General features: G+C 51.4%; 1 pseudogene; it reads left to right on the top strand.

Annotated features, from left to right (window-relative positions):
* Positions 1 to 21,424: 21,424 nt before the first annotated feature.
* LOC132436390 (proton-coupled zinc antiporter SLC30A9, mitochondrial-like) lies at positions 21,425 to 71,370 on the top strand (annotated as a pseudogene).
* The last annotated feature ends 439 nt before the right edge of the window (positions 71,371 to 71,809 follow it).

Genomic DNA, 71,809 nt, shown 5'->3' with positions numbered 1-71,809 from the left:
ACTCCGTGAGGCCTGCAGCCAGTTACCATATTTCCCTGGAGGAATCACTACCCCTGGCTCTCCCAGGGAGTGTTAGGCGCTTCTCTTCACGTCATCCGTCTCATGCACAAACAGGTGAGGTGCTCTTCTTTGATTTGGTTTAGCATTTAGGACGGTTGTTTGTCCACATGCTCATAGAAAGCGTCTTCAGTAGTGTGGTGGCCTGACTTGGCATTCTGCTGCCTCAAGAGCCCCTTCCTTTTCTTGATCTGTAGCAGAAAAGCTCCTCCGGTGGCAATGAGGGTTGATCTCAGGGTTTTAACAGGTAAAAGGCATCTGAGGCCAAACTGAAGATTTCACACTGTGCTATAGCAACTAGGAATGTTTCTATGAATAGAAATAACGTGTTTTAGGGGGAGGGAGATGTGATTTGTGGGGAGTGGGGATAAATTGGCCAGTTCTCAGTGGTCTTGTGTAACAGCCAATGGCAAGTGAAGGAATGCCTTCTGCCTGAGAGAAACACACTTGAGAGCTTAGAACACACCATTAAGTTTGCCCTGATGCATCTTAACTTTACTTTTTTTCTACATTGAATTTATTTTTCAATGGATGAAAGTACCCAAGTTACTGCTAATGTGTATGTGAACCGTCCACTTATTTTTTTTTTTAAGCAGAGGTCTTCTTAGAAGCCCACATGATTTAAATTTATTTATTTATTTTTTTTGGCTGTGTTGGGTCTTCGTTTCTGTGCGAGGGCGCTCTCTAGTTGCAGCGAGCAGGGGCCACTCTTCATCGCGGTGCGCGGGCCTCTCACTATCGCAGCCTCTCTTGTTGCGGAGCAGAGACTCCAGACGCACAGGCTCAGTAGTTGTGGCTCACGGGCCTAGTTGCTCCGCGGCATGTGGGATCTTCCTGGACCAGGGCTCGAACCCATGTCCCCTGCATTACCAGGCGGACTCTCAACCACTGCGCCACCAGGGAAGCCCGAGAAGAGACCTTTTTTAACAGCAGAAAATTTCTTCTGTCTTTCCTCATTAAAGTAGGAGGTTCCAGACATCAGCTTCAGAAACGTACTCCAACCCACCAGCCTCAGTAGCATATTGACACAAGGGGCTAGGCAGCCAACACTGGCGCGTTACATTTGGATAATTAGCCACGAGTCTGGTCTTTCCACCACGGGTGACATGCAAACTTGCAGTTTCATCAGACAGAGAAGATAAAGGCGGGTCTTTTCTTCATGTCTCCTCATTTCAGACCATCCAGCTCAGCGGCAAGCAGCGCGCCCAAGTCTGCAAATCAAAATCCATTTGAATTTGTTTAAGGGGAGTGGAGCGCATTCACTGATCCAGGCATGTGCCTTCTGGGCTGTTGCGTCACCACCTTTGGAAAAACACGTGAGGTGGGGCCCACGGATAGGCCGTGACTTGTCCTGCAGGGATTTGAAACGCCGTGATTGGCGCTGTGCCCTCGCGGGAGAGATCTGCTCCTCAGGCACTTACCTGACAGGTCTTGGTTCATCGGTGATTCGCAATGATTTTGCCCTCCAGGATTTCGGGGGGGGCCTTGGTGTCATGAGGACACACTTCCTGTGTCTGGAGGACGATGCATTCTCATGGGAAAGCGTGAGTTGGGGCAGAGTGCTTCCTGGTCCTGGCAGGTTCCCCATGGTCCAGAGGCAGAAGCGCCGCGGCGTTGGTGAAAGTCCTCAGGACCTGCTGGCGCATGTGGGGGAAGCGTCTGCGCATTGCTAATGAGGCTTCTTGATCTGTCAAGACATTTAACATTTAATACGTGTCATTAATGATTCAGAGAAGCAGCATTCCGTGCTCTTGGGAGAAGCACGTGCCAGTGTGGGACGTGAGCATCTAGAGGGACGGGAGGGCCCTGCCTCCCTCGGCTCACACGGGAGCGGGGTGCCACCCCTCCTCGTTCCCACAGGCCCCGTGGCAGGTGCTACACACTGGGGCCCCACTGCAGACGTGCTTTTCTATTGAAAGTCAGTGAGAAAAGCAGGGTTCTCAGCTTTCCTTAAAAAAAGGTAATAGAGTTTTTGAGCAAAACCATCTTCCATGTCCCTGACAAGAGCCGCCTACAGTGGCTCAGAATATGACCTACAGCCCTTGAGGAGGGACTAAAGGGCCTTGACTCTGTTTAGTGGCCGCACTTAATACTTGGTGTTGCTTGACTGTTTTCCTTTGCTTCTGCATTTTCTCACTTCTCTGATTAAACTTATTCTCTGGCTGAAGTTCTTCCACAGACAGAAGGCAGGCGGAGCACGTTGTGCGGCCCGTCTCGCCTCCCGCACCCTTTACTCGTCACAACGCGCTGCTGCCCGCTTACCTCCCACCTTACCGGCCCTTCCTTCTCGGTCTCCTTTTCAGGCTCAGCCTCCCCACTGCAAGTTAAGCGTTCTGCAGAGGTGCATCCTGGGTCTCTTCTCTCCTCACTGTATTTCTTTCTGTAGTTAACCTTATCATTCCCCAGGCCTTCGAAACTGCCCGTATGTTGATGGATCCCAAAGTTCTGTCTCTAGAATATTCCTACCTCTTAGCTCTAGATTCATGGGTCCAGTTGTTTCCTTGATGTCTGCATCTGGATGTCTCGTGGGCAGTGCAGCGTCCACAGGCCAAAGTCATCTCCGGTCCCTCACTTCAGACCTCGCTCAGCGTTTCCACTTTGCTAAACTGAACCACAGTCCATTGACCTGGACGAATCAAGAGAACCCATTCCTTGTATTCCCTTTCCCTGACTCTCCTCGTATCCAGCTCACTGCTAACTGTTGATTTCATGTCCAAAATTCCCTGAAATCCACCCAGCTTCCTCGTCTCCACGGCCTCCACCCCCAAGCGCACCCAGTGCCGTTTCTTGCCTGGTGCCCGCGCAGCCTCCCAGCTGGACTCCTGCCCTCTGCACTCCCTGTGGCAGATCGAGTGCTTTTTTAAGAAACAAGTCTGGTCGTCTGCCTCCTGTACCACTCTCCTTTTCTGTCTCTGCCTCAGCCACTGGGCCTTTGCACACGCTGTTCACCCAGCCCAAAGCCCTCTCCTCCCTCTCTGGTCACTGCTGGCCGCCCCGTGCCTCAGCTCTGTTGTCATACCCTCCTGGGCCAGGGGGCGCCCTGCGCTGTCCCCCGTTCCTCGTTGTCATACCCTCCTGGGCCAGGGGGCGCCCTGCGCTGTCTCCCGTTCCTCGTTGGCATACCCTCCTGGGCCAGGGGGCGCCGCTGCGCTGTCCCCCGTTCCTTGTTGGCATACCCTCCTGGGCCAGGGGGCACCCCTGCGCTGTCTCCCGTTCCTCGTTGTCATACCCTCCTGGACCAGGGGGCGCCGCCGCACTGTCCCCCATTCCTTGTTGTCATACCCTCCTGGGCCAGGAGGCGCCCCTGTGCTGTCCCCCATTCCTTGTTGGTACTTACACGCCTCCTGTGGCCACTCACTACCTGTTGCTCTTTTCTGCTAGACTGTCAGCTCATGGTTTGGGTTCATCATGGAATGCACAGCACACGGCATACAATAGGGACTCAACGAATATCTACAGTATAAAATGAAGTACAGATAATAGTCCTTGGTAAATGGAAATCAGAGGTTAGAAAAGGCTGCTGACACAGTGCGGCTGCGGTGGCTGCAGGACCCGAGTCCTGGTGTGAGACACCAGAGCCAGGGTGCTGCTCTGTGTCTCCTCCGAGGGCGAGGCCGGGCTTCATCTGCATCTGCCCCGTGTTTGTGTTCACGCCCCGGGCAGGAACTGCAGTGCGCTGCTGAGCTGGTAATTTAATGAGCACAGACGTCCGTCCATCAGACAGTCTGGTTCAGCTACTGTTTTAAGAGATTTGAAGATAAATCTAGTGCGAAGGTCAGTCACTTAAATCGTCTGTTATTGTCTATTAAGGAAAATGTGTACAACAGGATTAACATGTAGCTGGCCCTCCATGTCTGTGAGTTCTGTCCATGGATTCAACCCACCTCAGATCGAAAATACCGGGGAAAACATTCCAGAAAGTTCCCAAAGGCAAAACCTGAATTTGCTGCAAGGCAACTATTTACATAGCATTTAAAATGTATCTACAGTTGTGTACACGGCTTGTACCTCATTTTAGGTTTTATGAGATCTGGAGATGATTTAAAGCATGGAAGGAGGGGCATAGTTTATACGCAAATGCTATGCCAGTGTCTATAAAGGACCTGAGCACCTGTGGATTTCGGTGTCCTTGGGGGGGGTCCTGGAACCAATCCCTGTGGATACTGAGGGACCGCTGCAATTCACAATAAAACATGGAAAAAGATATTTATTTTTCGAGACACTGAACCATTTAGTTGTTACAAGTATACATACATTTTAAGAAGCAGTAATTATAATGTAGACAAGCTTTTTATTCTCACAGTTAATTATAATTGTGAAAGGCAGGGTTATCGCATGGAGAGTCACCAGATCACATCCCCCGCAGATTAAGTTGTATCATTAAAGTGTACCCACCGCCTCCTTATTTGTCTGATTTTTTTTTTTTAATACTTGTGCTCTAAAAACACGGAAGTCAGAGATACGGGAACATATGTATATGTGTAACTGATTCACTTTGTTATACAGCAGAAACTAACACACCATTGTAAAGCAATTATACTCCAATAAAGATGCTAAAAACAAACAAACACACACGGAAGTCAGTGGGGCGAGTGTGATCTGGGCTTCTGCCCGTCTCACCTGCATCAGGTTCTCGGAGCTGTGGGTGCATTTTCACAACTGAGGGTCTCCTTAACTCCATCAGTTGGCGGTTTGACTCCTTTCTTCCGTGATTTTTATTCCACCTGTTGAAACGTGTGGACAAGTCGCCACGCCCTTGCCGATGGATTCAAATGGCCCAGCAGCCTGGGAACCCTGCCCCGCCCTCTCCACGGAGGCCCGTGTCTTCACGACAGGCCCCCGTGTCACAGCCGCTGGCTCAGGGGCTGGAGGAGGGTGGGCTGGGGCTGCGGCCGCAGGAGGGCCTGAGACTACAGAGAGCTCAGTCCCCGCAGGGCCAGGGCCCTGAGCCGTCCTGGGGGCTCCTGCCCGGCCTCCAGCCGCTCCACCGACGGCCGTGGTCACCCCTCATTCACGTCTCTGAGCCGTCTCGTCTGCGCCTGGACTCAGCGCACCTTCCGTTGGGGCAGGAGCGCTCCTCTCCCTGCGGGCGGAGTGACCACCCCTGTTCATGGCCATCGAGGAGACACAGGAGCTTCCAGGGCTTTCCTGGGGGTGATGGCTTTGAAGATCCCAGCGGTGACACACTCCCTTCCTAAGGATACGGGTGAGAGAGCTGGGGTCTCCCCTCCCCTTCTCTTTCATCTGCATCCGTAAGGACTTTCTGAAGCAAACCTGACCCAACCTGCAGTATCCACAGAGGAACGCACAGGCCCCTGTGACCTGCTAGGGGCAGGTTGGATCAGGGCTGACATGCCGCAGTCGGATCTCCGCTCAGCTCTGTGTCGCCGCGCTGACTCTGTGCTCAGACAGCGTGGCCTCCAGCAGTCACCAGGCCGAGGCCTACCTCGTTCACACCAAGCAGGAGACACAGGGCCTGTCCCAGCCTTCCCAGGTCTCACTGCCACTTATCTGCCCTGATGGTGTCACTGCTGGCCCGGCCGCACCGTGGCAGGAGCCAGCTGCGTGGTTGGCTGAGACCCACATGACGGGGCGGCGCGTCTCCAGGAAGATCAGGGCCCAGTGAACCAGGAGGCAGGTCAGTGGGTGCTAAGCCGCGAGATCTTCCTGCGACCAAGGCCAGGGAGGTGGGCTCGCTTTCTTATTTGTGAGCTTCTCCAACAGAGTGGAACAAGGGAGAGGACAGAAATGTGAGCTGGTACATACTGGTGAGGGTCACAGCGGTTCAGGGGTCACGACCTTCCCAGGCAGCCTGGGATACAGAGGGTGGGCTCCCCAAACCCCCCTTTCCACTCTGAGTGGGACTGAGCATCTTTGAGGAAAACGGTGAGAAGTGTTAGAGCACAAACGCGCTTGTTATCGTTCTCAGCCCTCGGGCCAGGCGTGAGGCAGATCAGCATTTCACAGCATCTTAAACTCCGCTGCCTCCTGGCAGAAACAAAACCACACAGAAATGAAAGCAGCATCTCCCTGGGGGGTGCGATGTGATCCCCTTGGGGGCCGCACCTCCGGCTGAGAACCATTGTCTGCAAATCCTCCATCCAAGGAGGTGTGTTCGGAGGTCTGCATTGTGGTGTGTGTTATTGAAAACAGTATTTTTCCCAGTCGAAGACCAGTTGAGAGACAGACAGGGAGAGATTACCTGTATTGATTATAAACGCCTTTGGCTGGACATACGCTGTAAAGCAGTTAGGTCACTTAGAAAGGAGGTTTTTTCTAATTATGGAAAACCTGTGTCTCCTGAGAAGGACCCCTGGACACAAGACCCATGAGAACTGCCAGGGCCAGGGGCGTGGCTCACCCTTCAGCGTCATAAAGGACACCGTCCTAAAGCCAGCTGCTCATAGCGTCCCTGGAGTCCCGGCTTCTCTCCAACAAGTCAGGAGTGAGAGAGCGAGGTGGAGGTGTGAAAAGGTCGAGCTCAGCTCCTTTCTTCTCATGTGAAGAATGAATAACATGTTGATATGCGGCCTGCAGAAGGCCTTGGAGAAATTCAACCCACGGCGTCTGGGATGAGTGATTTATTCCACGGGCAAGAGGCACCTGGAGGAACAATCGAGAAGGAGGTCCAGAGTCAACAGTTCCGGGACGCTTTTGATGCGGGTGGAGAGTAGAATCTACCCCTGGACCTCGGAGGCCCTGGATGGGCCCTGGGTGAAATGACTGTGTCCTGGGTCCCCGCTCAGACCGCAGCCTGGTGTCTGTTCCACAGTAAAACCAGAGCACGCGCCTCGGAAGCCAACGGGAGGGGATGCTGCTGCCAGCCTGGGGGACAGAAGGCCGAACCTAAGGTTTGAGGGGTGTCGCGTGAGTCCGGGTGGGAGCCAGCGTGGCTGGGTGTGAACGCAGGAGGGAGAACGCCCGAGTGAGACAGGGCCCCCCCAGCTGTCAGGGGAGCTGGATAAAACCAGGAGAGGCGAACCCGTGACACCCGAACGTGAGCGGTTCTGAAGTCGAGGCAACTGCCCTGAGCTGGCCGTGCTCTCCCTGCTGAGCCCGCCCCTCACCGGCTGCGGCGTGTGCAGGGAGCTTCTCCCTCGGCCCTGGGGATGGACTGGATGCCTCGGAGCTGCCTCATGGATCAGAGGAATCATGGGGTGTCTTAGTCCCCTGGGCCGCTGTAACAAAGTCCCACAGACTGCTTGTCTACAACCAGCAGACATTTATTTCTCAGGGTCCTGGAGGCTGAAGCCTGGCCAGGTTCCAGGGAGGACTGTCTTCTGGGCTGCAGGCTGCCAACTTCTGGCTGGGCCCTCACGTGGCAGAAGGGGCGAGGGAGCTCTCTGAGGCCTCTTTAATGAGGGCACTAACCCCACCCATGAGGGCTCCACCCCATGACCTAATCACCTCCTGAAGGCACAAAGAGACGCTTGGTGGAGGGGGTGGGGCTGTCTGGGCCCCAGCTCCAGCCTGCTGGGCGCTTCCACTCTGGTCACCCAAGTAGAGACCGTGGTGCAGTCTGGGGCTGTGATTTGACCTCTGAACCCAGTAGTACTCTCCAACTCCCCCTCCCGCCTCTGCTCAGGTGCACAGGCATCTCCTGGGCCATGGGCTTCTCGCAGCCAGGAGCTCCAGAATGGCTCCTGGGAGAATGCCCCTTGGAGGGAAACTCTGCCAGACCCTTCTGGGCACCCAGGGCACGCACTCAGCTTCTGGCCAGCGTCCTCCGTGAACAGGGTGATGCGACCCCCTCCCTGCCAGGCCAGGGCGATGGTGCGTCAGGGTGTGTGCCGTGTTCAGCGCCGCCCTTGCAGGCTGTGCCGGCCCACGGTGCTCTCCACAAGCATTCCTTCCCTGGGTGCAGGTCTCTGGAGAAGGCATCTTGTTAGCGTCCTGATTAGGAAATGACCTAATACATAGCTTTAGGTTCTGTCAGAGCCTGACATTCTCTTTCCCTTTTAATGATCCTGGTAATCATTAGGAGGGTGAAAACTCTGTGTTTTCTCTTCTTGTTAAGGATCGTGCTCAGCTGCAAGAAACGGAAGAGACAACCGAGAGCCTGACCCGATGGGGATTTACTTTCCTCCTCGTCAGACATCCGAGGAAGGCGGTTCAGGGCCGGTGTGACAGTTCTCGATGCCCTCAGGACCTGCTGTGGTGTGTGTCTGGGGCACCACTGTGCTGTCTTGTGGTTACAAGAGGGCTGCCCTACCTCCCACATCACAGCTGCATTCCTGGCGAGAAGAACTGGGAGGGTAGATGACAGAAGGGATCAGCCAGCCGAGTCCACCCCTTAAAGGCATCCTCTTCCCCTGTCTGCATTTCGTTGGTCAGAGTTCTGTCACATGACCAGCATGTGTCCAGGGGGTTCTGGGAAATGTAGTTCCATAGCTGGGCACATTGCAACTCTGATCTCCAATGGTGTCCTGTCCCTTAGAATGAAGGGCCCATGCACACAGCTCAGGCACCATCTGGGCCTGCCAGAGCCCTCAAGGAGGTGGGTCTGGCTCTGTGGGGCCTCCCTGGGCCCCTCCCAAGGTCTGGCTTCTGAGCAGTGGCAGCCAGACAAGAGGTGAGGGACCCTGCTGACGCAGACCAGAGTCAGCCTCCCCATCCGCTTCCAGTCCTTGTTGCCGTGCCAGCAATCTGTCTAGAGGGACATTGGGGAAAGCCTCCCAAATCCTTCATCCTGGGGGCACATCCCTGAAGTCAACGCATCAGGTGCACTGGAGGCTGGTTCCAGAATCCCACGGAAACTGAGCCACGGACGAGCAGAGGGAGGGGTTGCTGCTGAGGGACCAAGCGAGCTTGGACACATTAGCAGTTCACTCTGTTCCAGAAAACTGTGTTTGTTTGTCGGGACGTCCCTGGTGGTGCAGTGGTTAGGAATCCGCCTGCCAGTGCAGGGGACACGGGTTCGAGCCCTGGTCCGGGAAGATCCCACGTGCCATGGAGTAACTAAGCCCATGCACCACAACTACTGAGCCTGCACTCTAGAGCCTGTGAGCCACAACTACTGGAGCCCGTGCACCTAGAGCCTGTGCTCCACAACAAGAGAAGCCACTGCAATGAGAAGCCTGTGCACCGCAACGAAGAGTAGCCCCTGCTCGCCGCAACTAGAGAAAGCCCGCCTGCAGCAACAAAGACCCAGCGCGGCCAAAATAAATAAAAAATTATTTCTTTAAAAAAGTACTGAGAGGCAACAGACAAAATGACATTTTACTGTGCTGTGCTGCTGGTGTTTTGGACACCTTTCTCCTGACTTCCCCAGACTTCCTGTAATGAGCTGCCCTGTCCTACATGTATAGCAGGAGCCTTGCAGAGCTCTCCAGGAAGGTGGTTCATTAAAGCTGGCAGTCAGGAGGGCCTGTGGAGCTGACTGTGCCACCAGGGCCCCTGGAGCCAGGAGCTTCCTTCCTTCCCCCCCTCCCCTCCCCTCCCCCTCTTCCCCCCTCCCCTCCCCTCCCCCTCCCCTCCCCTCCCCCTCCCCTCCTCCTTCCCCTCCCCTCCCCCTCCTCCTCCTCCTTCCCCTCCCCCTCCCCTCCCCCCTCCCCTCCCCCTCCTCCTCCTCCTCCTCCTCCCTTAGCCTGGAGGGACCAGCTGAGATTCCCCAGGCACATGCTCTGGTAGATGGGAGCCTTGGCCGCTGAGGCACAAATAGTCCCAAGTACTGACTCAGGGGGTTCTTTTGTCTCCCTCCTTTTTCCAGGGATCTGAGAGATGCAGTGTCCTGGTCAGGAGCCCTTTCTCCTGACCACCCTCTGGAGGGGAGGGTCAGTGGGTGGAAAGGGACCTTTGCTGTCTCCTCTCCCCCCCACTTCCCTGCAGGGGCGCAGAGGGAGAGGCTGTGCTCAGGGCGCTGATCGGACAGACCCCCTGGGCAGGCGCCGCTGCTTTCTGAGCTGCTGCAAGTGCTGTTTTCAGAAATAAGCCAGATTCTCAGTCAAGGTCCTCAGAACCCACGTGTGCGTGTGGAAGGGGTGGGGATGGAGGTGAGTTTCCGATGTGTGCTCTCCAGAACAAAGTCCCCCGACAGCTGGGGCGGGAACCGCTGCCTCTCAGCCTCCCTGTCTGAGATCCACATTAGCTCATAAAAGCCTCTGAGCTGCACAGCGTATCTAGGGGCTCAAGTGACGTTCTCAAGATTTTGTCTTCCTTTTGCTGTCTCACATAGATTTCTCCATTTGTGCTTTGCTGCTTTGCATATGGTACCAAGATAGCTGCCTGGGTCTGAGTCTCACTAGCACCTGCGTCTTCTCAGAAGCTCAGCATTTTTCTTTCTCAACAGTTTCAATGAAAACTCCAGAACTGTGTCTCCTTGGTCCACCCACTGCTACATGCCTATCCCTGGGGAGATCTCTGGCAGGGGGATCTGATGAGGCAGTTATCCGGGCTCGGGTCACATCACTGTCTTAGATCGGGAGGGGATCCAGCCCCCCGACCGCATGGAATGATGGGGGTGATGGTTCACCGAGGAGAACGCAGGTTCGGCTTCTAGAAGGAGGAGGACTTGGTGTAGACCCAGCAGCACCAGCAGGTGGCCGTCGCCCTTCAAGTCCAGCCCGTCGTTGCCCCTTCCTTCCTCCCCAGGCCTCCTACCGGCTGGCCTGCTTCCTGCCCCCCCCTCCCCCCTGCAGGTCCCGCTGTCCCGGGCCATCCACGCTGACACGGCTCCTGGGGTGCGCGCGTGGTGTCTGTGTGGTTAGACTCTGGGCTCTCGGAAGGGTTGTGTCTCATCTCACGTCTGCTCTGTGACCCCAGCTCTTAGCACATCATGTCTGCATCTGTCGAGTGTCAAGGTCGTGCTTCAGGAATGGACGGAAGGAGGACTGGAAGGGAGCCTGAGTCGGCCAACATGCTTTCCTGCTCTGACGTTTTGCAGGTTCTCGTGTCTTGGTCTGTAGCACGTCCCCGTCGTCGGCCTGGGACAGCTGCAGAGAGGGTGTGAAATCAGGCAGGAGGACCCGTGTGCTGCCTGACCCTGCGGACTATCGTGACCTCCGTGGGCGAGGTCACCTCAGGTCTGGATGTCCACTGTCTTGGTCCAGAGCATCGTTCCATGTGGGGATGGCTGCGGGTTATTTAAGGCTGCTTTTTGTTTTGTTTTGGTTTGTGTTTCTTTGCAAGCCCTGGGCAGGAAGGGCCAGGAGGACTGGGAGGCAAGTCCAGCTCAGACACACACATCTGGTCACACACCATTGTGTGACCCTGTCGCTGATTTGGGGTGGTCGGCACAGAGCTGGTGTACAATAAGTGCTCAATAAATTACAGTCAAGTGAATAAGTCCGAGGAATGTGATTTGCTGCGCCACAGGCAGGTGGGGCTTAGGATTCCCATTGTTTCGGTGGGATGGGGTCGGAATCAATAGGGTCCGACATCTCCTGCTGCCATTTTGAAAATATAGCTTATGAATGTTGAATCAGAAAGGAGGTGGGATGGTGGTGTGGGCCCAGGTCTCTCCAAGACCCAGAGAAATTATTCATTACCAGAACATTTTTGTTTTCTTTCTTTTTTTTTTTTTTTGAGATTTTGCCTCAAATGTCTTTAAGAAGCTAACCCCTCTCTGCAGACAAGCTGGTGAATCACAATGATGAGAGTTTCTCAGTGAGGAAACAATGAACCGTCATTGAAAGCATTTAAAAAGAGAGGGAGTGAACGATTGTTACGGCTTCAGGAAGAGATCATTTTCCGGCTGAATTGCTAAAATAGGAGGAACCTGGCCTTTTCTGCTGTAAGGAAAGGATGCTCTGGAGGTGAAGCACTTACAGAAAGCGCCGAGTGCGAACTGAAACAAGAAGAATTAAACAACCATTGTTCTCGCCCATTCCTTGCAGTCCTGGAATGTTTCCAAAGTTGAGGCGCTAATTAAAAGAAGAATGTTCTCCTCAGACACATCTCAATGGTATTTGTTCCATTTTATCCCTTTATCCCGTAGGGAGCTTGTGGCCTCCGGGCCGTGCACAAGCGCGTGCTGTCTGGACTCCGGGGTCTGTGTCTGTGTCTGACCCAGCAAAGGTCCTGAGGCTCACCGAGTGTCTGTGGAGGGCCGGGGATCTGAAGGTCCTCACCCACTTAACCTTCTGCACGAAAATGGTGGAAAGCACAGGCTTCCTCTTGCAGAATCCCCACCCTCCCAGGGAGCCTGGATTGGAGCTGCCCCTTTGCAGAGGGACCGCCAGACTCGACATGAGTTTCCATGTTAAGTGCCGCATCCTCAGACGGGAGGCTCTTTTCTCCAGGCTCTGGGTTCCAGACGGGAACGAGCCTCTTACAGGCGCTGTCACCTGTCTGGGGCATTTCGTGTCTCCTGGTCCAGGAGGTCTCGGGGGAGGACGCGGGCAGCAAGGCAGGGTGCAGGCGTGGACTGGGGTCCCCGAACGTCCCTGGGCCTCAGCTTCCTCCTCTGCAGGGTAGGGTCATCACAGCGCCTGCCTCAGGGGCGCCGTGGGGTTACGGGGGGCGGTGCTGTGCTGTCAGGGGGCTGTGCTGGGTGAGCAGGCGTGAGTGAGTGACCAGGCAGCCCCGCAGGGACGTCCATGTCCTGCATCCGTGAGGATGCGCCGTGCGCCTCACCAGATCCTGGCGGGTGTGCCAGGCCCCCGGGGCTGCCCCCAGATCCAGGGAGGTGACGTGTCTCAGGGACCCCGGGCTCTTGGCGGTTCTGATGCTCTGGAGAGGAAGATCGTAGTTCTGCCTGAGTTCCTGGAATCGCGTCTCATAAGCTGTTGATGGTTAAGCACAATCTCGTTTCAGACCAAATCCTCCACCACCTTCCCCGTCCGGAACCCTCTTCAGGAATCTAAACAGCCACTGCCTCAGGGAGCAGCACATCTCCAGCCCCTCCTGCGGCTTCCTGCCGCCCTGAGGTGGGGACGGTCTGCCAGTAGCCTGCAGAAAGCCTCAGGGAGTTGGGATGGTTGTGACGTGATCTGAGCTGATTTGGTCATGGACAAGGGTTCAGTTATTTTGATGCGTGACAGCTACTTCCTGAAAGTCTGAGATGATGAGGGTCACGTGCTCTCACACAGCCCTCTTCCCAGGTTATGATGAAGCCAGGCCCAGACCAACCCTGACGCGCAGATGGTCGTGTATTACCCACACTTCCTCGGGGGCAGACACTGAAGGCCCAGGTCAAGCCCTCCTGAGAGCCCGTGAAAACCCCAGATCTCCTTGCTGGAGATCCAGCCTCCCCTGCAGGCAGGGCCGACCTGACATCCCACAGGCAGGGCCTTTACTTCCTGCTCAGCACCGCCCCACAGCATCCTCTGGTCCACCAGATGGACCCAGAACTGCGTAGGGACCGTGGGTGCAGAGACCACCTGTCCTGCTGCTCCCTTTACCTGTACATGTCAGATTGGGGGGGGGGGGTCTCCAGAATGTGTTGGCCAGTCCCCTCGTGACCAGTAAGAGTGCGTTTCTAAGGCCTGGGGTGCTAGCTAACAAGCTAGACTTTTCACCCAAAGAAACCCGCTTCTGGGGTCACTGTGCTGGTAGAATCACAGCAGCAGCCGGTGCCGATGACATGACGCTGGCAGAAGCTGAGCGATGGGGCAGGAACTCCCCGACCTGGGTGCAAAGCCCCGAGGCAGCAGGTGGAGAAGGGCAGCTGCGCGGGGCCCGGCCGCAGGCTTCCCCTGGCCCAGGTCCCCTGTTGACTGGCAGTCCCATCACTGTGGCTGCTCTTGGACTCCTATGGCCTGGCCCCGCCCTTGGAGGCAGAGCCACCGTCTGGGGACGGACGTGAATGAGGACGGCTTCCTGGGGGTAGGAGCTTGAGACGAGCTGGACGCAGGGCAGGGGTCGTGCCAGCCCAGGGCGACGGCACAGCGGCTCTGTAAAGGAGGCCTCCTCCGGGAAGGGCTGCCGGGTCGGGAAAGGGACGGGACTGTGGTCTCAGGGCGTCCGTCCTTGGCGTTAACCCCGAGCTCTGAGTACAGGCCCGGGTCCTTCCATCAATTGCTTTCAGCTGCGGGAGGTGGTGCACTGTCGCGGTGACACGTCCCTGAGCTCTCCCTCCAGGCTGTGCCCTGTCCCAGGGCTGCGTGAGGGCCATCTGCAGTCACTTTCCCACCCGGCCTTTCACAGGGTGACAGAGGCTCCCGTGGGCGACCCCGGGGCGCCCTCCCTTCCTGCCCCTGGGGTCCAGGAGGACCACTCGCCTCGTCACCCAGACGGAGGCTCGGGCTCAGACCCGACTCCAGTCCCCCCGCCAGTTCAACCCTCCTGGTCAGAGCACGGGCAGTGGCAGGGGTGGAAGGGGAGTGAGTGAGTGTGGAAGGCCTCGCCCTGCTGTCTCTCTGGCTGACTTAACCCCCAGTTCTGCAGGGCCCGGCAGCATCGCCCGCTCCCAGACGCCCCGGCTGAGCTGTTTCCTCTGACTTTGGTCAGTGACGGCGGGGGATCCGAGGCGGCCCTGCCTGGATCCTTCCCTACCACCCACCACAGCGAGGGGTCCAGCAGCAGGGTCCCCGCATCCCATGTCCTGCAGGCTCGCTGGAGCCCTGCTGTCCTTCCAGAGGGGGCGTTACCTCTGTCCCGCCCCACCTGCTCCCAAGGGGTTAACATCCATCACCTGGGACAACAGCCCTGGGTCCTCTGCAGAGGGGTCAGCGGGGAGACTTCACATTCTGATGGGCTCCCACCTCCAGAGACGGCGTCTTCCTCACCAGGGGGTCTGGACACTAAGCATGGGGGGCCCTCGGTGAACAGTGTATGGACAGATAACAAAAGGCACTCACGTGCCCACCCCTCCTCATTTCACCGCCCCCTGCAGAGACCCAGGGCCCGTCCCTCACAGTCTGCAGCCTCAGCCTCGGGGCAGCCAGTACAGTTTCTTCTTTTCACTGTGTGCTTGTGACGGTCTGAACCCCCCAGTGCCTGCGTTAAATGCAATTTTCACGTGTGTGTGTGTCTATGGTTTCATACGTGTGTGCATGATATTATATACGTGTGGATTTGATCTTCTCGAGGCTTCCTCTTTGACACGTGGCTTCTTTAGAAATGTGTTGTTCAGTTTCCAAATATTAGGGATTTTCCAGATATTGATTTCTAGTTTAATTTCATAATGGTTCAAGAACGTCCTTTCACGACTGACAGTCTCTAATTTTCATGGCCCGCCTATGGTCTGACTCAGTGAAGGTTCTGTGTGCGCCTGAGAACGACTTTATCCTGCCGTTACTGTGCAGAGTGTTCCGGAACGTCTGTTAAGTCGAGTCTCTTGACGACGCTGTTCGGGTCGTCAGTATCCTCACTGCTTTCCTGCCTCCTTGTTTTACGGCGGCTGAGAGTGGCGCGCTGACATCTCCCGCCCTAACTGTGGGTTTGCCAATTTTTCCTTTCGGTTCTATCAGTTTTTACTTCGTGCAATTTGAAGTCGTGTTGTTAGGCACTCAGCTGTTTAGGACTGGTATGTCTTCTAGGAGAGTGCACCCTTTTATCGCCCTGGAATGGCCTCTGCCCATCCCTGGACGTGTGCTTGTCCTCAAGTCCACTTTGCCTGAAATCGGGATATTCTTTCCAGCTCTCTCTTGTTTGCTGTTTGCGTGGTATACCTTCCTCCCTCCTTTTACTCCTAACACAGAGATGTTTTTATGTTTAAGGTGGGCTTCTTTTGATGGTTTGTAGTCAGTTCTTGCTTATCTTTGTCCACTATGACGATCTCTGGGTGTTAACGGGTGAGCTGTCACCACTCACATTAAAAACGACGATTGATGGAGTGGGATTCATAGCAGCTGTCTTGCTAGCTGTTCTCTGTCTGTTCCTCTTGTTCCTTCTTTTTTCCCTCTTTTTTTGCCTTCTCTTTAGTCTAACTGGACATTTGTTATTACCCCATTTTATCTCCTCAATTGACATTATTTATGCCTCATTTAAAACTATTTTTCGTGGCTGAACCATGGTTTGTAATTTTTCACTTTTAAATTGTCTGAATCCATGTTCAAATAAGGGCTTCCCTTGAAGTGTGAGACGACGTAATAGTATATGCCCAGCGCCTCCCCGCCATCCCTGGTGCACTGTTTTGTCGTGCATTTCAACTTTCCCACGCTCAGCTCTTAGCAATTTGTTTAATTTTGAGTTTAATCTTCCTACCAGCTTCCTTTGGCACTGTCCAGTTCACCAAGTGCTGGCCCCTTTTCTCTCTGCAAGCGTCTGTCTGTCTGTCTCTCTTTCTCCATTTCAGGTGAGTTGTCTGCTGTGAAATCTCAGCTCTTTAAGGGAGTCAGGAAAAGCTGTTGATTTGCAGTCTGTCCGGCTTTTTTCCGTATTGTCCGGGTGGGAGCTACACGCTTGTCTGCTCTCTACCTTTCTGAACGTAAACCATAATTCCGAACACAGTTTTGAAAGCAGCTTTTGATGAGATGAGGAAACAAGACAAAAAAACAAGGATCTTATCTAGTTTAAATAATTGGACAGATAGGAATGCCATGTTTTATCAATGTTCCAGCATCCCAAGGCAGTGGGGTCTTCATTTTCACCTGGAGTTGCAATGCAACCCCTGAATTATTCTTCCAGTGATTTATTCCACATCTGGTATAAGTAGCTTACGGGCAGTTCTAACAGGAAGACGCTGACTTTTTGAAATACCCATGGTATTCATACAGCCTCACCCGGAGCTTTTCTGATGGGCAGTAGGTCAGGGGGGCACCTCCAGCCAGGATGCCAGGAGCAGCACGCATGAAACAGAGCAGAGGGGCAGGCCGGCTTCTGTTTTGAATTTTCCTAAAACACTAGGTTGGTTTCACTTACAGCCACTGTCCCTCTTAATCACACACTGATGCGGGGCTGGAGCCCGGGGGCCGCTGCACCTCCTCTCACAATGTCACAGCTAATGTGATTGTCCCACCACGGTGAGGAGGTATGTGCGCCAGGGGAAACCAGACAGACCCAGGCGAGAGAGGGCGCAAGGTAGAGAAATAAAACACAGCAAAATCCCTGGATAGATGGGCAGGATGATGAATTGTAACCGTCAGTAACGCGAACAGCTTAACCATTATTAAAGCATTTTCTTCTGGGTCTTAGATAGAGAGGCCAGGAAATAACCAAAGACCTGTAAGTCCCTTATTAATCACGGAAGCACACTTTCATGTCTGCAAAATACTTTGCTGTAATTTATTATTCTTTTCAGTGGCTCCATCACAGATGTCTATGTACAGAAATCTGTATAATCCACTGGTTTAACAAGACATCTAGTTCAAGCTGAATGAGAGGTGGGGCAGAGGCAAGTTTCCTGGCCGTCAGGGGCAAAGGCTGTTATGAAGAGAACGCGGAGCTCCCCTGCGGAGTTGCCTGTGATGAGGCTTCAGGGGCCACGCAGAGTATTCGAGTCTGTGTCTCTCCATCTCTCTCTGCCGCTCCCTCTCTCTCCGTCTCTCCCTATGTATATCACACACACACACACACATATACATTCATAAATATATATACATATATATGTCACGAGTGACCACCTATTTCCTAGGTCCCAGGCTCCGTGGTTTCTCCATTCCCTTTCCTGAATCACTAGAACTCTCACGGTTAATCTCCTTTCCTCCTGTCCCTGAGGACACTGCTGAGATATTCACAGGAAACAAGTTAGGTTTTCCAAATGACCTCGGATGTTTCAGAAACTAAAATTCCCCGAATACAGCACAGCCCCGAATCCAGCTGTGGACCCTGTAGCGGAAGGACATGGCGGGGCCTCGCTTCCCCTGCTGTCACCTGCCTGGTCAGGCTCCTGTTCAGGACCCTGGAGAGCTGCCCACGGGAGGGGACACTTTGTGCCAGAGCCTCTGCCAGAGACCCTCACAGCCCCCGCCCGGCCCCCAGCCCCCAAGGGGAGCCTCCCAGCCCCCAGACCCCCAAGGGGAGCCTCCCAGCCCCCAGACCCCCAAGGGGAGTCTCCCAGCCCCCAGACCCCAAGGGGAGCCTCCCAGCCCCCACCCCCAAGGGGAGCCTCCCAGCAGGTTCCCAGCGAGGAGGGACGGTTAGGTGTAAGATGAAGAGCCCTCTGCTGCGAGAATCCACGGCCTTGGAATGGGCGAGAAAGGAGAAACGGGCACTGCACTAGGCAGAATCATGTTCTTTTTTTTAATCTATTTTTTTATTGAACTATAGTTGATTTACAAAGTTGTGTTAGTTTCAGGTGTACAGCAAAGTGATTCAGTTACACACACACACACACACACACACACACACATACACATATATGTACATATTCTTTTTCAGATTCTGCTCCATTACAGGTTATTACAAGATACTGAGTATAGCTCCCTGTGCTCTACAGTTGGTCCTTGTTTATCTTACATACGATAGTGTGTATCTGTTAATCCCGACCTCCGAATTTATCCCTCCCCCCCTCCCCCCCCCCTTTGGTAGCCATAAGTTTGTTTTCTATGTCTGAGTCTATTTCTGTTTTGTAAATAAGTTCATTTGTATCATTTTTTTTAGAATCCACATATAAACGATATCATATGATATTTGTCTTTCTCTGTCTGACTTACTTCACTTAGTATGACAATCTCTATGTCCATCCATGTTACTGCAAATGGCATTATTTCATTCTTTTTCATGGCCGAGTAGTATTCCATTGTATATATGTACCACATCTCCTTTATCCATTCCTCTGTCCATGGACACTTAGGTTGCTTCCATGACCTGACTATTGTAAATAGAGCTGCAATGAACATTGGGGTGCATGTGTCTTTTTGAATTATGGTTTTCTCAGGGTATGTGCTCAGTAGAGGGATTGCTGGATCCTATTTTTAGTTTTTAAGGAACCTCCATACTGTTCTCCATAGTAGCTGTGTCAGTTTACATTCCCACCAACAGTGCAGGAGGGTTCCCTTCTCTCCACACCCTCTCCAGCATTTATTGTCTGTAGATTTTTTGATGATGGCCATTCTGACCGGTGTGAGGTGGTACCTCATTGTAGTTTTGATTTGCATTTCTCTAATAATGGGTGCTATTGAGTATCTTTTCATGTTTCTGTTGGCCATTCTTTCTTTCTTTCTTAAAGCCTTTACTTTGAGACATGATGGGAAAACCTTACAAGTGCACATGAAAAAGTGAGACATGATTCCAGCTGAACGTGAAGCCGTGTAACCAAAGAGCTTTAACGCCCGTCAGCAAGTGTGCCGCCCCTGGGGCTGAGCCTGGCGGGCTGCAGGGCCGAAGGGGATGGTGGCCAGGACTCCTGTCCGTCTTCCTCAGCGCTCCTGCACAGAGCCCACGGCCGCCTCCTCAGAGCCTTTCCCATGGGCAGCCGAGTCGTCACCCACGTCCCAGTGAGCAAAGGTCCCCACGGCCGGCGTGAGGTCACACTGGTGACCCGGGGACCCAGGCCTCCACAGCGGCTGTGGCGTTGCTCGGCACACACGGCTCGCTGCGCTTTGGCCGGGTCTCCAGCAGGTGCCGCCAGGGGAGGCTGGTGATCGACGCCAACTCTGAAGCCAGTAGGGCACCGGCCAACAAACTGGACGCCACGCTTGCTCTGGTTGAATATACACATATATATCCCCTTTGCCTGGTGACTCAGCCTCGGCCACATGCCCATCCCTGAACCAGGCACAGTGGACGGAAGTCACCAGCTAACCTGGACCTGAGTCACAGGGTCCACTCTGGCTCTGAGGGACAGTCAGCACCCCCAAACCACGGTGCCAGAAAGCTGAGGGGGAGCTGGTTCCTCACAGGGAATTTGGGGGCCACTGTGAACATTCAGAGCATCGATGCTGGTGGGCACGACAAGTAAGTGGACGTCACACCCAGGATGAGGACTTTCCTTCCAGAACAAGAGGGGGCATGTGGGCAAACCTGCCCTGGAGCCAGGGGACAGAGCACACGGGGGAGCCTTGTCCTGGGGCTGGAGTTGGGGGAGGGGTGGTGACAGGGCGTGACTTCCCAGGACACTGGCTCCACCGCGCTGAGAGTTTGTCACGAAGGGTCTTTTCCGTTTTACAGAACTTAAACTCAAAACATTTTAAATACCGGCACTGGCGCAATTAAATTTACTTTAGTTACGTCATATCTTTTTGGATCTAAAAGGAAAAACAGTAAACATGTCTGCAGTAAAATCGATAATTATCCTGGAATGAATTCCAAAGCCTGGGGAGTAAGGTGACAAGTGGCCTTCGCCCATCTGGGCTGTTTTCAGCTTCTCGAGACCTTCAAGGGCTGTGCCCTGTGAGAGGAGCCGGCAGCACACCCACAGGCGCAGCCTTGGGAGAGGAGGCCCGGCATCGGGGAGTCTCTTGCATGTGGACGGCGTCCCCCGCCTGCTTCGTGTTCCTCTCCTGCAGGGACCCCGCTCCTTCTGCCGTTGGCAAGGGACCTGACAGCTCTGGCCCTGTTAACAAGAGCCGTCAGAGGGCTTCGACTAGAGGAATTTTCCCCAAATCTTCTCATTCGTTGCTTTACTTTGGTTTAAATAAACCGTCACTTTAAAAGTTGCCCATTTGATGCGTATCCCTCAGCAGCTGCTCCTTTCAAATCTGGGTTTTCTAGGATCTAAAGACTGAAGCTGAATAATTCATGATATGCTCTTTCCCAGATTCGGGTGTTTTATTTTAACAGTGTTAACGTCACGAACACACTCGGGCTGCAGCTTCCCCGAGAGCTGATGCGTGGGAACAGCCCCCGGGTCTACAGGCACGTGTGTGACCGGCCTCCCCGAGCCTCAGTTTCCTCATCTGCAAACTGTGTCACGGGTTATTGCGAGGCCGAGTAGGATGCACACACCGTGCTTGGCTCCAGGCTCTTTCTCTTGGGGCTCAGACACACGTGCCGTGGGTGCTATTAGCCCAGATGTTCCCCCGTCGTCGGGCTGGGTCCTGCTGGCGCATTTCCACGGTTTCCCGAGCACATCTGCACACGCTTGCTACGTGCCGGGTAGGTGCCCTGTATGGTGGTCACTGTACCTAAAACTCACGTCCGCCACCCTTCGGAGGACACGCGGGCCACAGCACTGAGACCAAGAAGGTTGTGCCAGGACCTGTCCACTGTGGTTTTGCCGAGGACTTGCGTGACATTCTCCTGAAAGCACACCTCTGGCTCGGGAGCGAGGTCCAATCGTGGCTTTAGAAGTTGGAGAAATCCGTTCGTTCGCCAGGGGGTCACTGAGCGCCTCTATGCGCCAGGGACTGATCCAGCCGTGGGGACGGCAGTAAAGGAAACCAGGGACGATGGCTCTGCCCTCACGGAGCTCCCAGCCCAGCGAAGGGGTTGGAGAAGCCGGAAGAGGAGCCCCACGTGCGACGTGTGAGACAGAGTCGCGGGTCCTGGAGGGAGGGGGAGGGATGTGAAGCGTGTGCCTGGGAGGATGAGGGAGATCTGAGGATAATCCAGTTTGCCAGACAAATCCGTCAACTGAGTGTGCAGGAAGTAGCCTCACACCGACATGTGGGGAATGAGTCACGTGACGCTAAATAAAGCTAATGGCAGCTTGGGTCACGTGCTTCAGACAGGTAAGACCCCGAGTCTCGGCCAGCGGAAGGCACAGGGTGGGAGAGGGACGCTGGCCGGGGCGTCTCTGCCCACAGGTTAACCGGGGCCCCGGCTCCCAGGAACGCTTCACGAGCGCCTCAGGCCAGTGAGAGCCCTGCGGGACCTGCTCTTTGGATCTGACCTTTACGAGGAGATCACGGCACTGGGTCCAGTGCCGTCTTGGAACGCGGCTCCTCTGGCGTCAAAGCCCTTGGTTCTCAGAGTGGGGCCCTGGACCAGCCGCGCGAGCATCACCTGGGAACTCGTCAGCGCTCAAAGAAACGTTCACGCGTCGAGGCGTGGGGAAGTCATTCCGCCTCGTGCACGAGTTAACTTGATTTTATGCGAACAAAGCCAGCTCGTTTATGGCCTATTAAACACACGTTGTACATCTGCTTTTTTCACTATTAAAGAAAAGCGCACGCGGGCCAGAAGAATGTCCGTGTTAAAAATAAATGGCTCCCTTCCCGGGATGACAGGGCTGGTCCTTCTTCACTGATAAGCCTCCCTTCCCAGGTGCCAAGGTCACACTGACTCGGTGTATGCGCTGGTCTGTTCTTTTTGAAACCTTGAAGGAATGTATCTTTGACGTGTTTGACGTTCTTATTTTCTGACAAGACATAAAACTGTGCTGAAACACATGCTTCTCGGGAGCCGTTCCTCAGGATCATCTGAGCAGCTGCTTTTCTGGGCTAGAGTCCTCAGTCTGGCTCAAGTAAAACCCTTCTCTATTCTTATTATAGATCGTTGATTGACTATTTTCATGGACACTGGAGACGTCCTCCAGACCTGCTCGAGCAGAAGCCCTGGCCGTGGGGCCCTGCGACCTGGGTTTCAACAAGCCCCCTCTGGGTGATGCCCGTGCTGACATCTGGGAATCTCTGGAGTAACAACTCCCGGAAGATTTCTTCACACTGAACCGTCCCTATTAGTATCAGTTTATCCTGATGACATCTGGCCTCCTCAGAGACAGGGAGCTGAGAGCTCTGAGGTTCTGCTCCGGCCTCTCCTACTGCAGATGGAGCCTCTGGGCTCTCCTCAGAGGGGGCAGCAGGGCAATGGGGTGTTTGCCCTTATCTTGGAAACAATTTAGTTCAGATTAAATGGGCCACTAGATGGGCCGCTAGAATGAGGCCAGCCTCATGCTGTAAGTAAATCTGGGCTGTGATACACGGGCTCCGCTCTGCTAAAAATGCCTTTATCCTCCGGGTGCAGTTCTGAGCCGCTTATTTCCTTGATGAGGGATCACAGCCATCAGCTGACGATCGGGGGAATTTGTCCCCCATCACCCAGCACCAGCAGCCCCATTACCTTCTCCAGCTCGCACAGATGTGGACTCTGTTGACTGAGTGAGGGGCCGTGTAGTGTATCTGACGGTCTGCTTGGTTCGTAAGATCCCGCTTCGTGATTCCTTCTTAGCTTAGAGACTTAGAGACATCAGAGACTTGCTATGGAGTCTGGGAAGGAGTCGGGTGGAGACGCAGAGATGGAAGTTACTCACATAGTGCGTGGACCACGGAATCCCAAGGAAGAGTTTACAAGAGAAGGTGGCTAAAAACAGCCTTGGGGGATGTCTGCATGTAGGGGTCACAAGGAGGAGAGACAATGGTGGAGGCAGATAAAGAACCAGGCAGGGAGAAAACTGAGAAGTGCAGTAAAACAATCAGTGACAACTTTTCACAGTGAAGGAACCGGTCCGTCATCTAAAAGGCTTCAGAAAGAATGAAGATGAGACTAAGGATGAGCCCTGAGTTGGAGGAGTCATAAGTGGCAACATCGCTGAGGCTGGAGGGCGGGGCTTTGGGACGAAGCCCGCCCACCCCTGCTCAGGAGGCTGGGGGAGGGCGTGCAGTGGGAGCACTGGGAGGGCGTCCCAGTGCTCATCCCAAGACATGGGTCTCTTCACAGCTGCCGTGGCTTTGTGGGAGGGGCACCACCTTCTGCCCTCCATTCTCCCTGGAGGCCAACGTGTATCTATTCTCTCCCTCACTGGACAGATATCCTTCGAGGAGATTTAGTCAAGGAAGAATGGGCCTAATGGAGTCTTTCAAGATAAGTGGCCCCTGTGTGCCGTGTTGCCTGCTCACGTGGTTGGGTCTCCTGCAGATTCTTCTGCTTTTATTAGCTGAACAAGCTGCATTTGTCTGTTAGTTTGCAAATGGCCCTGTCCCTCGGTTCTATTCCTGGTTTCACAGGTCTCCTGGGTTTTGCGAGATCTTTTTCCTTCGCTAATTGGAGCCAACTTCTTCTGTCCTTGGGTCTACCACTTAGATGGTCTCCACGGTGCAGGCTGTTTCCACGTGGCGGTGGAGAGCATAGGGCACAAAGAATGCCCATGCCTGGGCTTACTGGGCCACCCTGCCCTTGGGGCCTTGGGGTGACCCTGTCTCTGCAGGGCAGATCCACTTATAACACGTGCGCTACCTTGGAGTTTTAGTGCTGTTTCCGAACACCGTGTCCCGGCAGTGAAAAATCACTCTGATTTTCCCAGTGCTCATCCCAAGACATGGGTCTCTTCACAGCTGCCGTGGCTTTGTGTGAATCTGGTCCCCAAACTTGGAGGAGCTGGAGAGGTTCAGGAGAGTAGAGTCAGATAAGGACAGTGGCCTGCCTGTCTCAGGCAGCTGGAATGTAGATGTGGGGGCTGGAGCTCAAGCAGCCATTTTGGAACATGAGGAAGAATCAGATACCGAGGAGTTCCTAGAAGCAAGAGAGAGGAGCGATCTTCCCTTATGACTGTGAATGATGATGCCAGCCCTGGACCACACTTCTCCACACTTGGGTTTTGTGCGAGAGAGTAGCTTGTCTCACGTGAGCTCCTGTGGACTGAGGTCTGCAGCCGCTCACAGCAGACTTGCCCCACCCGATGCAGTCACAATGGATGCATTTCTGCCCCCTGTGCTGTGCTGACTGGACAGAGCAGCTGCCCTCCGACTCCTCAGAGGACAACGTGCTCACGAGTCCCCGGGGCTGCTTGCACTGCAGATATGCTGATTCCTGGGCCAGGGCGGGGGCCTGGGATTCTGCATTCCCCACATCTCAGGGGATGCCAGGCTGCAGCTCCCTGACCACGCCTGGGGCCTAGAACTCATCTGCCTCACGGGTCTCGGCCTGGGTGCTCTCACCTGCCCCATGCAGGGCAGCTCCTGTCCAGCTCTGCCCACAACAGCAGCTGCTGCAGAAGAGCGGTCAGCAGAGAGGATTTGCATGTGATGGGCCCGGGGGGAGCAGGGCCTCTGCAGTGATGTGGGTCGTAGAGGAAACACGTCCCCTCCCCTCCCCTGCAACCTTCCTTCCACAGCAGGAAGCTGGGGCATCGTTGTGATATCAGAGGCCCAGGAAGGGTCCAGAGGACGAGTTAACAGTTTCATGCTTTTCTTAATCCTCGAAGCAGGTTTTCTGAGCCATTTGCTGGGTCTTCAGAGTGGCTCCCCTTCTGTCTTCCGAAGGTTGGTTAGAAATCAGGGGCTGCAGCCCAGGAGCCCCGATTACGTCACTCACACCTGACGACGCTCAACGCCCTTCCCGACCGTGGGTCTGCCTGGACTCACAGGGTCTCTCTCCCTCCAGCCCCGCCCGTCCTCCCTGGGGTTCCTGCACAGACTCACTGAAAACAATGCTGGGGAAGGTGCGGGGCCTGGACGGGAGGGCGGGGCCGCAGGGACTGTGACCGCGACCTTGAGCTGGGGGCCCACAGTCCTCAGCACCCTCTCCTCAGAGGTCCACCACCCTGCAAGGTGGTCAAGAACCTGCGTCCTGCTGTCAGGCGGATTCAAGTTCAAATCCTGGCCCTGCCACGTATTAGCTGTGTGGCCTTAAGAAATGACTGTCTCTTTGGCTCCAGAGGGCACTGCAGGTGAGGGGCAGCATGGGGCAGGCACAGTGTTGCAGGAAGAGCCTGTGAGCCTGGGGCAGGGAGTGACAGGAGAATGGCTGAGGGACAGTGAGGTCAGATCTGCAGGGGGCTCTGTACCATGCAGGGCAGAAGGTCACAAGCCCAAGAACCCAAATCAGGTTGCACAGAGGGACAATGTGGGAGCGCAGGCTCCCCATAAGCCGCAGGTGCAGCTGGATCCAGGGGCTCAGCTGGTTCTGCCTCCCCACCTCTGGGCTCTGCTGTCCTCTGGGCGCCTCCAGCCTCACGCTCCTGTGTGGCAGCAAGGCAGCTGCCTGCAGCCCAGGTACCCCCTCCTCCCAGCACCCAAATGTTAGTCTCTCACCCCCACAGGTCACTGGGATTCCCGGTGGTTGGGTCGGGGATCAGAGGCACCACCGGGCATGCCTGGGTAAATGCACAATCCTGGGCCCATGACACCGACACCCGCCCTGTGGGCTGAGGGCGTCTGCAGCCTGACCGCTGCCTCAAGCCCAGCTCCGTCACTTTCTAGCTGTGGGACCCAGGGCGGGTCACTGCACCTCTGCCTGGGTCTGATGTCCAGCTGTAGAATGTGGGCGAGCGCAGCACCTGCTCACAGGCTTGAGAGGGGTGCGGTCCACGTCCTAGGAAGAGGCGCCACCCAGGGAGGTAGGCGTCCAGTGAGCGCATTACCAGTCGTTATCAGTCACCTACCACAGGGTGCAGGTGTGTGAAGTGCCCCTGAGGTATCTGGCTGACACCTCGTCAGGTGACCTCTGCTCTTGCAGGTGTCGCATCTCTAGAACCTCTAACTTACCTGGAAGTCATGTCACCAGCCGTGGGTTTCAGGCACCTCTCTGCATCTGGCGATCAGCTGGGCATGGAGATGACCCACCAAACCATCACTGAGTTCCTACTGCATACACCCATGAGGTCAGGTCGTTATCGAGCACCTGCTGTATATACTCACAGTGCCAAGGGCCATTGCCAGTGGCTTACTGTGCACATTCACGTGGCTAGGTCACTGCTGAGGACTTACTGGGCACATCTGTCTCAGGCACAGTGCTAATGGACCTGGACCCTCAGTGACGCACACCCTGGCTTTGCCTCTCCAGCCACACATAAACCTGCTCGAGGAGAGCAATCTGGTGCTCTCGTTCATCCTGCAGCAGCAGCACGTCTCCGAGAAGCATCCCCCAGCCACCCAAATCTGCAGCTGGTTCAAATTTTGAAAGATGAAAAAATGAACCATTTTTTTGAAACCAGCCTCATCTCTATTTCTTCATCCAAAATGACTGATGGCGCCGCATCTGATCTTAGTCAATTCTAAGTAAGCGCGGTCACAGCAAGGTTGGACCTGCTCGGTTCCCTCTCCTGGGAGGGGTGGGTCTGAATGCACCGGGGTCCTGGATCCCTCCTCACAGACGTCTGCAGAGGCATCCGTCATGAACTGGTCCCTGTGGGTGGGTGGATGACAGAGGTAGCCCTGAACAGCTGTGTACGACGTACCTGGAGCCCTCTCCTCTAAGCCCCACTGCAGGGCTGCCGTGGAGGTTGGTTCTGTGATTCTCTCTCTCAGTCATTTCCTCTCTGGCCAGCCTTAGAAAGGTGAGGACGCACCTACAGGCTCGCTACCCCCAAAAAATGTTTGAGCAAATCAGCACAGCAAAGGGAAACAGGGACTGTCCGGGTCAGATATTGATTTCTCCCGTTACTCTGAAGAAGCCCCAGGGAGGATGGGGAAAAAATCGATAGAAATTTAAGGTGAGGAATGGAACTGACAGTTTTCTTACAAGATAGATTAAATTGAGACGAACTAAATAGAGCGGCTGCCCGGGTTGTATGTGGGGAATGGAGGCACTATTGGCTCATGCGGGGACTGACTCAGTCCGTGGATCACAGTATCTGCCACAAATAAGAATCACCTGGGGAGATTTAAAAATCCTGATTTCCAAACTGTGCCTCAGACCAATTACACCAGGAGCTCTGAAGGTGGCAGTCAGGATCCAGTCTTCCGAAAGCCTCTCCGGTATTTCAGTGGGCGGCTATCTTGGGAACAATTGGCTAGAGCCCCTCCAGCCCTCTTGGGCTCTGGAGGTTTCTGTCCCACCCAAGCCTGGGCGCAGGGCGGAGTGGGGAGTGAGCAGAGCTCGGGGGCATTCTCAAGCTCCCCTGGAGCTGCTGCGTCCTCTAAGCCATCCTCTGTCCTCTCTCCTCATAGCCATGGTCTCTGCTGGCCAGAGATCCCAGAGTACACACCCTCTTCTTTGGCCAAGCCCTCCTCCCTGGCCAACGTCCTAGATGGGCCTGAAGAATGACATTCACGTGTTGGACATGCAGCCTCTATTTCCCACTTTCGTAGCCTCCCCTGTGGCCCAGATGTGTCTTTGCTCCTGGTGTCCTGAGGGTGGGTTATTCATCCTGGCTTGAGCCACAGTGATTGGTTCAGGGATGGGCATGTGACTCAAGCAAGACTCTCTGGCTCAGATAGGGAAGCCCTGAAATTATGGCTGAATGGCTGGGAGGTGGTGGTTGACTTTTCTTGAGACTTCTGTGTCATGAACTGGGGGCACAGGGGGATGTTACGGTTGAGCTGTTGAACAAAGGTGCTCTGAGAATAAAGCCAGCACAGAGAAAGCGAGGAGAGAATGAACCCTGGTAACGTCACTTGAGCCCCTGGATCAAGCCAGGCCTGAAACCTATCCTGTTTCCAGCTAGGCGCACCTAACACCTCTTTCCACTCAAGGTGGTTTGGTGGTGGTTTGCTCTCATTGCTCACGACGTAGACGATCCTGACACACACAGGTGGCCCGCGGCTCCTCATGACTTGGTTCTGGCCCTGCTCACCCCCAGCCTCTGGGCACACGACGCTCCGTCTCCTCTCGGAGCTCAAGCCACACTGAAAGGTCTTCAAGCAGCTCAGTACAGCGATCCAGATGGCCCAGCTCCAATCCTGGTTCTGCCACTCATGAGCTGCGTAACGTCAGGCAAGTTGCTTATCCACGTGTGCTTCAGTAGCCTCACCCCAAGTACAGGAATATTGATGGTACTGTGCTCATAGATGTCTGTACTCATAAGGATGGATTCGGGATGCAGTGAGGAGGTGTATTTAAAGCAGAACTGTGTGTGGGCACAGTGAGGCCTGTGTCAGTGTCAGCTCTTGCTATAACAATGGTGTGTGTGTCTAAGGGGCTTCTCATCCTCCCACCTCAGGGCTTTGCACCTGCTGTTCCCTCTGCCTGGAATGCCATCTACTTTGCTCACACCTCCTTCAGATGCCAGCTCCCAGAAGGTCCCTGTTTTATGTTCCCAAGGGTCCCTGTAATTTTCTCTCCCAGTATCCACTGAAGTTTGCAATTCTATGTCTTTAGAGCACTATTCTTTTTCCGTATCCCTGTCTAGACCGTGAACTTGAAGACGTGATGAATCTGGTTTGCCACGGTCTGTAGCTTCAATACCGAGAACAGAGCCCGGCCCCTCAGAAAATACATTTGGAAGGAAAGAAGGAAGGGACGGAGGGAGGAAAGGAGGGAGGGAGGGAGGGAGGGAGGAATCGAATGGTCTGGTAACTCAGGGACAACTTCACAGGGAAAATGTGAGAGACTCGAGGGCTGAGGGCCACCCCGGTGCTCAGGCTTGGAGGAGAAGTCCAAGCCCTCAGAGCTGCGGCAGTGGGGGTTAGAGACACCCTTTGACCCGCGCGAAGCTATAGATGGCCCATATTCTTTTATTATTCTATACAAACTTCGGGTGTACAGCATTATAGCTCAACACCTTATACACTAGAGGGTCCACATTCTCGATCACTTGATCAAGAGAGCGCTCATCGCTGGACCCGCTCAGCACCTGCAGTTGCAAAGCCCCAGGAAGGTCTGCACTAGGCATGTGGGGGGGTTTAAACGCGCTGTGAAGAGCGGTAAATGGGCTCCAGAGGGGATCTGTGTCCTTTTCTCCTTCTAAATACATTTCGACATTATTCGCTTTTAATTAAAACTGAGGCAGGTGTCACTCTGCTAAGATCATACCTAAGAAGTGAGAGGATGGAGAGGATGTTAAGAGGGATGGGCGTGGATAATGCAAGGTAATTGCGATGATGCTTCATGAAATGTGTTTTGTTCTTAAAACTGGAATTGGCTTTGATGTCTTTCAAAGCCCCAATTCATTTTTAATCCATGCAGAGACTCTTTTCTTCGTTTTCCAGGCTCTTCCAGGGGCACTGGGGACCAGTGACATGCCGGGAGCTGGACGGACCATGAGTTTGAACAACAGTCGTAATGAGATGGTCCAGTCCCCAAGCCTGTCCCACGGTGGGCAGCACTGTGGGCATCTGGGTGCAGAGGGTGAGGGGTCCCAGTCCTTTCGTGGTTGAGCTGAAAGTCACCTCCATGATGCAGAAGGGTACAGCACCTCCCCAGGAACCCGGGTCCAAGGCTGTGCTGTGTTCATGGGTCACAGTCTCTGCCAGGCAAGGGTCAAGGTCCTCTGGGTCCAGGCTACAGACCTGGACTCTGACCAGTGCCAAGCACCAGAAAACTTGGAGACACTTAGAAATTCAATGGATTTTCATCCTGATCTGAAGAATTTCCTCTTCTTTCCTGCTACCCCGTGCATGCGTGCTGCCTGAAGGAGGGGGGGAGGAGCTTGGCTCAAAGCGGACTTAAAGTGACATCTGTGAAACAGCCCCCTCACCCCACCCTGGGTGGGAGTTCCCCTCAGGACCCGGCAGAAGACACCACCTGCCAGGATTGGCTTCCTCCATCGGCCCCACCTTGGCAAGTTATCCACAGCTTCGTGAACGCCGACCCACAGCAGGGAGAGCGTTCCCGCGTCCTTTTAAAGGTGGAGAATAAAAGTGCTCCCAGGACAGAAAGTCCAAGTGCAGCATCGCTGCGTTAACAACCTCCTCGTGAGGGTCCCTGGCCTCGTCTTTTCTCTGAGCTGTCAGAGTGGATGCAGTGAACTGTGTTCCCCCATCTAACGCCGGCGCAGCCCGATTCCTGGAGATGCTCAGGGCCTCCGACGACCTGGGAGCCTGTCAGCAGTCACAACGTCCTGAAGAAGCCCCACTTCCGATAACGAGAGGGGCTCTTGGGAGAGCCTAGGCAGCAGGACAGAACCAGGGAAGATTTGTGGAGTACGTCAAGGGTCCTCACAAGTTCTTTGTTATCTAAGAGATAAAGGCCTCTTTGCAAAGTATTTACTGCATCTGTGATGCTGGAAAAGAAATACACACGAGGGTTATTCTACTTAAACATCTTGACGGTTTTCTCTGGGGAAGACTGAAGGCTGATGATTTAGAATCGTGATATATGCTATACAAACAAGTACTCAGACCACCGCTATAGCGCCCCAACCGTTCTCAGAGGCCCAAGCACCACAGCTGCCAGCCCTTCTGCATCCCTTCCCTGGTTTCCAAACATGTTTTGTCTCCAGGCAGATCTGGGTCTCAGGCTAGAGGGAAGTATTGGGCCCATATCTACTTCTTACCGAATATTATGACCAAGTATGGGCCTGAGACAGCTTGTGTACGTGTTCCACGTGGCTAATCTATGGGTGTGCATCTGGGGATGGTTCTGTTACCTGCAGGGGCTGCCTGAGACTCACCTATCTGGTTCCCACGTCAATCGCCCGAAGGTGTGACTTATGGGCTATAGCGGTGTGTGTCTTACATCTGCGATGCTGTGCGTGTCACGCACGAGCTGTTTTCTTGTGCTCCGTGCGCTTCTTACGTGTGTTCCCAGTGACTGTATCGTCTGCTTCCCACGTGTTGCTATCCGATGTCATCCCTGTATATGTGACCTGTGCTACACTCACGCACCTGTGCTACCTGGATGTGGCGGCATCCTGTGCGTGTGCGTGTCACTTGCATGTGTTGGTGCTTATTTGTGTTGCCACGTGAGTCTCCTCCGTATCCTGGTCCGCATCCGCCTCATGTACAAGCTTCTGCTGTGGGCTCTTACTGTGCACCGCCCCCCGGTGGCCTGTGTACCCTCCTCCCTGTTCCCGCGCCCGCTGCTCTGGGTGTTTCACGCACTCCTATATGCGCCCTACTCACGTCAGTTGTTTCCGGGCTACTCACCGCAACATTAACCCTCCATCCTCCTTTTACAGACGAGGAGGCCGAGGCCGGAGGGTCCGGGCTCGGACCAAACGGCGGGAATCTGCACAATCACGACCCTAGAATCTGCTCCGTGCCCTCTGCACTAACGAGGCCTCCTCACTGCGAAGTGACGGACCCACCTCACATCTGCTCAAGAAAACAGGGGTGGGGCTGGTGCACTCCTGACCTGAGGTCTCCGCAGGGCAGGGCCAGCTTCAGGTGCGGTTGGATCCAGGGCCCCAGTGACGTCATCAGAACTCAGTCCTTTCTTCCCTCTCGTCCCTTTGCCTTCGTTCAGCCTGGCTTTGTTATCAGGCGCCAATCTCTGCCTTCGGGCATCTTCAGGCCCCTCCACGGTGACGAGATGGCAGCGGAGGTCCTGCTCACCTCCTCTCAGAGCCGAGGCTTTCCTGTCAGCCCCGGGCGAGGCCCGGCACTCACTCTGATTGGATTGCATGAGGTCATGTGACCATCCCTGACCCAATCACTGCAGCCAGGACACAGCCAGTGGAAAGTGTAAGAGCCTTTCCTGTTGACTTGGGACAAACCCTAAACCTCACTCTGATTGGACATGTTAAGGTGATGTGACCTTCCTGAACCAATCACTGCAGCCAGAACACAGCCCGTGGTAAGAGCCTTTCCTGTCCGCCTGGGACAAGTCCTGATGCTCACTCTGATTGGACATGCTGATGTCATGTGACCAGCTCTGGACCAATCACTGCAATCAGGGCAGGGCTTGACTTGACCTGAATCACAGCCCCAACTGGAGCCAAGGGTGCTCTGCCTGGATGACGGGTCTGAGCGGGTGGATTCCCGGATGGAACTTGGGGCGCTCCTAGGAGAGGTGGATGCTGGGAGATGTCCAGCACAGAATCTGGGTCAGTGCCCCGGAGGCCCCCAGCTGCCCCCGCATGCCGACCCTGCAGGGAAGAGAGGAGGGATTCCAGCCTGGTCCTCACTTCTGGTCCTGGACACGAATCTCTGAGACCCGCTGACCTCGGCCAGAGCCTGGGACCTGCTGGGACTATGGCCTCCTGTACAGCTCTGGCCAGAGGTCGGCCGCCCCGCCCCACGTCCTGCCCTTTCTCTGGCCCTGCAGATTCCCTGCCAGGCTCCCCACAGCCCAGCCACGGGCTAACGCCTCTCTGAGCCCACCTGTAATGTGCTCCTTAGACGGTACTTTCATATTTGAAGGTTTAGAACCCGAGTGTATCAGTGTGAAGATTGGGGGATTTGTGCATTCACCGAATATGAATTACACTGAGCTCTGGAAGGTCTTGAGGCTCTAATGAAATTTGAAATGTTAACCTGATTCATGAACTCGGAAGCAGATGAACCGTCCACAGGCGTTTCAAGGCGACAGCGAGCTGCCGACTGTGGATGTGTGTGTCTAGTGCCAGTCCTGGGATTCTCCACCCGATTCAGAAACCAGAAATGCCGCCTAATGCGATGCACAGCTCACACAGCTCTAGGATCAGAACGGGAGATTCTGGCGGGAACGGCTCCCAGAAGTAAGGTCTAAGACGGGGCCACAAGAGCCCGTGTGTCCAGATGAGGTGCGCACACTCCCGTGGTGGCGGCCTGTCCTTAGGTGGAGACAGCGCCCAGACGGGCTGCTCCGCGGTCTGCTCTCGGTGCTGCTGGGGAGAATTCACATCCGCAGTTAAAGAACAGGAACCGCCAGAGGCAAAGGCTGAGACCCACACGGCGCTCAGACCCCCACCCGCCTCCAGAAACGTCTGAGGCTCAGCCTTTCACGCCCTCCTCTTCATGGGCGAGGCTGCCTCTCCTGAGCCCCTGGGAAGCCCTCCCGGACCCCAGTCTGCCCGTGATGCTCCTTCCTTTGAGCCTCCACAGCACAGGGTGGAGCCCCATTAGAGAGCTCGTCTCACCCACCTGGAGCAATGGGATTGCTGGATGGAGGTCATGCTCACTTCTATCCCAGGGCATTTGATGTCCTTGTGGAGCTCCTCCCCACTCTGACATGGTGACTGACTGCAGCAGCCTGGGTCCTGGGGCAACTGTGGTGAGCAGAGCACCCCTGTCAGTCCATGATTGGCGTGTGGCACAAGCAAGAAATGGACAGCTGTTTCCAGTCACTGAGATTCGGGGATTTTCTGTGACTGCTGAAAACTTTTGTGTGTTTTAGTCAAAAGCAGCTCCTGTAATAGAATGGGAGTCTTGGACAGCAGACAGAAGTCCCTACACAACTGCATTTAGCTTCTCTATTGCACAGGCTTAGGCTTCACCCTGGTATCTTGCATTCCAGAACTCAAAGCTGGAACACTCATTTCCTGGAACATCCTCTTCTGTAAGGATTAGCGTTTAGTTATTATTTACATCTGATACATCTATTTGTTAGTTCTAATGGGTTTACTCCTATCATTTCTAATCAGGCTTTGAATCTTTTAATGTATCTGTTTGTGCTTCAGTTGCCTCTCTTGGTTTCAGACACAGACTCTTTACCAGCCACGTCCCCTGTCTAGCCTCATTCACCCCTTTCCTACCAGCATTTCTCAAGCCTTCTCCCAAATACTTGACCTCCAAATAGCTTGACCTTGAATGTTTGCTCCAGATCTGCTTATGGGGGGATGTAAGCTAAGATGACATATACTAGAGGTAAACCCTCCAGGACTTAAATTAGTAGTGGGATGTGAGGCAAAGAGAGAAATCATGGATGAAGCCTGAGTAGTTGACCTGAACATGAAGGCAGCACTGCTATAGAGATGTGGATTATATTAAAAGGAACCATTACATAACTGGGGACATGCCAGTAAAATCTTGATGGTCACACTATCTGAACTCTTCTTCAGCAGCCACAGGATAAAGGGCTGTGAATATTTCTAGAATTTCAAAAGCCTTAAACTCCTGATGTCCCCAGTGAGTCCTTTCAAGTCTGCCTTAGAACATTAGAGGATTCTTCTTTTTATCATCTATCAGCAATGGATTATTCAAATAGCTTCCAACAAGAACCATTCATTTCTGTGTAAAAAGTTCAGACACTGTCCCAGAAATAATTTCATTAGCCGTCTCATTTTCAGCCACACATGACTTTATTAAGTTTCCTCTGAGGAATTAAATTTCCATGCTTGGTCTCCACTGGATGGTGACTTCACTGCAGAATTTAGTTACATTTGTTTCAGTCCTGTGCAAAGTAACAGAATGTGCACTGGTAACTGACAAATGGGTTTTTACAACTTTATGCTTGTGCATACCTGGGAATTGTCAAAAGTATTCTGGTTGGGAACTTTACCATTTTTTCCCCAAATGTGCAACACCACAAGAAAAAAAAACTTAGTAGGTTTGGCAAATCTTCTTCTTTGGGGATCTTGTCCAATATGCTATTACTGAAAGTACACAGATTATTCATAACATATCCCCCTTGTTCTCAAAGCACTTGCAGGTTAAATAATCTCCCTAAGGCAGCCATTCATCCTGTAAGGTTTTTGTTTTGTAGACAGAATTTCAAGGTATCTTTTCCTTTCACATGCAAAGGCACAAAACAAGTCTCAACAAATTTAGGAGGATAGAAATTACATTAAACATCCTTTCTGACCACAACAGTATGAAACTAGAAATCGATTGCAGAAAGAAAATTGGGACTAGACAAACACATGGATAACAAACAGCATGCTACTAAAAAACCAAATGGTCAATGAAGAAATCTAAGAGGAAATCAGAAAATACCTTGAGGCAAATGACAATAAAACCACAGCTTTCCAAAATGTATGAGATGCAGCCAAAGCAGTTCTAGGAGGGAAGTTTATAGCAATATAGGCCTACCTCAAGAAACAAGAAAAATCTCAAACAGCCTAACCTACCGTCTGAAGAAATTTAAAAAGAACAAACCAAGCCCAAATTCAGCAGAAGGAAGGAAATAACGAAGATCAGAGCAGAAATAAATAAAATACAGTCCAAAAAATAAATAAATAAAAATGATCAATGAAACCAAGAGCTGGTTTTTGGAAAGATAAACAAAATTGATAAGCCTTTAGCCAGGCTCATGAAGAAAAAAAAAAAAAAAAAACAGAGGAAGGAACCAAATAAACAAAATAAGAAATGAAAGAGGAGAAATTATAACTGATACCACAGAAATACAATCATAAGGGAATACTATGAATAGTTATATGCCAGGCAATTGGACAACCTAGAAGAAATGGATAAATTCCTAGAAACATACAATCTTCCAAGACTGAATCAGGAAGAAATAGATAATCTAAACAGAACAATTTCTAGCATTGAAATTGAACCAGTGATCAAAAAACTCCCAAAAGGGCTTCCCTGGTGGCGCAGCGGTCGAGAGTCCGCCTGCCGATGCAGGGGACACGGGTTCGTGCCCCGGTCCGGAAGATCCCACATGCCACGGAGTGGCTGGGCCCATGAGCCATGGCCGCTGAGCCTGCGCATCCAGAGCCTGTGCTCTGCAACGGGAGAGCCCACAACAGTGAGAGGCCCGTGTACCACAAAAACAAAAACAAATAAAAACAAACAAAAAAAACTCCCAAAAAACAGAAGTCCAGGACTAGATGGCTTCGCAGGAGAATTCTACCATACATATAAAGAAGAGTCAATACCCATCCTTCTCAAACTATTCCCAAAAATCAAAGAGGAGAGAATACTCCCAAACTCATTCTTTGAGGCCACCATTACCCTGATACCAAAACCGGACAAAGATACTACGAAAAAGAAAATTACAGGCCACTATCTCTGGTAACTATAAATGCAAAAATCCTCAACAAAATATTAGCAAACCAAATTCAACAATATATGAAGAGGATCAAACATCTTGATCAAGTGGGATTTATTTCAGGATGCAAGGATGGTTCAATACCACAAATCAATCAATGTGACACAGCACATTACTGAAATGAAGAATAGGAACCACGCAATCACCTCAAGAGATGCAGAAAAAGCATTTCACAAAATTCAGCACACGTTCATGATAAAAATTCTCAACAAAGTGGGCATAGAGGGAACCTACCTCAACATAATAAAGGCCATATACGACAAAAAAAAGAAAAGAAAAGAAAAGAAACTTCCCAGAGCAGAGATTGTAAACTGCAGGACACAGGCTGGGCGATCTCCAGGTGTTTGCTTAACCTGGTCAGTGCTGAAACAATCTGAGTTAGGGTCCAACGCTTAAAAATTAAGAAGTTTTGCCTAAAGTGCTCATTTCTGCATGTTCTTGAGCAGTCAGAGCTCAGATCCCACACGGCTGATCCCTGAGACCCATCCCACACGGCAGCCGCGGCTGGTGCCGAGCGGAGGACACCCCCTCGTGGGGCACAGTCTCACCAGCGCCCCAGGCCCTCCTGGTCCGTAGTTTCCTGTCACCTCCTGCCCGTGGGTGTCCTGAGGATTCACCTTTGCATCAATTCATATTCACTGAACGGACCTTTGGAAATGTGAGACCCTTCTTGACCTTGAGAAGGTTTGACCCTCAAGTCAGAGGATGGGGACAGACAAGCAGTCCATCAAATCACAGCACAGCATCCCATCAGGGAAACGGAGGGGGAGAACCTTGATTCAAGTCCGTGATGGCATGGCTGGGAGAATAAAGGCACCAAAGGCGTCCACACCCTGATCCCCAGGACCTGTGGCTGTGTTACCTTGCCTGGGAGACGGGGGCTTGCAGATGGGATTAGGGGTCCAGACCTTGAAATACAGAGTGCATTCTGCATTATCCATGTGGGCCCAATCTAATCCATCAGTGGCTAAAATATGACAGCCTTTCACTGGTATTGAGCCCAGAACGTCCTCTGTGGCCTGGAATAGGGGGCCACTGCCCTCTAAGACCCACAGCTAGTTCTCAGGATGCCGCCGAGCCTGTGTCTGAGGGACGGGCACGACCAGGACGTGGATGGTAGACCCCGGACCTTGGCCCCCTCCCCGACATTCACTCTTTCTACTGGCATTGCTGACTCTGAATTGTGGGCCAGGTCCTCCCTGGGTGCTGGGGGTGAGTAGCAGTGGAAAGACCAAGCCCTGCAGGTCAACCCCCGTGTCAGAGATTCCAGGAGAGAGACAGCGAGGGGCAAAGAGGAGGCCTGCACCATGTGGACTCCAGGAGGGAGGTCATCTTGGCTTCACCTCAAACATTATCAGTTGGACTCCCAGAAGACTGGCTGCGTTCTCAATTGTCCATGTGACAAACCTCTGCTGTGTCGTGTCGCTGCAGGCCTCATCCTTGGCATCTCCCTGGCTCTGGGAGAGCAGCAGCGCTGTCCTGTGGGCTGGAGGGGGTGGACCTTCCTGAGAGATCTGAGGGCTCAGAGAGCAGGGCGTCCTGGATGGTGGGAGGTGGGAGAGTAAGTGTGAGGCACACCCGGAAACCAGGGAAGGGAAGACGCCCTGCTGTAAGGCTGGAGGAGTCCTAGAGGGACGGCCCACTGCATCTGGGGTCAGTCGAGTGGTTTGCCTTGTATGCGTGACTATGGGAAAGAGAAATGAGAGAAAGAGAGAGAGAGGTGATACTGACTGACAGTGATGCCAAGGGAATGCTGACAAGGTTGAACAACGTCAGCTCTCCCTCGGGTATAAATTGAAAATCATCTCAAGTGAGTGGACTCAACTCAGGGAGACTCTCTCCTTCCAGATGACAGGTGGGAAATGAAAGGGACGCTCTGACTAAATCTTAATAGCCCACAGGCATGTGTGAAAGGCGAGGTTATAGGGAACCAGAAAACCAATCTTGATCTAAGAGAAAAAAATACAATGGTATTATTTTTACATTATTATTATATCCTGTTCCTGTTGCTCTCCTAAAGTCTAGGCTTAAGCATTAGGACTGAAGGGATAAGAAATATGGGTTGAGGCAGCCAGGCGAGGAAAAAAATACATACGTTAACATGAAGAAATATTTGAGTCCAGGGTCCTAGATATGAGAAAGCATGTGATAAAGGCCTTTGAAATCTAGTACTTCATTCACAAGTGCCCTGAAATATAGCATGACAAATTTCAAAATTATTTCTGCACCGTTTACTGCAAAGTCCATCTCGTGGATGTGAAGTTCATAACCACATTTATGGAGTGCCTCCTGGGCGACAGGCCTTGTGCTAAGGGGCTCAGACGGATTAGCTCGTTCAATCCTCTCCCAGTGAGGTAGGTTCTGCTCTCACCCACACCCACCAACGAGGAAGCTGAGGCACAGAGGGGTCACAGAGTTGGCCACACAACCAGGGAGGGGTGGGGCCAGGACCCCACACAAGCGTGTTCCCCTCCCAGCTGGTGGGCCCTCAGCACCCAGGATGGAGCATGGTGTGGGGGGAGCCGCCTAAGACACAGGGGCCACGGAAATCATGACAACATGGGAGAGCCCTACCTTACTCGAGGTTTAGATTTAAACTGAGTTCCTTTAAAAAGTACAAGTTAACCAGTATCGGAACACATCACAGCTGGATTCTTTTTTCTCTCTGTTGAACAGAAGATGAAATACACACCTGTCTGTAGGCCCATTTTGAATGAAAACGTAATTTTAAACACTGGTTCACGTCAGAATGATGATACACTCACCCCCTGGAGACAGATGAGGGGACAGCAGATGCCCATCCCCCGACTCCTCTGCATTTGGGGTGTGGACTCCTTGACAGGAATGACCCCAATGGTTTACACAGTTCTCCCTCTCCCTCCCCCTCCCCTCTCCCTGTTGTTGCGTGTATATATCTGAATTTAACAGCGAGATGAGCGTGTGCCAGGATCCCGCTGTGTCCACACCATAGCTTGGAAGAAGGTTCCTTGGTTGACATCCACGTAGTGAGCTCCCCACGTTGACTTCCGGTTCCCTCTGCACACGATGACCAAGGGCTGGGTCAGCCCCTCTCCAGTCCCTGCCGCATCTGCTCCTGCTGCGGGAGGTGCTGACTGACCAAGAATCAGTGTGTCTGTCCCCAACCTGCTCATGCCAGTTGTATCTGTTATGGAGTTTAGATACTTTAATAAATCATCATAAGTGAATAAGATAATAGGGCAAAATAGCGTTGTTCTTTCTATGAAACCTGAACTGAAAGCCTTAGGTTTACCTAATAAAGAGAGATGCTTTAGAAAGTCCTTTCGGGTCTTCCCTGGTGGCACAGTGGTTGAGAGTCCGCCTGCCGATGCAGGGGACGCGGGTTCGTGCCCCGGTCCGGGAAGATCCCACGTGCCGCGGAGCGGCTGGGCCCGTGAGCCGTGGCCGCTGAGCCTGCGCGTCCGGAGCCTGTGCTCCGCAACGAGAGAGGCCACAATGGTGAGAGGCCCGCGTACCGCAAAAAAAAAAAAGTCCTTTCGAATTAAGTTTGGGCGAAGCAACTGTAGAGAACTGGGTAAAAACTTTGAAGGATTTTGTACTGAGATTGTAAGTTTCATCATCTCATCTGAAAAAAAAACAAAAACAAAACCCTAGAACTATAGCTCCTAAAAACTATATTATGGCTGTGCTGAGATAACGGAAAGAAAGCCCAACTCCAGTTATCAAATCCATGCTCAAAATATTAGCAAACAATTGTACCTTCACACACTTTATGTTAAAAAATATTTTCAAGAAGTACAGGTCTTATTTTTATCATGATCCCACATCTTATTCCCCTTTATTCAGATAACCACACCAGCTACAGAGACATCTACCCTGCTCAGAGGCAGGAAGAGGAAAGAGAGCCTTACTTTGGGGAACAGAGATTTTTCTTTTATGCTTTGATTCTCAGCTCGCTCTGCTCAACACTGATTCCTCCATCTCCCGACAGCCCTGCTCTCACCGTCTCTGCCTCCCCCGTCGCTGGCTTCCGTCCTCTCCGCTCCCACCCGATTCCAAGCTTACTTCCCCTTCACCTGAGTGAGGCTGCGGCCTCCGCTCACCCCGCCCCCCTCCATTCCCACGACCTGAGATACTGTCCACGTGTTGGCGGAGGGTCAGGCGCTTTAAAAACGCCATTTAAGTGAAAGTTCAGCATTGTACCATCACATGCGATGCTTTTTACATGCTGGCGTCGAACGGCGACCACGCTGTCAGAGGAAGGGCACTTCAGCGAGACCTCGAGAAGAAGCCGCACACACAGCCCCACGCAGCGGCTCACACGCCGTAGGGCTATTCAACACGGTGGATCCGTCCTCCCAGCGGGAACCCTGGGTCTGTGTGGAGCGTGGCGAGGTGTGGACGGCGGGGCCTGTGAGCCTTGCGGCCCGGGGTCTGGCTGTGGGAGAAGCTGGCGTGGACGCCGTGCAGCCCCTGGCTGGCTGCGACACCTCCCTTCCCAGGAGACGTTTCCCTCACCAGGAGTCTCACTCCCCAGGGTGGAAACCAGAGGGCCGTTTCCCAGCGTCCCTTGCAGCGGGGCCCAGTCATGTGACCCCGGCCCACCAATCTGAAGCCTCCCGTGAGCCTCTGCTCCGGAAGAGAGAAGGTGGCGCTGGCGGAACCGGTGAGGGCGGTGGCGCAGGCGGGGAGCCAGGCCTCGGTGGGGAGGGCTGGAGAGAAAAGGTCCAGCTCTCGGGGCCAGCGGCCGCGGCGGGGTCTGGCTGAGTGGCCCTGGTGTGGGGCAGGCGTTTGTTCCCCACGAGGGGCCTGAGCGCCTCCTGACATGCGCCCACCTGGCGGCTTCACCTGCGGCGGTTGGAAATGCTCAGGCTCGGACCCCGCCCAGACCTGCGCGCACGTGAACGCTCAGGGCGGTGAAACGTGCTCCTTTCCCCGTTCACCCAGCTGCAGGGGTTCCTGTCCTTACAGCTACCAGCCCTGATGATGTAGAAGCCCTGGGAGGACTTAACCCGGGAGTGAGGGGCTCTGGTTTATCCTTTCCATGTCTGTCCTGCTGCTGGGCTCAAGAGGGGCGGAGGGGAGGCCAGGCCAGGGGGCCACGACTTGTCCAGAGAAAACACGTTGTCACAAGGTAGGCAGACAGGCACATGCCCTGTGCAAGAACCGAGACACACACCTGCAAACTTAGACGCACACATCACAGATGCTCACACACACAGACTCCCATGCGCAAATTCAGAAACATCCCTATTTATACAGAGAACACAGACCCGCAAAGACACAGGTGAGGGTGCTGGCCCCAGAGCTGCTTTTCTGTCTCGTGCCCCTAGAACCAGAGGAATGAACCAAGCCTGCCTGGCTTTGCTCCCCTTGTGCTGCAGAAAACCTTGCAACTGAATTAAATATCCCTGAGCCCCGGGAGCCTGGTTTGGGAGATTGGATCCGGTGATGAGAAGTCCCAGCTCCAGGCCAGGTGAGATGCCTGTGGTCCTGCCTCTCTCAGGGAGGATCACTGAGCTGAGACCCCATGGCTGCAGATCAATATGGACCAGATGCTAATGGCTTTTTAGCTGGGGACAGCCTTGAACCGGGGCAGCGTGTGCTGCCTTCCACAGGGCAGAGCGGGTCAGCCACGGGCTGTGACCCCTGGTTGGTGACCTGGTGCGTATCACTTGTGCATCCGCGGGGTGTTCTGACATTGGGGACATCAGCGTCTGTCCACGATCAGCTGTAAACAGTATTCATACCGTGGTGATTCTATCCCACTGATCAATTACAAGGGAAGAAAATCACATTTGAGAGGTAGTCAGACATTCTATAGTATATTGCACTTCAAATTATAATTTTATGAAATCTCATTATTTGTGTCTAGACTGAAAGAGATTTAATTTTGATTATTTAACTGCATTTCCTGTTGCTCTTATGAGGAATGCTGTGTTTCTAAAGGTCCTGTGTTTCAGTCCTTGAGCGTGGTTTCTTTCCTGATGTGTCTGGAACTGAGCACCGCCATCAGGGGCTTCTAGAAGAGTCTCTGGGAGTCTCAGGGCTTGATTCTGGAAGGACATTATATCCATTCTGGGCCGCTTGCTTTCATCACTGTTACTGTCGTCATCACCACCATTATTATCACTGTCATCATTACCAACATCACTGTCGTCATCACCATCATCATCGTCATCGTCACGATCACAGCCATCACTGAATGTGGTACTCACAAGTCCTGGCACTGCTCTAAGTGCTTTCAATCTATTACTCTTCTAACGTCATCACACGTCCATAAGATAGTGTCACCATCCCCATTTGAATGATGAAGAAGTTGAGGCACAGAGAGGTTAAGAGACTCACCTAACGTTGAATAGGTAGTGAGCTGCAGAGTCTGGCCTCAGACCCACCAGCCTGGTCTGACATCCACGCGCTTACCCACTCTCTGTTTTGCACAACACGCCCTCGATCTCCCTCGACAGTCTTTGCTCTCCATCATTGGGATTGTGTCCTCACCTCAGCTGTTCCCAGAATGTTCCTGTTCCCTGCCCCTAAGCCTTTGTCAATGTGCTCATCCTCCAGACTTCCCTCTGGTCCATCGTCTCATGAAGCCCCTGCTAGCATCTCTCCCCAGCCCCAGACACTCACACTGCTGTGCTGTCCCCCCCGGACACGGACCCCCTGCAGCACTGTCCTGAGAACCACAGAGGCAGGTCTCCAGTTGGATAGACTCTAGTGCCCTAAGCGCCCCCCCAGGATGTCCAGGGACAGCCTGTTGTTAGCCCTGGTGACGGCACTGGGTCAGGGAGGAGGTGTTTATCACCTGAAATTCCTGGTCTCTCAATGTCCTCACATCACAGCCCACAGAAACGACATGCCGTGGCATCATTCGGGTTTGACAGGCATCTGCTGCTCCCCCCCTAGCGTGGGGCCCCCGGCTCTGGATGTAAGCGTGTGACGTGGGCAACTGAGAGATACTGAATTTGAATGAAATCAGATTGAAGCAGAGAAGCCTGTCTTGCCCCACAGCAGAGAAGCCTGTCTTGCCCCACAGCAGAGAAGCCTGTCTTCCCCCACAAGGCGACTGTGCCAGCACCTCTTAAACGGAACTCACTCTCATCTGATCTCCCTGCTGGAGACTCCATTATCTTTCCTTACAGAGAATCTAGCCTCTAAACCTACACAATTTCCCTGCTGTAGCAAGATGCAGACAGGGACTTGGAACAGCATGTGTAGTAGACGCAGACTGGGCTTCCCCACTGACAGCTGACAGGAGCAAGCCAGCCCCCCTGTGAGCACGTCAGGAAGGGGCGGCCTCTGCCATGGTCCCCTCTGAGGCCCCAGCCCCAGGAAAAGGACCCCCAATCTCCCCTGGCCGATGTGCAGCTGAGAAGACCAACGTTAACGATGTTCACTCAGTGCCGGCCATGCTTGAGGAGCTCTGATTACAGGACCAGTTCACTCAGTCCTCACCCTGACGTGGGGATAGTTTATCATCAGTTTTTGGATGAGGAAACTGAGGCACAGAGGGGTCCATTCCGTTGTCCAAGGAAACACGCTGGTGAATGACGGGACTAAGGTTGTCACCACCACTATCGTTATCTTCTCCACAATCATAATCGCCCTCATATCAGCACCTTCCTCATCATCCCATTGTCATCACTGCCCCTCCCTTCTTCCTTTTTACTTCATAAGTCTTTCTTTTTCGTGTCGTTGATTTCTCTGAGAAAGCAGAGTCGTTTTTGTCCTTTGTGGTTTGCCTTAACTTGTTTCTCTATAAAATAACTTGTTAAAAATTATATACATATTATTCAGATACTTACAAGGTAAATATTCAGACATTACGAAATTAAGACTAAACAACCATTTATAGAATAAGAAGAGGAAAAACTAATAATTCAGTTCACTAGTAATATTTTGATGGTTCTCCTTTGCTTTTATTCAAAGGTATGCAAAACTTGTCTTTCACCAAACATAGGATAATACGGCATGTGGTATTTCATAGCCTGCTTCTTCCACTGGACACTGTGTTGTAACGTCTCATGCCCACTCTCACCCATCTACCCGCACCTCGTGATGTGAAGCCCTCACAGGTGACACCAGCCGGCCTCTCCCACCTGTCCTCCTCGCTGCTCAGTGGGGCGGGCGTCTGCACTCCGGTCCCCCAATTCCCATAGGAACCCCACTTGTTCATGGTCATCAGTTCCCGACCTGCCTCCTGCGGGAGACCCCCTCACCCACACGTTCTCTGAGGCCCCCTCCCCACGTGGGTCATAGCTCATAAATCATCCCGCTCGCTGCCCTGTCACATTTCCCGAGAAACTTCTCACTCCAGACCCTGGATGGGTACTGGGGACACAGAGACACCCCCGCTGACCTCTCTTGAGCACTGACAGGCACCAGGCGTTTACTATTTACACGTCTGGCTTCCGTAATCCCATAGCAGCACCATGAGGTACGTTCTGTCATGTCCCCGATCCAGGCACAGAGAAGGTGAGGCAGGGGTTGCGCAAGTGAGAAGCCAGGCTTCACTACAGGCCGTCAGAATCCAGAGCTGAGGCCCTGACCGCCTGCTAGTCCATAGTCCCTGCCTGAGAGGAGGCCACCCTGCACCAGAGGACTCTGCACCCGCCCAGTCCTGTGTCCTGGGAAAGGCCAGGCAGAGCCCTAAGTGCTCTGTGCAGCTAGAACTCGTTTAGTTGTAAAGGACAGAAAACCCAACTCTAACCGGCTTTAGGCCAAATGGAGGGTTTCAGCTTCAAGCTCCTCCAGAGGCTAGGGCCAGAGCTGGCCTTTGCAAGGCTGGATGCAGACCCGGTGATGCTGCCAGGGCTCACTCTCCCTCTCTCCCTCGCACTGTCTGATTTCTTCTTCCGGGTCAGCTTCCCTCTCTCCCTCGCACTGTCTGATTTCTGCTTCCGGGTCACCTTCATTCTCAGACACACTCTCCCTGATGAATGCAGAATGACTGCAGCATCTCTGGACCTCACACTCTCTCAGCTTCAAGTCCAGCGGGAGGTCACCTGCCTCTGTCCTGGAATGTGCACCAATGGAATGTGACAGGAGTGACGGGTGTCCCCTCTGATAGAAGCTTTAGGAACCAGTGTGCCACTCGTTTCCCTGCCGCAGTGAAGAGCAACGTTCCAGGTAGAAGCCGCCTCAGTAGCCTGGGACCTGGAGTGACAATGATGGGCAGCAACTCCACGGCCAAGACGAGATGAGCATGAAGCATGAGGGAGAATTAGCCGCTGTTCTCATGAACGCTAGACCTGGGGCTGTTCGTTACTGCAGCGTAACCTAGCACGTCCTGCCTGATCCTCCCGTCCATGAACGTGGTGTGTGCCGGCTGAGGGTTTCCCCCAGAGAGCCGAGTCCACACGGAGACCCAATCGATACCTGGTGACTGATGGGTGCCAGTCACCTTTCCCATCGCTCCTGTTTATCTGGGCTGGTTCCCTTTTCCTATCAAGTCTCTCTGGCCACTCGCCCTCCTGGCTTCAGCCGAAAGCGCCCAGCAGGGCTCCAGGCGCCGGTCAGGAGCAGGTGATGAGCCCCGGCTCACCCTCCTGAACCATGCAAATGAGTCTGGTTTCCATCAGTTCTCCTTGTGCGCTTGGGCACAGTGGGATCTTCCCTGGAGAAGGTAGCTAGGAGCCCACCTTACACGATGCGTGAAGGAAACGCCCATCACCAGTTTTCAAAAAAATGTTTTTCTGCACAGTTGTGGAAAAACTAGGGCACTGGCTGCCGTAACGTTCCCTGAAGTCAGAAAGCCCCCGGGCTCTAACTTAGCCTTTGCTCAGCGGAAGACTCCTTGGCGCTCCATCGAGCTAGGCGTCGTCCCTCACAGAGCACAGGACACGGTGCCCACGGAGGAAGGACCGTGTCATCGTCAACCACAGCTTCCTACACTCAGCCTGCAGCCTGCCTCCTGACGCAGCCTGGCCCCTTCCCGTCTACCCTCCTCCTCGACGGGGCCTTCGTTTCTGGAAACTAGTCCAGTAAACGTACCTGTGTGTGTGTACGTGCGTACACGTATATGAATAAAACATTCACTGGAGTGTTTATAGACGTTTCAGACCAGCAACCACAGAGGTGTGCGTGGACTGGGGCAGGTTAAATGCTGCGTATTCATTGTCCACAGGGACCCCGCGCGGCTCCTTTTAGACGTGAGGCTCCTCCATGTCTGGCACCCGGGGGTGGGGAGATGCTCCAGGTTTGGGCAATGGGGTGCTTGCTCCAGGACTAGGGGCTCAAGTGAGGGGAGCAGAGCTGGAGCGGTCACGTGGCGGTCAGTGGGGCGGATGGGCCGGGGTGCCCGGGTGTGACCTCTGCAGGGCCCCTGCTGCCTGGCCCCCGGAGAAGGGCCTGCTTTCTGGGTCTCCGGCAGTCCTGTGAACCCTGAGAGCAGAGCATGATTTCCCTTTGTCCTTAAGACAGAAAGGCTGTCTGCCGTGGCATCAAGCCCTGGACCCCGGAGCCTGCCCTGCATCCTTTACCCTGAAGGGCAAGGTCGCACATGGGTCTCCCTGGCTCTGCACCTGGATCACAGGCTGGCAGAGGGCAGGCCTTTCTCACCTGTGCTTGTCCCCATGTCACCTCCTGCAGGACAGACTGGCTGCAGGGCTGACTGCACGGAATCCCCCGTTCACGTTGCTGGTCTCAGGTGGGGTGACAGGGTGACAGTGACGCAGGGACACACATGGCTGGAGCCCTGGCTGACTCCGGGAGCTGTCAGAGCTGAGCCAGAAGTCACCTCCTGGGAGCACCTGGACCCACCGCCTCCGTCAGGGAGAAGCTCGGTGACAGCTCTCCAGCTCGACGCCCGTCAAATAAAAGTCTCCCGATACACTAGGATGAATCTCCCTTCCCCAGGTTTTTCTCCCGAGAGTGGACACCTAGCCAAGATCGCCAGTTTTAACCATGGAATTTGTGAAAGATGAGCTGTCCTCGTCCCGCGTCCAGAGACGCAGGCATCAGTGTCCCCCCCCCGCCCCCGCCGCACTCGGGGTCTCGGCAGAGATCACCCCGCTCTGCGCGTGCTTCCTAACAGCCACCCGCAAGGGCGGAACTTCCTGTACAGTGAAGACCACCTGTGCCGCCTGAGACCAGCACACCAGGGGGGAAGCCAGCGCCGCAGCCTGTCCCCAGACGCTCCCTGGTTTGGCATTTTCATCCCGAGATCCTCACTTGAAGCCAATGCCCACATTTGACACAGGCTGGGGCGGTTGGCCTGGACTTTCCTGGGGAGTCCCTGAACTTTCCACTCTGCCTTTATTTCCGCTTCTAGCAGCTTCACCGAGTTACTATTCGCACAAGATGAAAGGCACTTACTGACCATTTGGGACGTGTGTCTCCGTGTGGAGCCTCACCACAGTCACAGTAATGGGCGTGTCACCACCCCACATCTCCTCGTTCCCTTCTGTCCCCTGCCTCCTGACGGGCACCTACGCCCTGCCGGCTATCGCTTAAGAATTTCCGCTTTCTCGAGTTTTATAGCGTGGAATCCTGTTATCGACGTTCATTTTGCTTCTTTTATCCAGAACGACCTGAGATGCGTGTGGCGGCACAGAGCTTTTCATTGCTGAGTAGCTCCCTGTACGCATGGACCACAAATTGTTTTCCATTCAACTGTTGATGGACATTTGAGTTACGTCCAGTTTTCACTCATTACACCTAAAGCTACTTGAATATTCGTGCACATGTTTTTGCTTAGACACTTGCTTTCATTTCTCGTGGGGAAGAATCTAGGAGTGGATTGACTGGGTCGTACGTATGTGTGTGCTAACTTTTCAAGAAGCTGTCGTGTTATTTTCCGAAATTCCGCCATTTCACGCTATTGCCAGTCGCGTGTGAGAGCTATGGTTTCTTCACATCCTCAACAGCACCCCGTCCCGTCCGTCTTTTAATGTTCGTCCATTGTAGTAAGGTGTGCAGTGGTGTTTTAAAATACCTTTATGGCGTATGATTTACATACCAAAACACTGACCTATTTAAACGTACAGCTCAGTGGTTTTCAGTAAATTTAAAGAGTTGCACAACCATCACCATAGTGAGATGTTAGAGCATTCCCATCGCCCCCCAAAATACTCCACTCAGTTCTCCCCCCAGCTTCTAGCGACCAGGAGTCTGCTGCTTGTGTCTGCGGACCTTCTTACTTGACGTTTCACATGAATGGAAGGGCACCTGAGAAGGACTTTCACACCTGCTTCTTTCACTTAGCGCCATGTTTTGGCGATTCACCCAAGTTGTTGCTTGCCTCGTGCTTTGGTCTTTTATTGCCAATTAGTACGTCAGTAAACACATATAACACATTTTGTCTCATGATTCACCATTTGGTTGCCATTTTAATTGTTTTGGGGTTTTGACTATCATGTTATGCCCCGAGCATTTGGGTACAAGTCTTTGTATGCACGAATGCTTTCGTTTATCTCGGGTAGACAGACACCTAGGAGTGGAATTGCTGGATCATACTGTAATAAATTTATATTCTTTTTTTTTTAATTGAGAGATGGGACTTCCCTGGTGGTGCAGTGGTTAAGAATCTGCCTGCCAATGCAGAGGACTCAGGTTCAAGCCCTGGTCTGGGAAGATCCCACATACCGCAGAACAACTAAGCCCGCATACCACAACTGAACCTGTGCTCTAGAGCCCGCGAGCCACAGCTACTGAGCCCTCGTGCTGCAACTACTGAAGCCCACGTGCCTAGAGCACGTGCTCCACAACAAAGAGAAGCCACCGCAATGAGAAGCCTGCGCGCCGCAATGAAGAGTAGCCCCCGCTCACTGCGACTAGAGAAAGCCCACGCACAGCAGTGAAGACCTAACGCAGCCAAAATTAATTCATTAATTAAATTTATTTTTAAAAAATTGACAGACTATGTTGTGGTCTGAGTGTGTCCCCCCAAAATTCATATGTTGACATCCTAGTCTCCAAGGTGATGGTACTTTGAGACAAAGCCTGTGGTGGGGGTGATCAGGTCATGAGGGTAGAGCCCTCAGGAATGACATTAGTGTCCTTATAAAAGAGGTTCAGGAAAGCTCCCTTCCCCTTCCACCATGTGAGGACACCCTGAGAAGAGGGCTATGAACTAGAACCTGGGCTCTCAACAGACACTGAATCTGCCACCTTGATCTTAGACTTCCCAGCCTCCAGAATTGTGCTGAATAAATTGTTGCTGTTTATGAGCCAGTCTACGGTGCTCCGTCACAGCAGCCCAAATGAACCAAGACAGACTGCTTTCCAAAGTGGCTGTACCGCTTTACATTCCTACTAGCAGTGCATGAGGATTAAAGTTATTTCATGTACTTCTGTCTTTTATTTCCTCCAGTGTTATTGAGATATAGTTGACATATAACTTTGCACTAGTTTCAGGTACACAACATAATCGTTTGATAAATGTATGTCTTGCAAAATGACCACCACAATAAATTTAGTTAACATCCATCACCTCACAAAGTTACAAACTGGGATGTGATAAGAACTTTTAAGATCTACTCTCTTAAAAAAATTTTTTTTAAAGATTTACTCTCTTAGGAACTTTCAAACATGCAAAACGGAATTGTTAACTATCACCACGCTGTGCATTACGTCCCCACCACGCACTTTTTGAAATTTGTTATTATCTTTTTAATTGTCATTCTAGTAGGTGTGGAACTGTATCACACTTGAGCACTTTATTTTTCTAATGATTAATGATATTGGGAATCTTATCCTGAACTTATGTGTAACATATATTATATATGATTTATACGTATACGTACACGTTTGTCAATATTGTTGTAGCTTGTTCAAATCTTTTGCCCAAAATTTATTAAATTTTGTTTGTTTGTTTGTTTCTTTGTTTTTTTCTTTCTGTGGTACGCAGGCCTCTCGGTGTTGTGGCCTCTCCCGTCGCGGAGCACAGGCTCCGGACGCGCAGGCTCAGTGGCCATGGCTCACGGGCCCAGCCGCTCCGCGGCATGTGGGATCTTCCCGGACTGGGGCACGAACCCGTGTCCCCTGCCTCGGCAGGGGGACTCTCAACCACTGCTTTTTGATGTTGACGTTTGAGAGTTCTTTGAATATTGTGGATACAAATATTTCGTCGCTTATGTGATTTGTAAATATTTTCTTTCGGTCTATAGCTTTCCTTTTTATTCCATTAATTTCATTTCTTTCAGCACAAAAGGATTAATTTTGCTGAATTTATCATTATTTTTTAAGGATCACGCTTTTGGTTTTATAGCTAATAATTCTTTGCCTAAGTGTGGGCATGAATATTTTCTCCTACATTTTGTTCTAAGAGTTTTATGATTTTCCTTTTTTACAGTTGATCTATGATCAATGCTTGGTTTGTTTCGTATAAGGTACAAGACTTCCTTTGATGATTATTTTATTTTTTATGTTTTGCATATGGATATCAATCTTTCCAACATGACTAGTTGAAAAGACTATATTTACTCCACTGAATTAGTCTTTCAACTTTGTAAAAAATAACTTTCCATATTATTGTGGGTCTATTTCTGGATTGTATATTCTGTTCCCTTGATGTAAGTTTCTACCTTTTCATCAATACTTCACTCTCTTAGATACTATAACTTCATATGAATTCTTAAAATTGGGGAGGACGTTCCTCCAAATTTTTTTCTTTGTCAAAATTATTCTTACTGTTCTACCTCATTTGCTTTTCCATACGAAGTTTAGAATCATGTTGTCACTATCTACAAATAAATCCTGCTAGAGTTTTTATTGTATTATGTTATACATAGAGAATTAATTGGGGGAAGAATGAGTACCCTAACTCCTGAGTACTCAAAGACACGATCATGGTTTGTTTCTCCATATACTTAGATCCTCTTCTTTGATTTGTTGCCTCAGCATTTTGTCGTGTTGAGATTACAGATCCTGCACATGTTTTATGACCAATTGTAATTATATTTTGTGGTTCAGGTTTGCACTTCGTGTACATAAGAACGTGATTCATTTCTGTCAGTTGATCCATATACTGAGACCATTCTAGACTCATTTATTAGTTACCAGAGGGTTTTCCCTTTTTCTTTTTCTTTTGGCAGATTTATTGAGACGTTCTTCATAGAGAATCATGTTGTCTACAAATGGAGACAGTTTTATTGCTTCTCTTAGAATATCTCACCCCCAGGGGCAGGCAGAGCACCAGAAATCATGGAAATACTTTATCAGGTGAAATCCCCGTCTCCTCGCCTGTGATGGTCTCAGGATCCCCCAGACAGACCCTCACTCACACCTCAGACCCGCAAAGTTCACAATCAGCTACAAACAGCTTCTGCAGAGTGGATTAAATGTCATATTTTAATGACATAATTACCTGTCTTGATTATGTAATTAGTAAAAACACCATAATTATACACTTAGAACCTGTAATCATTTATTTCAGAGGCCCCGTTTTGTCATTTGAACAATAATTTGTCATGGTGAACCTCGTAAAATCCTACACAATCTGTGGAGAAGGTAGTTTTAAAGGGATGAAGATGGATGCCCTCAGCAAACTGGGTACCAACAATTTCTTCAGTCGTCAAAAAGAAGTTCAGAGCCCTGGTGAGAGCTGCAAGTTGTAAAAGCCAACAAATTAAATAAATAGAAAGTAGTTTTGAAATATAGCTCTACACAATGCTCATTCGTTACTGAGTGTTTCAAAATCACTTAGTCTGTAAGAGAGCGTAAAAGCCTCAGGGGTCCTTCAAAGGCAAGGGTTGCGACTTTTTTCTAAATATTTAGAAACAGGTGTGAGTGTGAGTGTGCATGTGTGTGTATAACTCTTACGGTTAAAGGTACTTTACATGAAGGTCGTGTCCACGACTCCATCATTTAATAGTCATCTCTGGGGAGCTTGGGTGTGTATTTGAAAACGTCCCTCTAGAAGGAAGCTGCACATTGGAAACAGGTTTGAAGCCCTTACAGTCCAGCTCCATGAGTGGGGGCGCTGGGGAATCAGAGGTGACGAATAATAAAAGAATGAACGGTAGATCCCTTGGCTTCCCTGGTGGTGCTGTGGTTAAGAATCCACCTGCCAGGGGCTTCCCTGGTGGCGCAGTGGTTGAGAGTCCGCCTGCCGATGCAGGGGACGCGGGTTCGTGCCCCGGTCCTGGAAGATCCCATATGCCGCGGAGTGGCTGGGCCCGTGAGCCATGGCCGCTGAGCCTGCGCGTCCGGAGCCTGTGCTCCGCAACGGGAGAGGCGAAAACAGTGAGGGGCCCGCATACCGCAAAAAAAAAAAAAAAAAAAAAAAAAAAGAATCCACCTGCCATTGCAGGGGACACCGTTTCGAGCCCTGGTCCAGGAAGATCCCACGTGCTGCGGAGCAACTAAGCCCGTGCGCCACAACTACTGAGCCTGCGCTCTAGAGCCCATGAGCCACAACTGCTGAGCCCACGAGCCACAACTACTGAAGCCCGCAAGCCTAGAGCCCGTGCTCCGCAACAAGAGAAGCCACCGCAATGAGAAGCCCACGCACCACAAAGAAGAGTAGCCCCTGCTCGCCGCAACTAGAGAAAGCCCGCACGCAGCAACAAAGACCCGACGCAGCCAAAAATAAATTAATTAATTATTTAAAAAAGAAAAGAAAGGTAGATCCCTCTTGTTGAGGAAAGTCTGGAGAGAGGAGGAAGCAGCAGGATGGGGATGGAGTAGGACGCTGCCTGGGAGATCTGATGCCTCTGGGTCAGGGTCTCCCAGAACTCGCCATCCTGATCGCACCTTGTTCTGGGGAGGAGGTGTCTCCTCAGCCCCAGCTGGCGGGTCAGTGCCTACTCAGTCCTCCTGCCGACCCCTCCCCACCTAGAGGGTCAACACCTCCCCCACCCCAGACATCTCTATGTGATGGAGGACCTGACTCAAGGCTGTCAAGGGCTCTCCTGCTTGGGGACGCTGGGGACCCCAGCTGCGCTGCGGTGTCACCATGCTCTCACTGTTGCTGTGCATTCCCCAATCTCTGTTTCCAAAACAGACAGGGACTTCTTGTGCTTGGTGATTGAGGTGCCTGCTCCATCCTGGTTTAGAGAAGGCCTGTCTTCATTCCCCAGAGCTGGTTCTCCAGTGGATTCCTGTTCACACACACAGTCAGTGTGAAGGAGAGAGAAGATCCTGACTGCAGCACCAGAGTGCCTGGATCCAGCCACACCTGAAGGCAATACCCTGTACTTTTCAGTGAAGTGGGCCAATAACTCCCCCACTTTTTTAAATGTTTTATTTTATTTATTTATTTTGGGCCGCGTTGGGTCTTTGTTGCTGCGTGTGGGCTTTCTTCTAGTTGCAGCGAGTGGGGGCTACTCTTCGTTGCGGTGCACAGGCTTCTCATTGTGGTGGCTTTTCTTATTGCGGAGCATGGGCTGTAGGCGCATGGACTTCAGTAGTTGTGGCTCGTGGGCTCAGCAGTTGTGGCTCACGGGCTTAGTTGCTCCGCGGCATGTGGGATCTTGCCAGACCAGGGATCAAACCTATGTCCCTTGCATTGGCAGGTAGATTCCTAACCACTGTGCCGCCAGGGAAGCCCCTCCCCCTTTTTTAAGCCAATTAGAAATTGGTTCTGTCACTGACAAAGTTATAGTTGATAACCCATCTCTGCCCCTCCCACCCCCACTTCATTCTTCTGAGCCCGAGAGAAATGGGGAGAGAGAAATAAGTGGGCTGTGCAGAGGCAGGTTCTGAGCACCAGGTCATCATAGTCCCTTCCCACCACATCAATGGACCGATAACTTTGGAAATGCCATTTGCACCAAAACCTTTATAGCATCCTTCTGCCCACTGTGCCCACAACCTGGACACCCTTCCGCAGAACTTCTGCTCCACCCTAGAGAGTCCCCGGCCATCACCTCACACATCTCTGAGGGCATTCCTGACTGCACCCTCCCTGAGCTCCCTCCCCAGCCCCCGTGCTTCTGCCATCTGTGCTCAGCCCAACTTCACATCTCTCTGATACTGGGACCACCCTCCTCCCCAACTGCGCTTGGCCCCCTGAGGGAAGGAGCTCCCTTACATGTTCCTGGTTTCTTGGCTCCTAGCAGAGCCCTGGGGTCCCTGATAAATGCTCATCAGCAATAACCATTCACCCGCTGCCACAAATGCACAGGTAACTGCAGGATTACAGAGGGTGTGTGGGCAAGAGAGAGATTGGGAATCCCTGCTCTCGTCCTTGTGGTTTGGAATGCATTGCTACGGGGTTCTAATTAGGCTTATACTGCAAGCAAAGCCACACTTCAAAAAAAATAATAAGTCTACTACAGGAATAAATGGACAGTTTTGCACATAAAGTTTCCACCCTGTGCTTTCCTGGCAGGATTCCGAAGCCTTTTAGAGATTGTTATCCTAACTGGAGAAGCCCCAGAAAGGAGAGCTGGAGGGGAGTGACGGTTTCCTGTATGTCACTCCTGACATTCTGGGTCTCTGAGCATCCCAGCCTGGCTGCAGGGGAAGAGGGTGGGAGGGGACCTGGCTCAGGGAGGCTCCTGGGGGCTGCGGCAGCTGCAGTGACCTGGCGGGAGCAGCATCGGGCTGTGGAGGGACCTACAGACCCTCCTGCCCCCATCCTGAGACACCATGCAGCAGGACTCCCTCGGGGCAGTGCCACCACCTGCCCCTGCCTGCACAGGATGGAAGGCAGACTCGGCCGACCCTGGGCACATGCCAGAACCTTCTAGAATGTTCTGTCCTCAGTGTCTTTAGTCATGACAGTCAGACACACAGCAGAAGAAAATCACCAGGGAAATGCAGCAGCACCAAGGCCCTGTGTGTTCATTTATTCTTTTGATTTGTTTAGCTGCAAACCAGACTCGTTTTTCTGCGGACTGGAATAGAGCTGACAATATCGATAGTTTATTACATGACCATTAACAGCTGATCATTTATTCCTACTGTGGTTTTTCACTCAGATTTATTTTTACATCTAGCATAAAGCACCTTGTTTATTTTTCTGAGGGACTCTAGGCTTTACTTAACTGATTACCACAACTGACCTCCAGCCCCCAGATTTGTTAAGAAAAAAAAGTACACACTCTAACTCAGGGCACACAGAGCAACATTTCTTTACCTGAATTTTGATTTTTCATTTTTCTGAAAGTTAACAAGTTTTAAGGGGCTTTTGGCCTAAGCTATTCATCTTTTATGACAAATTGTTTGGGAACATAGTATCTGAACTTTAAAGGTTAGCAGGGGGCTTCCCTGGTGGCGCAGTGGTTGAGAGTCCGCCTGCCGATGCAGGGGACACGGGTTCGTGCCCCAGTCCGGGAAGATCCCACATGCCGCGGAGCGGCTGGGCCCGTGAGCCATGGCCGCTGAGCCTGCGCGTCCGGAGCCTGTGCTCCGCAACGGGAGAGGCCACGACAGTGAGAGGCCCGTGTACCACAAAAAAAAAAAAAGGTTAGCAGGGATAAAGCTAATGTTCACTTCTCACTTTCACTCACTGGCTGTATTCCTGGGGCAGGAGCTGAATGTCACGGCATCCTGTCTGTAACAGGACAGCGATAAACCTGCCTCCCGCGGGTCCTGCAGGTCGAGTGGGCCTTGCGTGGAAAGTGCTCAGACGGTGCCCGGCTCACGACAGCCCCAGCGCATGGGGCTTCCCCCGTGGAGCTGCCGGGCCAGGTGACAGCATCACCGGTTCCTGTGCCTGATGTGAGATGTGCACCTGCCGGGCTGTGTCTGTGCTGTGTGAAGTGGAGCCTGTTCTCTGCTGGCCCTTCTGAGACTGAACGACTGTGTTCTCACCAAATCCACGTTTAATTCCTAAGAATTCAAATATATGCATTTTGCCAGAAAAAAAGAAGAGAAATAATTCAAATTGAGCTGTAAAATGAAATGTACACATGTACTGTTTATGACACGTTGTTCATTTCAGTATGTATTTTGCATTCTGAATACATTTGCATCTATTCTGTACGCGTTTTGCAAAGCTGTTGGGTATTGGTTTCATGGCTGATCTCAGAGGTTTGTAAAGGCAGTTTTGCCCAAGCACGCTCTGTGCCAGGACGCAGCCCACATGGCGCACGAATCCACCACATAAGGGAGAGCCATGCGCGTCTCACCCTCGGGGCAGCGTCCCCACCGGCACCCACCTCTTGGTTTCTTCCCAAGGGCACGTATCTGAACTCACACAACTTGACGTGGACGTGTGACGGCCTCGACTACACAGCGAGGCCACTGTGGTCGTCCAGGTGGGAAGGGACGGCTGCCTGGACCAGGACGGCAGCAGGGGACCTGGGGAGCGTGGATCAGACCTCCCTAGTGGGATGGGGGTGGAGAGGGGTGAGGGGACGACACCCGTCACTGTTCCCTCCTGTCCAGGGCTGAGGGAGGGTAACCTATGGATGACCCCCTCCATCCTCTGTCCTCTGTGGACCAGATGCTTCCTGTCACCAGCCCCGTGCCCCCCACTTCCCTGGCAGCCCCCAGGCGCGTTAGGAAGAACAGGGTCCACTTTCACACTCGCCACGACGGAGTGCCCACGAGCTGCTGGCCCCGGGTGCTGGGCGGGGCTCCTCGCAGCAGGAACGCCTCTGCAGTGTCGCTCTGGCTCTGGCCCCTACTTGCTTCTTGGCTCCCTGAGCAGCGCCAGCCCCTCTGTCTATTCCTTTCCTGTCATAGGCGGCTGTCTGCGTAGCCAGGGTTGGCTCCCCGCAGGGACTGCCCAGGGTGACACCGGGGCTGCTGCAGGTGCCCCAGCCAGACCCAGATCCCTCTCCCAGCTCTAAGACCCCAGTAACCCACTACCCATTCACCCAAGAAGTATTTAATGAGCACCTACTGTGCGCAAGGCAGCAGGGAAGGGTGGTCCCTGAACACAAGCACTGCGTCTAGAGGGGACAGTATGGACCAGAGGTTACCTTGTCAGCTGTGCTGAGTGGGATGAAGGAGAGGACAGCCCGGGGGACCTGACCTCAGGGACACAGGGCAGGAGCACTTCCCGGGGGAGGGAGGCTGGAGCAGAGACAGGAGGGCTGGGGAAGGCCCACCAGGACAGCAGGGCAGGCTTGAGGGCAGAGGGGCAGGAGGCCAGGGCCTGAGGGGGAGGGACACGGTGACGGGACACACAGGGTCCAGCGAGGCCGGACCACAGCCCGTGCTGGGGAGGGGGCGGGGGGACATCTCAGGGCCCTGTCGGCCTCAGTGCTTGGATGTCCTGCTGACACAACGCCCCAGCCCCCATCCTGCTTCGCTCTGCATCGGGAGCTGGGGTCCGTGGACGCACTGCCCTGCGCAGGACCCTGCCAGCTCCTGACCACAGGGGCTCCGCGGGACCCGAGGTGGGAGGGGCCCCTGAGCAAGGAGGTCTCCCTCCAGCTCCCCCAGCTGCCCTGCAGAGCCCCCTCCTCGGGCTCCCACCCCTGCTGGTGCCGTCCGCCGCAGTGCTGGGGTCCCCAGGGGTCCTTCCACGGTGGGCGGTGGTCCCGCGCCCAGGCTGCTCCTGGGCCCCGCCCCGCTGGCCCCCGGCCCTGGGAGCTGCGCGGAGCTGGCCCTGCGGTGGCTCTTCTCTGCCGTCACCCACGATCTCTGCCCCTCCAGCCCGAGCCACCCCCTGCCCTCCCAGCTCTGCCACCGCGGGTGTGACCCAGTCTCCACTTTCCTGCCTAGATCCTGCCTTTACCGCATTTGAGGTTGGCAGCAGAGGGAAACCACTGAAGGGATTTTAAGCGAGGAGATGACTTTATTCAGTTCAGTCTTTAATGACTCTGGCCGAGCAGAGAATGGGCTGGGTGTGGGCGGAAGTCAGGAGCCTGCAGGTAACCTGACAAAGGTGACAGCGCTTGGGAGGGTAGCAGTGCAGATGGATGAAAGTGGACACATTCCCCAGAGCTTAGGACATGACACCCAGAGCCCCGGGAGGTGGACCCCGCCGGGCTGGTCGTGCAGAAGGAACTCCTGAGGTTCAGAGGCGCCACCACTCCCGCAGCACCGCCCACCCTGGAAACCCGGAGAGGGAGCCGCCTCCAGTCCGGCGCCCACCCTGCCGACCCCTCGCCTTCTCTCAAGGCCACCTCCGCAGACGGGGCCCCATCATCCCGACTCTAAACTCTTCGTATTTGAGGCAAAATTGAAACACGGTGAGAAATGCAGAGAAACATCGCTGACACCACCGACCTGGCTTCAACCACCATCAGCCACCATCCGTCATTTTTACAGTCTCCGCAGAACGGTCTCTGCGCACAGAGTGTCGATGTCCTGATGTTTCCCTGCACGAAGGCCTGCGCAGGGCTGGGGGCGTTGGGGAGGGAACTGTGGGACCCCCATCCCTGTAGGTTCCTCCCCAGGAGGGGGACAGGACGACGTTGGTCTTCCCGGGGCTCCCTACAGGTGGACGGGAGGAAGGACAGTGGGGAAGTGGACATAGGGAGCAAATGCCCGGGGTCCTAGAGCTGCACACCCGCCCATCTCCACAGGGTCTGGGTTTGCACCAGTGAAGGGGCCTCGGACCCCCTGTTCAGGCCTGTGCAGACCCAGGGTTGTGAAGGCTCCGGACTGCACCCCGCAAAGGAGAGGCCATCCCACCCATTGCCAGACCATTTGAGCTCATGGTAGGTGTGCTGTGTGCAAGGTGGGGAAGGCCCAGGTGGGGGGATGAGGGTGGGGCCAGGCTGGGGGCGGGGGCAAGCCTGAGGGGCGGGGCCAGGGTGGAAGGGCGGGGCAGGCCTGAGGTGGGGGGGCCTCCATTGTTCTCTTGTGCTGATGGGGGATGAAAAGAATGATGTCCACTTTGGAGGGGCCTCCGTTGGTCTCACAGCCCCTCTTTTGCTGCTTCCATCTTCACCTTCTTTATCGGACCTCAAGACAAGTGTGGTGAACTAATCACACTACACAGATTCCGTGTCATTTTTCTGCAGGTGGATTCCGTCTGGTTTGATTGTTTCTTTATTCCCCTTGAATCCATTCCTCTTCTGCTCTTAGGAAATCACAGAATTGTGTTTACTGGTATTTGATGTTTATCGAACTTTTATGTTATTAATTTGAGTGTGTTTATTGAGACTCTTTCCTAAGATTTCACTCCTCGGACATCCTTGAACTGTGTTTAATGACTATCTTTTTACTTGAATGTGTTCTTGTAAAATGTCCAGTGCTGTTTTGTGGGCATATATTTTCATTCTGTTTATGACACTTTATTTTTATGAATAATTATGTTATGTTATTTATTTATTCATTCTTGGCTGCGTTGGGTCTTTGTTGCCGCACGTGCGCTTCCTCTAGTTGCGGCGATCGGGGGCTACTCCTCGTTGCGGTGTGCGGGCTTCTCATTGTGGTGGCCTCTCCTTGCGGAGCACAGGCTCTAGGCGTGTGGGCTTCAGTAGTTGTGGCACGCGGGCTTAGTTGCTCTGCAGCACGTGGCATCTTCCCGGACCAGGGCTCGAACCCATGTCCAGGGAAGCCCGGAATGTGGGCTCTTACTTGCGGCATGTGGGATCTAGTTCCCTGACCAGGGATTGAATCCAGGCCCCCTGCATTGGTAGCATGGAGTCTTAACCGCTGGACCACCAGGGAAGTCCCACAAATAGTTATGTTGTGACCAGATGCTCACGTCGCTAAGTGCACAGCGACTGCCTTGTTTTTCAGGCTGCATCCTGCTCGGGGTCAGGCACCCACCACATTTTCCCTCCACGTTCCCAGGTAGCCTCCAACTCCCGGCCACCACACACACGCTCAGAGAACATCCTCTTACGTGTCCCTCGTGGGCCTGTGTCAGCATCTCCCCAGACTCATGCTTGGGGGCAGGGGAGGGGGGACCCCTGCTAATAGAGACTTCCTGTACTTGGTCTGACTAAATAATGCCAGGTTCCTCTCCAGGATGGGTGCTCCCTCTACCCTCCCGCCTGCCGGGCACTGGAGTGCCTGTGTCCCCATCTCCCCAGCAACACTGGCCGTTGCCAGTTTCCTAATTGCCGCCCGTCTATTAGGTGTAAACGGGTATCGCTTTGCAGGGTTCATTTGCATGTCCCTCGTGACCAGCGATTTGGAGCACCTTGGCATAAGCTCGTTAGTATTTTGAGGTTTCAGTCGCTGATGATTATCTGTTAATACCTTCACGTCCATTTGTGGGAATTCTCTCTTTCTCTTGTTGATTTTCAGTTACATTGTGTATTCTAGCATTGACTGTTTACCAGTTTCAAGCATTACAAAGGTGTTCTCCCACCTATCAGTGGTCTGTTAATTTCCATGATTTCCTTCATGAACAGACATCCTTACTTAGATGTAAGAAAATTAATCATTTAACGATCTGGCTCATACGTTTTAAATTTGTTTAAAATATACTTGCCAGCTCCACGTTCACCAGCGTCCTATATAACCCGCTGCTTTATTTCCTTTCCTATGTAGGTTTGTAATCCACCTAGATCCCACCTTTGCTAGCGGTGTGGGTGGGGACTTAGTCTTTTTTCTCCGTTTATACAACTGGTTTCCCCCCACCAGTTTCATACCATCCATCCTCTGTACCTGTTTGTGGAGCCAACTTCACCACTGTCTTTACAGCCATCCTGTGAACACGGTATTTAGTTTGTTGGTTTTGCTGCAATATTCTAGCTTTTGCTGACTGTGCCCCCTTAGGGGGAAGCCAACCAGAATCACACAGAACAATGAAAACATCACCATCAATGGCAAAGACGCCTGGCACACACTCAGCTGCATGCTGGTGGAGGGCACGGCCGTGGGGTCCAGGAGGCCAGCCTGACCTGGACCCCAGGAGCAGATGCTGCGGTGAGGACCCGGGGATGAGCCATGTGGTCAGAGGCTCTCTCGGAGAGCTGGTGAGGGGCCGGGAGCCAGGCTGGGAGGGGACAGAGCTGAGCAAAGTGTGGTGTCCACGTGGCCCTCAGTGCGATGGTACCGGGGCAGGGAGTGTCACCACGTCTCTGAGTGGAATCTCGGGAGCTGAGTCACACCCCACACCCGACACTGTCGTCGGTTAAAGGCAGAGTCGTGATGCTAAGTGTTTGACAACTGTCCCTGTGGGGTGGGGGAGACGTTCATAGCATTTGTCAGTTTTCTGTGGCATAGATATTTTCCCCCAGGACTCATTTTTAAGCTACCAATTGGCTCATAGAGTTCCTGAAAATTTAAGATGTAAAAATCAGCTCTCACAAGCTGGCATCTGCTGGCCTCACGCCATTTCACCCCCCTGTGATATGAGCACATCTGGCTCAGCAGCCTGCGGCCGGGCCATGTCCCAAGAGCAGTGCAGGGGCAGCTGGGTGCTGGGGACGGAGGGATCCCAAGGAGCTGAGTGGAGTTCCAGCTCTCCCTCCCCTGGCTGTGCGCCCTCGCTTTTACCAGGGTGCTGTGACGCTCACACCAGCTGCTTTTTAAAAAAAAAATTATGCTTTATTGGGTAACACTGGTTTATAACATTCTATAAGTTTCAAGTGTACAACACTATACTTCTACTTCTATATACTCTACAGTGCGCTCACCCCCACAATTTTAGTCTCCATCCCTCACCACACACATGATCCCCTCTACTCTCCCTACCCCCCCAACCCCTTTCGCTCTGGTAACCACTGCTCTGTCCTCTGTATCTATGTTTCTGTTTTGGTTTGGTTTGTCTCGTTCAGTTATTTTGTTTTGTTTCTTTCTTTGCTTTTTAGATTCCACATATGAGTGAAACCAAGCAGTATTTGTCTTTCTCCATCTGACTTATCTCACTTAGCATGATACCCTGGAGTTCCATCCATGTTAACGCAAATGGCAAGAGTTCGTCTTTTTCGTGGCTGAATAGTATTTCATTGTGTGTGGTGTACATATATACACCACATCGGTCTTAGCATTACCTTTTCTGGATGTGTCTGGATCTGTCTCCTTAGGCAAAGGAAACAAAAGCAAAAATAAACAAATGAGTCTACATCAAACTAAAAAGCTTCTGCACAGCAAAGGAAACCATCAACAAAACAAAAAAATAACCTACCAAATGAGAGAAATATTTGCAAATCATAGATCCAATAAGAGGTTAATATCCAAAATATATAGAGAACTCAACAGCAACAAAATACCCAATCAAAAAACGGGCAGAGATCTGAATGACATTTTTCACACCAGCCTCTGAGAACAGATTGTTAGCTGTTTGGGGCTTTTGTGAAGCAGCTCTTAAACTGCTGAAATCAGATGTGTTGGGAGTATTTACCCCAGGGAACACAGGAAGCTCTGTGAGTCAGGGTGCTTTACAGGAGAGCTGGTTGCTGTGTATCTCCCAGCACATCACGCTGCTCCTTCTTCCTGAGCCTCAGTTTCCTCCGCTGTGAATGGAGAAGAGGACTGGCCCCTACCCCAGGGGGACCGAGGAGGTGAATGGGATTGTACAATAAAGCCCCAAGCCCAGTGTCTGAAAGCCGCGTCTAAGGATGTGCGCTGCCATGATTGCCCCAACCCATCACGGCAGGAGATGTACCAACCAGAGCCCTTTCCTGGGGAGAGGTGGAGGGACAGTCCGTGTTCACAGGGAGTGAGCCGGGATCCAACCCAGACCTCTCTGGATTGGAAGCAGCCTTGCAAACTCCCCAACTTGGGGTCCAGCTGCTGAGACCCAGCTGTGAGATGGGCAGGTGTCCTGCAGTGCCTGCACCCCTGCACGGGGGAGGACATCGGGAAGGCAGTTCATGCCCTGTTGAAAGGGCAGCTGCTACTCAGCGCCACCCACGGTAGCGGGTTTGTCTTCACAGAGCTGGCCTCAGGTCACAGGGCTAGGGCAGGAGAGAAGTGAGTGATGGGGCTTTGCCCACACCTTCCAGGGATCGGCTGTGCTCCAGCCCCGAGACCACCTGGTGCCCATGCCCCACCTGCTTGAAACTCGTTAGGGGTGACCTTATATGTTTCAAAATATCTAAAATTACAATGAGAATCTATAAACTCTTTACCAGAGTTATATATTAAACAATTGCATAGCCTCAGACTATTTACTATCTGAACAGGAAGAAATATACATTATTGTTAATACATCATGTTTTGCTGATATAAATAACTCAGAAAAGTCAGGAGCCAATTAAAAATTATGCAAAACAATGCAGATTGACTTTGAAAAGTAAAAAATGAATCCAATTATAACCCACTTGATATATTTTTTAACATCTTTATTGGAGTATAATTGTTTTACAATGGTGTGTTAGTTTCTGCTTTATAAGATAGTGAATCAGCTACACATTTACATATATCTCCATATCTCCTCCCTCTTACGTCTCCCTCCCACCCTCCCTATCCCACCCCTCTAGGTGGCCACAAAGCACCAAGCTGATCTCCCTGTGCTATGCGGCTGCTTCCCACTAGCTATCCATTTTACATTTGGTAGTGTATATATGTCCATGCCATTCTCTCACTTCATCCCAGGATACCCTTCCCCCTCTCCATGTCTTCAAGTCCATTCTCTATGTCTGCGTCTTTATTCCTGTCCTGCCCCTAGGTTCTTCATAACCATTTTTTCTTTTAGATTCGTATATATGTGTTCGCATACAGTATTTGTTTTTCTCTTTCTGACTTACTTCACTCTGTATGACAGACTCTAGGTCCATCCACCTCACTACAAACAACTCAATTTCGTTTCTTTTTATAGCTGAGTAATATTCCATTGTATATATGTGCCACATCTTCTGTATCCATTCATCTGTTGATGGACACATAGGTTGTTTCCATGTCCTGGCTATCGTAAATAGAGCTGCAATGAACATTGTGGTACATGACTCTCTTTGAATTATGGTTTTCTCAGGGTTTATGCCCAGTAGTGGGATTGCTGGGTCGTATGGTAGTTCCCCATTTGATACTTTAGTTGTTTAAATTTGGGCAAATGTACATCTTGGCTTTGGAGTATTTTTTAAAACACTTGATATTATCCTCCTATTAATCATATTAATAATATCCCTTTTGTGTTGTATTTTCTCATGTGTCCTCAGTGCTTTTCAGCAGTCATTGACTAATCAAATGATCTCCATGTGAATTGAACAACAAAAACTACATGAACAAGAATCATCAGAAGAACCTACTGAGATTCTGGTTCATGATCTTCAGATGTCCAGAGAGGGAAGTTAAAAAAAAAAAAGTGTAACAAATTAAGAAAAAAAAGTGTAAAAAGTTAAATTTAAAAAGTGTAGCTATTTTAGAATGTTTTAGAATGTTTTTGAACTTAATTGACTACCAGTTTAAAACAAGTAGGTTGGGCTTCCCTGGTGGCGCAGTGGTTGAGAGTCCACCTGCCGATGCAGGGGACGCGGGTTCGTGCCCCGGTCCGGGAAGATCCCACATGCCGCGGAGCGGCTGGGCCCGTGAGCCATGGCCGCTGAGCCTGTGCATCCGGAGCCTGTGCTCCGCGACGGGAGAGGCCACAGCGGTGAGAGGCCCGCGTACCGCAAAAAAAAAAAAAAAAAAACAAGTAGGTTTAGGGCAATATATATGAATCACATGGTTACCACAAATCAAAAGCCTACAATAGATACTCAAAAACTAGGGAGAAAGGAACTCAAGCATACTCCTACTAAAGAAAATAATCAAACCACAAGGGAAGAAGCTAAAAGAAGACGAAAAGGTCATTGAAGAACTACAGAAACAACTAAAACACAAGTAACAAAATTGCAATAAGTACATACCTAACAGTAACCACTCTAAATGTCAATGGGCTAAATATTCCAATCAAAAGACATAGAGTTGATGATTGGATAAAAACCAAAACCCATCTATAGGCTGCTTACAAGAGACTCACTTAAGAACTAAAGACACACACAGACTAAAAGTGAGGGGATGGGAAAAATTATCTTATTCAAATGGAAACGACAAGAAAGTGGGGAGAGCAACATTCATATGAGACAAAATAGACTTTAAAACAAAGTCTCTAACAAAACACAAAGAAGGGCATTATAAAGTGATAGAGGGGTCCTTAGAAGAAGAGGATATAACACTTATTGACATATTTGCACCTAATATAGGAGCACCTAAATATAAAGCAAACATTGACAGACATAAAGGGAGAAATTGCCAGTAGTACAATTATAGTAGGGGACTTTAACACCCCACTTATGGGGCTTCTCTGGTGGCACAGTGGTTAAGAATCCACCTGCCAATGCAGGGGACACGGGTTTGAGCCCTGGTCCAGGAAGATCCCACATGCTGTGGAGCAACAAAGCCTGTGCACCACAGCTGCTGAGCCTGCACTCTAGAGCCTGCAAGCCACAACTACTGAGCCCACGTGCCACAACTACTGAAGCCCACATGCCTAGACCCCATGCTCTGCAACAAGAGAAGCCACCTCAATGAGAAGCCCACACACCAACAAATAGTAGCCCCGGCTCGCCGCAAGTAGAGAAACCCCACGTGCAGCAACGAAGACCCAACACGGACAAAAATAAATAAATAAATAATTTTTTTAAAAAAACACCCCACTTACTTCAATGGGCAGATCATCCAGATAGAAAATCGATAAGGAAACTGTGGTCTTGAACGACACATTAGACCACTAGGACTTAATAGATATCTACAAACGTTCCACCCAAAGAGAGCAGATACACATTCTTTTCAAGTACACGTGGAATGATCTCCAAGATACATCACATGCTAGGCCACAAAAGAAGTCTCAACAAATTTAAGAGGATAGAAATTATAACAAGCATTTTTTTCTGACCACAATGGTATGAAACTAGAAATCATTACAGGAAGAAAAATGGGAAAAACACAACATGTGGAGACTAAACAACATACTACTAAAAAATCAGTGGGTCAATGAAAACAATCAAAGAAATCAGAAAATACCTTGAGACAGTCCCTTCAATAAGCGGTGCTGAGAAAATTGGACAGCTACATGTAAAAGAATGAAATTAGAACATTTTCTACACCATATACAAAAATAAATTCAGAATGGTTGAAGACCTAAATGTGAGACAGAAACCATAAAACTCCTAGAAGAAAACATAGGCGGAACACTCTTTGACATAAATCATAGCAATATTTTTGGATATGTCCCCTAAGGCAAAGGAAACAAAAGTACAAATAAACAAATGGGACCTAATTAAACTTAAAATCTTTTGCACAGGAAAGGAAGCCATTGGCAAAATGAAAGAGAGCTTACTGAATGGGAAAAAGTATTTGCAAATGATATGACTGATAAGAGGCTAATATCCAAAAATATATAAACAGCTCATACAACTTAATATCAAAACAACAAACAACCCAACTTAAAAATGGGCAGAAGACCTAATAGACATTTTTCCAAAGAAGATACACAGATGGCCAATATTGCTAATCATCAGAGCAAGAAAAATCAAACCCACAGTGGCTACCACCTCACACCTGTCAGAATGGCTGTCATCAAAAAGTCTACAAATCACAAATGCTGGCAAGGATGTGGAGAAAAGGGAAGCCCAGTACACTGTGGGTGTGAATGTAAGTTGGTGCAACCACTATGGAAAACAGTATGGAGGTTTCTCAAAAACTAAAAATAGAACTACCATGTGACCCAGCAATTCCGCTCCTGGGTATATATCTGAAGAAAATGAAAACACTAATTTAAAAAGATATATGCACCCCAATGTTCATAGCAGCATTATTTACAATAGCCAAGATATGAAAGCAACCTAAATGTCTATTAACAGATGAATAGATAAAAAAGATGTGATATATATATATGTATATGGTATTTATAGTACTTATTATATATATCTAGTGTAGAGTATATATATACACATATATACGTGTATATAGATAAATAGATAGCACGGAATATTACTCTGCCATAAAAAAGAATGAAATGATGTCATTTACAACAACATGAATGGACCAAGAGGGTATTATGCTTAGTGAAATAAGTCAAACAGAGAAAGACAAATACTGTATGTTATGACTTATATCTGGAAACTAAAAAATAAAACAAATTAATATAATAAAACAGAAAGAGACTCACAGATACAGAGAACAAGTTAGTGGTTACCAGTAGGGAGAGGGAATGGGGGAGGGGCAAGATAGGGGTAGGGGATTAAGAGGTACAAACTACTGTGTTAAATAAATAAGCTACAAGGGTATATTGTACAGTGCAGGGAAATATTGCCATTATTTTATAATCACTTTAAATGAATTATAATCTATTAAATAATGAATCACCATGTTGTACATCTGAAACTAGTGCAATATTTAAATCAACTATACTTCAATTTTTAAAAAAGACCCATAGTTATGTAACCAAAATTTAAAACTGTCCTGATTCCAGAAATTCTGACTCTGATCTTGAACAAAACTCAAGTTTATTCATGTCAGAACGACATTACAGCTTTCAAGCTAATCAGCTACAGTCAAGTAAGCTCATGTGATGAAAAGAGATGTAAGTGTCTGGTAAGCAAAGCACAACGGAAAACAATGAATGTACTTGCAGGTTCGTGCCTTATAAGCTACCTGGAGCTACTGAGAGTCAAGTTTCTTAGCCATTTCAATTGGGATGTTTCCCTGTTTCCAAAAACTCTGCTTCTCACTCAATAAAATATTCATATAAAGAAAAATTCACTAAATTTACTTTTGATAGCAGACATACCTGGGATTAGAAAGACATCTCAGGTTAGTGTAGACATATCAGGTGAAGGAGGGAGACACCACAGATCAGGGCAGTTAAACATGCAGAACAAAGGAGACGTCCTACAATAAGGTGGACATCCCTGAGGAGCTAGGGAGACATCACAGGTGAGAGGTAAGACACAGAGGACATAGAGAGACATCTAAGGTCAAGGTAGACACACCAAGGGAATTAAGGGAACAACTCAGGTCAGAGTAGACATAACTGGGGAATAACGGAGAGGTCTCAAGTCAGGGTTGACAAGCTGGGAGAATTAGCAAGACATTAAAGGTTAGGGGAGACACACCTGGGAAATTACCGTGACATCCCAGGTCAAGATGGAAACTCATATGGAATAAGGGAGACATCCCACATCAGTGTAAACGCATCTTGGGAAATAGGGAGATATACCAGTTCAGTATAGACCTACCTGAGGAATTAGGTGAGACATTATTGATAATACAACTGGGGAATAAAGGAGACTTCCCAGGCCAGTGTAGACACATCTGGGGGTTTAGAGAGACGTGTGAGGTTAGAGTAGAGACATGGGGAAGAAAAAAAATGACACATGCCAGGTAAGGGTAGACACACCTGGTGAACTAGAGAGATAATCCAGCTCAGAATAGTTACACTTGGGGAGTTAGGGTGACATCCCTGGTTATGACTGACATTTCAGTGGAACAGAGGAGACATTCCTTGTTGGGGAAGACACACTTGGGGAAATAGAAAGGCATCACAGTTCATAGAAGGCAAATCTGTGGAATCAGACATCCTAGATTACTGCTGACACACAAGCATGTTTAGGCTGGCATCAAAATTAGGATAGATGCACCTGAAAATTTGGTGAGACATCCCAGTTCTGTGTAGACACACCTGAAGAATTAGGGAGCCATTCCAGGCCAGGGTAGAAGCACCTGGGGAATTAGAGTCTTCCTTGTCGGTGTAGACATACCTAGGGCATTCATGAAACATTCTAGGTCAGACAGATATTAGATATCCCAGGTGAGTATAGACACGCCAGGGTAATTAGAGAGAGGAACCAGAATTGAGGTGAGAGGTAAGTGGGCCCCGGGGCAGAGAAGCTGGTGTCGGTCAAGCAGAGTAAATTGGAGCTTTGTTTCCCCCGGACACTCCAAGGATAAAGCTAATGGCAGGAGCTGAGCCCTGCTGGAGTAAAGAGATAAGACGACCACATCTACCACTCCTGAGGTCAAGGAAACCTCCCTGACTGTACCTGCGTAGGAAGGGTCCTCGGGGGTCAAAAAGAGAGCGAGCGCCATCCCGTAATAGGCGTCGTCAAGCCTCCCACAGGCCTCTATGCTGGACCATCTTGGCAAAAATACGCACACGCATATTGGGAGAGCCCTAGGACATGTCAGGTGTGGAAAGGAAACAGGATAACTGGTCACAGGTACACGAAGACCCAGAAGAACTGCCCCTATATGAGTGACTTAGCCACCTCTTCACTGCACTCCTCCTCATTAGGGAGGACGCCCACACCACTTCTCTGCCCTGCTTCTGTCCTACATAAACTGTTTCTCTGTGTGCTCTCCCACATGTTGTGCTATGTCTCTGATAATAAATTTTGTACCTGTTTTTTTTTGCAGTTTTTGCCTCTTTTGCCTCTTTGAGAAATGCATTTTTCAAATGGGGCAAGAACCCGGGAAATTAGGGAGACATATCAGGTCAGTGTAGACACAACTAGGAAATTAGAGAAAGAGCCCAGGTTGAAGTAGTCACACCTGGGGAATTAGGGAAACACCCTAGGTTGGGTTGACACACCTGGGGAACTAGAGCGGCATCCCAGAAAGAGTAAAGCAGTTGGGGAATTAAGGAGAAATTTCAGGTTAGAGTAGACGCTTCTGGGGAAATAGGGAGGCGTCCCAGGTAAGCTTAGACATGCTTGGGTGATTTGGGAGAAATCTTATTCAGGGGAGACAAAGGGTGATATTAGGGTGACATCCCAGATCAAAGCAGACAAAGTGGGGAATTAGGGCAGAGGCCACAGGTCAGGGTAGACACACATGGGTAATCAGGGAGACATCCCAGGCTAGAGCGGACACCTCAGGAATAAGGGGGAAATCCCAAAGCAGAGTCTTCACACCTAGGAAATAAGGAAGATGTCCCAGGACAGTGTGGACACACTTTTGCTGATTCTTTCTGTACTGCTCCCTGTGCACATGGGGTTTAAGTTCTCCTCAGATAGGCTGTCCTTTTTAAGGGTAACATCTGGTCATTCGGGATCTTTGAAACATCTGGAAGTCTGTCATGGCTAGAGAATCTAATCTCAAGACACTGCAGTTGATAAAGCTTCAGGAGACGAACACCATAAGCTGCCTCTTCACCTCCTTTACTCAGGGGACCAGCTCATTACAGTATGTGCGGTTGTCATGGTAACAGGTGCCAGACAGGAGGCAAAAATTCCAAAAGGCTTGGAGAAGATAGTTTTATAAGTCACTCCTGGCTGCCAGTGACTTAAACCTGATTCTTTCTCGCTTAAGCAGCAAACAGGGTTTGTTGTTTTTGTTTTTGTTTTGCTTGCATTTTTGAAAAGACTATGTTAGTACCAATTCCAGGCAGAGCTGCAGTCAGGGCTCCGCAGCGTCATCAGGACCACAGTCTCTAGCACATAGTTCTGCCTCCTTGATTAAAGTCATTGTCAAGCTTCCCATGTCATCATCTGAAAGGTTCAAACTCAGATCATCATTCCTATCAGTAGGCTCAGATTTTAAACAAAAAAATTACCAGTCATTTTATGAAAAATACCACACAACGTACCGAAACAAGAAACTCAATAACATACTGTTTTCCACAGTCACTGCACCAATTTACATTCCCACCAACAGTGTAGGAGGTTCCCTTTTCCCCACATCCTCACCATAGTTGGTTCATTTTAATGAACAGGGAGTTAACCCCACAGAGCAGTAAAGCCACGACCTCCCCCCAGACAGAGGCTCCCCTCAGCAGGATCCAGGATTCCCAGCATCTGCTTCCCCTGCCCCAGCCTTGTTGCTGCAAATGAGCTTCGTAAGAGCGCTCAGGCCAAAGAAATGTCATTTTACAATTGTGTAATGGAAAGCCGTGATCCTAGTACAAATGTTATATTATTGGAGGACACTGCAGCAGCGTTGGGAGTGACAAAGCAGCCACTTGTATGGGCCTTGCTTCTGTAACAGGCAATCCGCTGTGCGACAGCCTAGGTTCAGGCAATCCGCTGTGCGACAGCCTAGGTTCAGGCAATCCGCCGTACGACAGCTAGGTTCTTCGGGTGTGGGCGCCTTATTAGGTGTGGTCTCAGCATTCCTCATCTACACTAACACAGAAGCACTCTTAGGGCGATCCATCCAGCCAGGACAAGTACAACTTGTTCTTACTTGAACTCCTGGAGAACGACCCATGAGTAAGCGCAATTCGTGATGTTAAAGCCACAGATCTAGGATTAGGGAACGTAAGATTTAAGGCAGGAGTAGATTTCGATGGACGAGTTGTTACAAGATCATATTTGGAAAAACAAGATTTTTGACTAAATGCTACAAGAAGTTCAAGAAGGGAAGACTCCTGAAGAACTAGAGACCTTTACGCTTAAACATGGAGAAAATATTATTGATACTTTAGGAGGTGAAGTAGATAGACTTGAGAAGGAACTGAAAAAACGAAATCCTGAAGTTCGACATGTAGATTTGGAGATACTATAGACTTGACGGAGTGAATCACCTTGGAGGCAGCCTTGGAAGCAAGTTTGTCAAGACGACCTTCCCACGCTGAAGGGGTCAATGCCATCCAGAAGCCGTTCCGGTTTGTTTTAAGATAGAGGAAATATTGATGTAAAGAGCAATTCAACAGTCCGCAGAAACTAAAACAACTTCTTACTTCTCAGAGACATATTACAAGTTGAATCAATTTGGAAATCATGTTTTCATGTTTCAACAGGAAATATTTTGGTTACTTATATCGTTCATAATTTCTCATTTTAGTAATGTAATTAAATTCTCATTTTAATTACATTTAGATTCAATGTAATTTCTAACAAGATTCCAACGGCATTTTTTACAGAAGTAGAAAAAAATTATAAATTTATTTGGAACCACAAAAGACCCCAAATAGCCAAAGCAATCCTGAAAAAAAAGGACAAAG

This window comes from Delphinus delphis, chromosome 13 (genome assembly GCF_949987515.2).
Source record: "Delphinus delphis chromosome 13, mDelDel1.2, whole genome shotgun sequence".
In the NCBI taxonomy this organism is placed as follows: Eukaryota; Metazoa; Chordata; class Mammalia; order Artiodactyla; family Delphinidae; genus Delphinus; species Delphinus delphis.
This window is presented reverse-complemented; position numbering and strand designations above follow the sequence as displayed.